This window comes from Ictalurus furcatus, chromosome 8, assembly GCF_023375685.1.
Source record: "Ictalurus furcatus strain D&B chromosome 8, Billie_1.0, whole genome shotgun sequence".
In the NCBI taxonomy this organism is placed as follows: Eukaryota; Metazoa; Chordata; class Actinopteri; order Siluriformes; family Ictaluridae; genus Ictalurus; species Ictalurus furcatus.
The window spans coordinates 28008302-28080390 of record NC_071262.1 but is presented as its reverse complement, the minus strand read 5'-3'; the positions used below and the strand labels follow the sequence as shown (position 1 = coordinate 28080390).

Below are 72089 nucleotides of genomic sequence, written 5' to 3'. Positions count from 1 at the left end.
TATCGATACTAATACACAACCTGTAGGAAAACTGCCTTCCAACCACTTTTGAGGCTGATTTGTTGTTGTTGTTGTTGTTGTTGTTGTTGTTGTTGTTGTTGTTGTTGTTGTTTTCTTTCTCCTATAATTCTATAGTTTTTCTCTGTTTTCCTGAATGTGGTTTGTTTCTCACTATAAGTAAACACTAGGATCTTGCACTTTTCTTTTGAGCATCAGATTATTATAAACATATGTTACCAATGGAGACCATCAAATAAAGTTTAATTACTGAAAAAAAAAAAAAGCTTAATGTGTGTAAATCTATTCCACACACAGGTTTAAACAGAGCATTAAAAAAATCCATGGTGCTGGTCATAATGGCAAAATACTTGGTGTAGGACAACACACACACACACACACACACACACACACACACACACACACACACACACAGAGACACATTGATAGGCAAAAACTGAGTAAAAAAAAATAATAAAAGTGAAAGTGCATAAATGAAATAATATCTGAAATAATAACTGTAAGTACAGTATATAATGTAATGTGGTCAAGTTGTTTATCTGTTTTTCAGCCCAGAGTGCCTAACATTTATGAGTTTTACATCCTGGTAAAAGAAGAAGCTGTTAGAGAGTCTGCTAATTGTGGCTCAAATGCTGCAGTACCTCTTACCAGATGATAGTAGGCAGAAGAGACTGTGCTTAGGATGGATAGAAACTTTGGTTCCTCTGCATGCTCTTGTTTTACAAAGAGTCCTGATAAGGGGGTTAGTGGTGTGTCAGTGATACTATAGTTGGGTTTGTTTGTTTATTTTGAAACATTTTTTTTCGAGGTGGCAGATTTGACTTTTTTCCAGCCGTCTGAGACAGGATAGGACTTGCTGGGCTTTCTTGGCCAAGGAGGATGTGTTGCCAGTTCATTTGAGGCCTTCAGTAATGTGCATGCATAAGAGGTTATAGTGTAGGCAATCACTCAGTCCAGTGACCGAGAATTAAAAAATTCAAACCCAAATTGTCCCCAGAGAAATGTGCCAGAACAAAATGAGAATGTCTAGATCTTTGTTGCAGAGGGTCTGGACACATGCCAGATTGCAAGCAACTTGAAGAGACCTGGTTCTTAATTTGGGAGAAATATCTATTAACATGACATTGCAGATATGATTGACTCTGGGGCAAAGGGCAGCTTTATAGCAGAGACCCTGATTCTCTACTCTGAGACCAGGCTGTGGATGGTAGACATCCATCCATCCATTTTCCATACCACTTATCCTATATAGGGTTGCACGGGAGCCTGGAGCCTATCCCAGGGAACTCGGGGCACAAGGTGGGGACACCCTGGATGGGGTGCTAATCGATTGAAGGGTACAATTATTCAAACATCCATTCACACACCCATTTGTACACTATGGACAATTTGGAAATGCCAGTCAGCCTACAATACATGTCTTTGGAATTGGGGAGGAAATTTGAGTATCTGGAGGAAACCCCCGAAGCACAGGATAAACATGAAAGCTCTGCACCCACAGGATGGAGGTAGGATTCAAACACCCAAACCTGGAGATATGAGGCAAAAATGCTAACCACTAAGCCACCATGCCCCCTTCTGGACGGTAGACATCTGGGCTTAGAATGAGTTCTGTTTCAAACCCAGTTACTAACATTACAGTGTGAACCTATACATTCAAAGACCATAACAATTTTTGTCATTGACTCAATCAGACATTCTGCCATCCAAAAAATGCATTCCCGAAATCTCAAAGATAATCTGGTAAAGAGGGTGGAGACAATGTGTGCACCAGACTGCTACGGATGTTCTACCAGTCTGTTGTGGCCAGCGTCATCTTCTTTGCTGGGGTGTGCTGGGGAGGTGGCATCGGGACTTGTGGCACCAATAAACTGGGCAAGCTGGTGAAGAAGGCCAGCTCAGTGGTGGGGATGGAACTGGACGGTGTGGAGGTGGTGACTGAGAGGAGGATGAGAAGGAAGCTGAATACCATCATGGACAACCCCTCTCATCCTCTCTGTGCTGAGCTGAGGCAGCTCAGGAGCTCCTTCAGCCACAGACTCATCCAGCCCTGAGCCTCAAAGCGCTTTGGAGGCTCATTTGTGCCATCAGCCATCAGCCTCCACAACATTACAGCACCAAACTGACAGATTTAAGCCCAATTATATCTGAGACATTATTTGGTTGTAAATAATTATTACTGATTGTATAGTGTAAATAGTGTGTGAATACTTCTACAATACGGCATCCGTTCTGTTTTTTTATATTCCTTCGTGCTGCTATGTTGACCTAAATTTCCCCTACGGGGGATTAATAAAGTTATATCTTATCTTATCTTATCTTATCTTAACTGTTCACCCAGCTGCTCAGACATGTCTCCAGTTCCCGTGTGGGCCACCTCCATAGAAAGCTTGGAAGAAATGGGAATAGAGACTGTGCCAGACAGAGGCCTTTAGCAAACAAAGTGCCACCGAAATAACACCATACTAAATATGGACTGCTGGTAGGGGCCACTCCTCCTAGATCCCACATCTACCTTATGTCCATCAAACAGCTGTCTGTTATGGACGTGTATATCCAGGATGGCCTTAGGCAGGGGTTTATTCGACACTCCACATCACCTGCATCTGATGGCTGGAGTATTGGGGCCACTTCTTTGTGAAGAAAAATGATGGAAGTCTGCAGTCATGCACTGATAATTGTGGGCATAACTAGGTCACAAAGAATTTCCAACACTCCCTGCATTTGTTGCCAGCCCCACTGTTTGTAGTTACAGAGCATTTGGGAAGGGGATAAGTGGAAGACTGTATCCTATACAGCCATTACAGCCACTGGGTAATGTGAACACTTGGTGATCCTGTATGGTTTGATGAATGCCCCAAGTGTGTTCCAGTCATTTGTTCTGTGGAAAGCTCTACAAGTGCTTTACATTTATGACATCTTTAAGAGTCCAGAGGAAGTGTTGGGGAGCTGGAAGGATGGGTAGGCTCACAGGATGTTCATGTTCATCTCACATCTCAGATTATGAGTCCAATCAAAAACGCTAAACCGAATAAATACAGCAGTCAGGCCTATAAACAAACAATGCACAAGGAGCACATAAAGGTAATGATGAATGGTATATGCATACAATATATACAGTATTATCATACAATACAGATGTTGTACAATGCATTGATAAAATTAAAGGTAACAGAAATCAACAATATGACCAAAAACAAACCAATATAATGATGCTTCAACTAACACACCTGTACAACTATGGATAAACTAACAGATTTCTAGCGTTGCATAAAATACAAAACAGAAATGAATGAGTAACGAATAATGAAAAGTGACACCTGTGCCCTACAGGTGAAGGACCTAAAATGAAAGATGGGGTTATGGGTTTGTGATTTCATCAATATTTTTCATATAAACCTGCAAAAGAATAATTGAAATAGTAATAATAAATTATTATTATCCCACACGTGCTCCACAAAGATTCTTCTTAAAGGATGTCATGATCACAGGAACTTTTTTTTAGGGAGCTGTGCTCCATCTAGCACCCCTGGATCTTGAACTCTGCTGTCAGGCCTTCAGTAATAAAAGTGCCTCTGAAAGCACAAAATGTGAATGTATGGCACTGTCCTTTGGTCCAGATGATCATTACTCTGTAGGCAAGAGTTTGTACAGACGAGCTGAGTTAAGAGAGCAATTAAAATAAACAACCATGAGATGTTACTGTACTGTAAGCACACATGAGGGTACAAGTAAACCACATTTTCCAGTCTGTCATGACATCTCTGTACAACACAGGTATGGAAATTTGTGGTGTAGATGTAGGTAGATCAGAACACCTTGTGCTTCCTTATTGTGTCTTTTGGTTTATGCGTGGTATATTCTGGGGCTGCTCAGTACAGACCACCTATAGTATAAGTATACATTCAAACCATGCTTCGAGCGCATTCATACTCGCATTCATTTTATGTTTATAAATGAGATACATACACTGTAGAATTTCTAAGAAATTGTAAGTGTCTGGTTCCTGGTTCCGTACCACTTATTTATTATTGTCATAGAGGGCAGTGGTGGCTTGGTGGTTGAGGCTCTGGGTTGCTGATCAGAAGGTCGGGGGTTCAAGCACCAGCACTGCCAAGCTGCCCCTGTCAGGCCCTTGAGCAAGGTCTTTAACCCTCTCTGCTCCAGGGGGTTCTGTATAATGGCTGTAATGTATACCTGATCAATAAAGACTCATTGTCCTGTACTGTGTGTTATTATATGAAATATTCTACAAGTGAGATTTTTCTCATATATTCCATAATGTTTTTTTTTAATTATTATTTATTTAAAACATGAAATATAACGGGTTTTGGAATTTTTAAAAATGTAAAAGAAAGAGAAGAAATGTTTCATACAGTATCTTCACAGCAGACTGATGGATGTGAAGTAACATGGGCCGTCAGGTTTTACAAACACTTGTGGAGTCCATGCCAGCTAGAGGGCGCGCTGTCATTAAAGCAAAAGGGGATTGCAAAAAAAGGAAAGAAATTCTGAAACCCATGTTAATAATTCTACGATTTTACTTTTCATTCAAGTTACTTCTGAAAAGATTGTCTGTAATGAAAAGCTTTACATTAACTTGGAAAACCATGAAAAATAAATGCAGTGTCACTAGTTGTCTCAGATTTTAGGCCTCAATGTACTGTATACATGCAGACACAGATATTAGTAAGAAGGTGAATTAAGAAAGAATTTTCAATAAACTACACAATGAACGACATATGAGGGTAGAAATAAACCACATTTTCCATTTTGTCACCTTTGTCACACCTGTACAACACCAAAACATAGTTTAAACAAAGTATAGTATGTATTATACACCAATTAATCATAAGTTTAAAACCACTTGATTATCTCATTACGAAGGCACTTGTCAAAGGGTGGGATATATTACACCTTGGCTAACACCAACATTTCTTAGTAGAAACTTGGGTTGGTACCTACCAAAAATGTTCATGGGAAGGAGAACTGGTGAACTGGCAACAGGGTCGTGGGCGCCCAAAGCTCATTGATGCGTGTGAGGAGCGAAGGCTAGCCCGTCTGGTCCAATCCCATAGAAGAGCTACTGTAGCACAAATTGCTGATAAAGTTAATGCTGGCTATGATAGAAAGATGTCAGAACACACAGCGAGTGCATCGTAGTTTGCTGCATATGGAGCTGCGTAGCCACATACTACAGGTCAGAGTGTCCATGCTGACCCCTGTCCATCACGGAAAGCACCTACAATGAGCACATGAGCATCAGAACTGGACCATGGAGCAAACGAGCAATGGAAGAAGCTGGCCTGGTCTGATGAATCGCATGTTAGAAGGGCCCCACACATTTATTTTCTAGGTTTTCTTCTGTGTACTGTGTGGGTAATTATGTTTTTCTATACATACCACTATGTATCTTTGTCACATTAAGCCTTATTAGTGATTTCCATACCTGTTTACTTCATGTTGTTATGTTCATATGCTGCTCGTTATAATGTTCTAGTTATAATTTATACTTTCAGATCAACCAGATTTTATTTTAATGCTGCTCTTGTTGTGTGTAGTTAGTGTCTTTAGTGCATTCTGTATGGATATTACTTTGATCTGGACTTTATTTACATCAGGCCTAAATTATTTCCAGGCTACACACAATAGCATAGCTCAAAGTTGTTTTTTTTTTTTTTTTAAATAAAAAAATAAATAAAAAATTAGTTAAAAATAAATAAATAAATACATTTAAAAAAAAAAAAAGAAGAACGAATGAAAACAAAAGTACACAGACCACTGTCAAATGCCAAAATTCAAATTCATTACATGTTCATTTGGTACAGATGCCAATTTCTACATAAGCAAAGTTTTGTACACACAGGCTGAATTCAGAGAGCAATTAAAATAAACAACAGTGAGATGATATAGTGTAGGCACAAGTGAATGTACAAGTTAACCACATTTTCCATTCTGTCTTAACATCTTAGGTCATGACACCTCTGTGCAACACCAAAACACAATTATGGCACAAATGTGGTGTAGATGTAGGCAGATCAGATCATGTTGTTTATCATGTCTTTCTTTTTATTTAATTACAGCCAATCACGTCATATTCTGGGGCGTGGTCAGTACAGACCGCCTATAGAATAAATAAAAATCCAAACCATGCTTCAAGTGCATTCATATTCTGTTGATAAATGAGATACAAACACTGCTGAATTTCTGAGAAATGAAAAATGACTGGATTCTGGAATTTAATTTTGATCTTCAGCACCATGTGTAAGTAATATGAGCAAATTATTCCCATCAATCTCATGTATGAAGTAATTTTTTTTTAATCTTTGGAAGCTGTTTCTTTAAATCACGTATTTTGTATGCAATTGTCTGTAAAAGTAACTCCAATATTATTCCTTTAAGGTCAATTTTAAATAGCGTTTTGTGTATTTTAATATCTGAAGTACATTCATTACCTAATCAATGTGTTTACTTTTCTAGATACAGTCCAACCTGGTAGACGCTGGGTTACTGCACAATCCCCCACAGAGGCACCAGTTTATCAGCCTGATAAAGAGCTCAGTGTGAATATCGGAGACTCGGCTACTCTGCGGTGTTGTATTTCTGAAAACGTATATGGGATGATATATTTGTTTAAGCAACCTAACAGAAAAAATCCACAGCTTATAGTAAAGTTCTATAAAAATGCTGGAGAAACATTTTACAATGGATTCCAAGAGTCTCGTTTTGAAATAGAGAGATCTTCAAACTGCTTCAACATGACCATTTTAAACATCGTTCAGTCTGATGAAGCCATGTACTACTGTGCACTGACAACACCCAACCCTGTGTTTGCAGATGGAACTTATTTAAAAATTAAAGGTAGGATTTTGGGTTAAATTTGATTAAGCTACAGGTTTAATGTAGTGATATTTTTCCTTATTACCATTAACATATTCAACCTGAAAGACAAATAATAATGAAGCAGTGAAATACTAACTGTGTTTTCTTCAACAACACTGAGTTACAGAGTTTTAGTGAATTATGATAAATGTTTATAGTTGATCATGTTACTATTTCATCAGAAACATCTAAACCAGCTCTGTGTGATAATTCAGTGGTGTGTGAACCAACACTGCATGGAAACAACACTAACATGAACACACACGAGAAAACAGGTGATATGTCTTATAATTCAAAATTCATTAATTATCCTTAATCTGTACAGCATAATGTACAGCATTTGTACTAATATGAATGTAATGTTTTATAATAACTGAACCAGAAATGATTAGATCTCTACATTCGATAGTGCTCGGTTTGGGAACGGCTTTGGGTTTGTGCGCATTTCTGATTTTCTGCCTCATTTATTTCATACTGAGAGAAGAAAATGTGATAAAAGTAAGTGATTTTCTCATCAGATAATAATTCCACTTACTTTTATCCCTGTTAAAAATCACTAGTAAGTGTATTTCTGTATTAATAGTAAACGCTTCTATAGAAGATTGTTCAGGAATGAGGCAGGTACGTGTCGATTTTATACTATTATACTGTAGGTTGTTTTTTTGTTTTTTTTTAGATTTGGGTTTTCTTTGTTCTATAGATACCACTATGTACTGTAGATACTCGTTTAGTCACACATGAATCGCACCACTAAATGTCCAACTCATGTATGTGCAAAGTTGTTACATTCACATGCTGTTTGTTATACTGTTCTAGATATAATGTATACAGTCACTTTGCTCAAATTTGCACAACAATCCCAAGCTTTTATTGTGTTGCTGTCCTTGTCTGTAGTTAGTGTGTATAGTTCAGTTACCCATCTCGCATGGTTTTTACTTTGAGGTCGAAATGTTTTGCAATATTATTTTATTTTCATTTTATTTTTCAGGAATCTGAAGCAGAAACACTCAATGATACAGCTTTGAAATTCCCCAAGAGGAAAGCCAGAGCTGAAAAAAGGAAAACTGGCTCATCATATGAGTGCGTGTAGTCTGATTTGAAATATAACTTTAAAATGTAACATAAATTATTCATAGCACAAAGAATTCTTATAGAAAGAAAATATCTTGACTATAGACAAATATATTCCATATTTTTACATTTTTTTACATTTACATACTGTATATTTTTTTCTAGTCGCAAAAAAAGCCTAGACATAATCTTATATTTGTTTACAATAATCACATAAAAAAGAAATATGAAATAGGTTTGCCTATATTCAAGATTTATTTTGTTTTTCTTGCAAGTGTCTTATTATTAATATTAAATATGCATTTTTGTATGACTTCAGTGCGGCACCTGTGTTGAACTTTGTACAGATTTCATGGCCTCATTTGTATTGTTCTAACTTTTGTTGAAGACACAAGAAATTTCAAGAGCAATTTCATTAAAGGCGTAACAAATACACCATCCTTAGAATTATTCTGAAAGTAAAACAGGAATGTTTTATTACTAGTAAAGTTTCAAAATGCACTGTAAAACCGGATAAGTTCATTTAACTCAAAAAATTTGAGAAAACTAATTACCTCAAAATTTTAAGTTGATAAATCAATTTCTTTAAGCCAAAAACACTTAAATATAACAAAAATTGATCTCATACTTGTTATATTTAAGTGTATTTGGCTTAAAGAAATTGATTTAAAAATTTTGAGGTCATTAGTTTCCTCAAATTTTTTGAGTTAAATGAACTTATCTGGGGCGCCCGGTGGCTTAGTGGTTAGCACGTTGGCGTCACACCTCTAGGGTTGGGTGTTCGATTCCCACCATGGCCCTGTGTGTGCGGTGTTTGCATGTTTTCCCCATGCTGCAGGGGATTCCTCTGGGTACTCCGGTTTCCTCCAACCAGTCCAAAGACATGCATGGTGGGCTGATTGGCATGTCTAAAGTGTCCGTAGTGTATGAATGGGTGTGTATGTGATTGTGCCCTGTGATAGATTGGCTCCTGGCTCCTTGTGCCCGATGCTCCCTGAGATAGGATCCAGGTTCCCCGTGACCCTGAAAAGGAGTAAGTGGTATGGATGGATGGATGAACTTATTTGGTTTTACAGTGAGGTTGTGGGTTGGCCTTAAATGCAAGTTAAGGATAGGGGCGGGGCTTGATTTATTCATGTATCTCTGTGTTATAGTGAAAGCACACAGAAATCATACCATGTAATAATGTATTTTTGTAACTATAAAATGAATTATTATTGTAATATTTATAATGGATTATTTTAGAGGGTCATGTATTGGTCTGAATATACAACCTGTTGCAAAACTGGCTTCCAAAATCTTTAAGGGCTTTTTTTTTTCTTTTTTTGATTTACTTTGAATGTGGTGACCCGAACACAGTATTATAAATAGTATTTAATCTCGACTTTTGAATTCACTCAACTTTCATCCATCATTCATTCAGTGATTTGTTTGGTTTTTGTTTTTGTTTTTTTTTTGTTGTTTTTTTTGTTTTTTTGCCTTATAGATATGATACTATATCATGCAGATTTGTGATCATCAGATTATTATAAACATATAATACCACTGTAAACTTTCAATCGATTTTATGCATACAACAAATCGTGTGTAAAGCTATTTTAATGCAATGATTTAGAAAGGGCCATTTTTATGTGGTGCCCGTTATAATAATTCAATAACTTCATTAAATTACACCTCATTACAGTGCACCATCACTTCACATTTATACATCAAGCAAAAATTAATGTAGGGAAGAAACAACACAGGCAGTGTTATGCAGCTAATGGCCAAAAATACTGCTGCTGTTAAGTTTTGTAGAGGTCACAGCACGAAAAAGAAAAGAAAATGTTGGAACCAAATCGAAAGATAGATTCAGATTCAGGTTCTTTATTGTTGTCTTTCTAATGAAGCAGTAGATAAAAAGCAAAATATTCTACGCACTCTCTCACACACACACACACACACACACACACACACACACACGCACACATTTTCATGTTTTAAATATCCCTTTGACTAAGTCAGCCTCCTGAGACAACATAGGCATCGATGAGATTTCATAAACAGGAAGGATGTGTTGGTGATTCATCTGCAGCCTTTAGAAATGTGCACGAACAGGAGGATGTAATGAGGACACTTGGAGCACATTGAGTTTCTAGTCTCCTGAAGTCTACTACACTGTAAAACTGGATAAGTTCACTTAACTCAAAAAATCTGAGGAAACTAATTACCTCAAAATTTTAATGTTGATAAATCAATATATTTAAGCTAAAAAACTTAAATATAACAAGTTTGAGTTACATTTTTGTTATATTTAAGTGCATTTGTGTTAAAGAATTTGATTTATCAACTTAAAAATTTTTGAGGTAATTAGTTTCCTCAAATTTTTTGAGTTAAGTGAACTTATCCGGTTTGACAGTGTGACAATTACTGTACATCCTTTTGTTTTTTTGTTTTTTGTTTTTACTATACACTGAATTTACATTGGGGTTTGAGATCAAAATATGACTATGAGACAGCAGCCTTCAAGACGGTTTCCAGGAGTGACGGTCACAGCAAATTCAGTTCAAACTCAGACCTTTTAATTATCTTAATGCTGTTGCCTAAAGAATTATTTTCTAACATATTCTACATTTTTTAATGCAAGTGTCATATATCAAGGAGGAAGCTCTGGACTTCAGTTCCCATCAGCCACTGCACTGTACTACAATATGTCACATGACCACCTGCACCTGAATCACGTTTCTGTTAACGAGCACTCCTATATATAACCACTGTTTACACTGCTCCCTTGTCTCATGTAATTGTCTTCTATGCTATTGTCCACGCTTCCATGTTTAGTTTTTGCCACAGTATTTTGCCAAGTTGTCTTAGTGTATTTGTTTTGTTGTTTGTTCGTTTATTAAACTGTTTGAAAATCTGCGATTGCTTCCGCATCCACCTTGAAACGTAACAGTAAGGGCCTTTGCTTCTTCTGGTAAATGCTTTTGGGTCATAGTTTTACAGTAAAGTTAATGTTAATGTATTCACTTATGATTTACTTTATTATTACAATGTAATCACAGGAATGTTGCCTCATACAGTATTTATATGTTGATACTGACAGTATTTCTCCAGGTTGCTGTATTGAAACATAAAACACAGTAAAATGACCACACTTGATTAAACACAGTATTTTATTGTAGAAATTACAGAAATTATGTAGAGTGCACCTTATGTGTCTCTTCATTTGGCATGGGACTGTAACAACACTAACAGTTTAAAATGATTTTGGACGATATGAGCTTTCATCTGATCTTTACTTTTACTTCAAACCACAGATTCTTACATTTACAACAACAACAAAAGACAATAATACATGTAAGGCTTGCTGTAGATTTACTATTGATCAATGCATTCATGAAACAGTAAGAGACATGTGCAGTAATATCATGTGTAATATAAAGCATTACTGAAATATATTTTAAGTAAAAGAGGAGTAAACCACTTCAGTGTACACTCTATCACTGGGTTTGATTTTCCTCTCTTTGAAATGTAAAGCAGAGAAATTGACCTCGAGAGCAGAACGGCCCTGTGGGAAATAACATAAAGCGTTCACTGTAAATGACAGCTATCAGAATTAAATCACTATTAGTGTAATATTTATCATTGTGATCCCTGATAGCACTGAGTCTAATAATAATGTTTTAATTACATTTTAAAGTCATTTACCTGATTGAGTGTTTTCTCTACTGCAGAACCGTGATGAGATCTCACTGTAGAGGAAAAATATATGATTCCATCAGGACTTATACATATTATATAAGTGTACGTACAGTATATGATATACTATTCAGATACACAACCTTAATAAAGACTCACCATGACAACATTCACAGTTTCTCCCTTTAGAGCTTACGACATGAGCAAAGATCACAACCACACACACTCCTAATGCTACAGCGAGGCAGATCACTACAGGATCCACAGATTCTTCTGTAGCACAAAAATAATAATAAGACAATGAAAATATATTTTATTTTAAAATACATTAATAAACTTATTTCTATATGTAAAATAACTATATACATTGTGATCATAGCAATGTTTAAATATTTACAAGCATTACACTTTAGTTAGACAATAAGTAAACTACATTTTCTTTATTAATAAAATATTATATTCTTACTGAGTAAAGGTTTTCTTAATTGTACTCTTGTCCCGTTCCCAAAAATGATCTTCCCACACACGGCCACAGCGCAGTAGTAAGTTCCAGTATCACTGAGGGTGAGGATGTTCTTGGAGAAGTTGTACACACAGGTGTGTGTAGAAGAGCCGCTCTCACACTGACGGCTGCTGTTGTGATGAGTGTAAATGATTTGAGGATGGGATTGTGGTGGAGCAGCTCTGAACCAGAGCACTTGGAGTTCTGCTGATCTGCTCTCAGAGAGAACCGAGCACTGCAGAGTCACTGACGCTCCTGCAGGAACCGAGTCCGACACGCCGCTCTGGAACACTGCCACTTTTACATCTCCATCACCTACTCAGTGTAATACAGAAATCAAGTACGGTCATATACTGTTCATGGACACTAACCAACCAGGAAACTCATTCCCATGACGAGATTTGTTTTTATACAATATATAGTTCTTAAAGCTAGAGTGTAACACAAAAATTACCCCGAAAATCACACAGAAAAAATTCCAAAATTGACTTTTGTCTATGGTGTCTGTATAGAAAATGATTTGTTTATGCCCACATATTCTGGCATTTGTTCTTTTAACTTAAAAATATTTTGAAAATAATTAATCAAATTAACCAATTTAAACTTTCACTATGAATTAAAATTGGTTATATACTGTATATACACTGACGGTTTCATTACAGTTTAATCACTATTGTTACCACACTCCAAACTAAATATTCAAGAACAGCAATTAAGTCCAGAGACTAAATCTCTGTGGAACATATTCATTTAGTATTTAAAATGATGTCATTTAAATACAAAGTGTTTTGACTGGAAGAGTGTATTGTACAAACAGTTCAGATGTAGTGAATTACCTGTTACAGCCAAGACTGTTCCATTGGATAGTGTAACATTCTCCAAGTTAAATGATTTTACGCAGTAGTAAAGTCCTCCATGATCTTTATTTATATGTAGAATTATCAGAGAAATGCCACTGTCCGTCGACTCCATTTGGAATTCAGATGTTTTGAACTCCGGGGAAAATTTTACCTCCTTATATGCCAATCTTTCTCCAACTTTTCGAGGCATCTCTCCAAATCTCTGTTTGTACCAAATCACACTTTCGGTCCTATGATTGTCTCCAAATGGGCAGTTAAGACTAACACGTTCTCCAGACTTTACTGAGACAAATAGTGGTTGTAAAAAATCCACAGATTGGGCTGGACCTAGAAAAAATATAGATTTTTATTGCTATTTAACCTGGCTAATCACATTGAGATGAAAATCTTCTTTCAAGTAAACCCTGGCCAAGAATTCAGCAAAGTATTCACAGGACATAACAAATAACATCAAAACAATAGCATTTATATTGAAACAATTCTCTTAAAAATAATCCTGACAGCAACATAACTAAATCAAACTTAAAACTAATGTATAAAACTATAATTAATGACAATAAATATGACTAAAATAACATAAACTGTGTCATTTTTTTTGTGACTGCAGTGATAAATAAAAGGAGGTTTACCAAGAAATGCCAAAAATTCTCTTCAAAAATTAATTTGATAAAGCTCACACTGATGCGAACTGCTACTGGCATTTCACATGAAGCTTAAAACTGAAGCATATACAGAATTCAGTGATTTCAAAGCTGTTTTTGAAAAACATGCATGTAGATATCCATAATATCCATAACCATCGTTTAAATTGGGTAAAAAGGTTGCTTTAACATTTTTAACATGCTTTAACATGTTGGGAAAAACAAGTACTGTTCCCATTTTAACTTTAGTGTTTTGTCATTTGTTCTATGTGATGATTGAAGAGAAAATAAAGCAATGTCTAAAACAAAAGCCATGTATTAATATGATGGCATTAATTCTGTTGGTCTTCCTCTATTGGTGAGGTGCATAATTTCAGTATTAAATGTAAATGCAAATTTAAATGTAATATTTCAAAATAAAATTTTATCTAACTAAAAAGAAAATAAAAAATTATGATAATAGCAATTATTATGCTGAATTTGTATAGCTTTTGTAATATAAATACTATATTATAAATAATACTATATGAATATAATTAAAAATGCATTTAAAAAGACGTTAAAACTTACATATCATGTATAGAAATAAGACAAATATCCACGGTGGAGCCATCTTCAGTGATGCAATAGCACACAGGTTGAGCTGTTGAAAAGTGGTCAAATGATGAAAGTACCGAGGGTTTTGTTCTTCATACAGTCATCTCATTGGCTGCTTCAAGGCACGAGTCAAATTTCCTTTCCAGTTATGTTTCCTTTTTTGTAACACATTTTGTTTACCAGAGGTCTGTGGTAAAACAAAGGAAAATTACATCACAGAGAACGTAGCTGTATTGTTAGCTATGGGTGCCCAATGAGATTTAACAAAATCAGGACTAAAAAACAAAATAAAAACTTTTAAATAGTTCAATGTATTTATAGACAAAAATAAAATAAAAAAAATGATCATCCTTTGAAAAGTTCCTCTGCTGAATTTTCAGTAGAATGGAGTGGAGATGGATAGATCAAAAGTAGATGCTGTAAAATCTTGGCCACAACCCACCATGCCAAACAGAACTTCTGCAATTCCTATGATTTACCAATTACTATTGGCAATGCAATAGGGGCTTCATTTCAGTGGCCAACCCTTTGACTTCACACCTAAGAGGCACACTGAGAACCATGAGAAGAACTGAAGAAGCCAGTCAGGCATTCAAAAACCTAGAGGAACAATTACCCAGTGCTCCCATTCTTCATCACCCAAAGTGGATGCCTTCAAAAGAGGATTTGGAGCTATGCTCTTGCAACATCATGACAATTTGTCCAAAATACATACTGGTTCATTGTTCTTATGAAAGATAAGTCCCACAGAATTCAATTATGATGTGTGCAATAGAGATATCCTAGCAATCAAAGCAGTCTCTGGAGAATGGTGACACTGGTTGGAAGGGACAGAACACCCCTTCCTCATTCTTACCCATTACAGAAATCTGGAATATGTCAAATGCACCAAAAGACTGAATCCACAATGCCAGGTGGTCCCTCTTTTTTACTTGCTTTAAGTTGACCTTTACTTATAGGCGAGGGAGTAAGAACACCAAAGCTGATGCACTTTCTAATTTAAATGAGGGTTAACAAGCAGAACACTCCCTTGAAGTCATCCATCCATCAACATACATAGTTGGTCCCTTTTGCTGGGACATCACGAAAGACATCCAACACTCCCAACAAGAAGACCCAGTCCCACCAGCCATGTAAACCACATAAGTAATCTTCTGGGAAGTGTTTAGGCATTATGGACTCCCAGAGGATATTTTGTCAGACTGGGGAGTACAATTCACCTCATGGGTATGGCAAGAATTTTGGAAGCAGTTGAATCTCAACATTAATTTATCCTGGGGATCCAACCTGAATGCAATATACAGGTGGAAGGTTTAAACATAGAAATACAGAGGCTCCTAAGGACATAGGGAGCAAAAACTGGCTTGACTGGAGCTGAATACAAACAAAATTTTCTGATTTTATATCTCCACTGGTCTCACCCAGTTTCAGTTTGTAGTGTACTACCAACCACCATTATTTCCATGGTCAGGAAAACCCTCAGAAGTGCCCTGCGTCAAACAGTGGATAAAGAGAATTGAGCAAATGTGGGATGCAGGCCTGATTCTTTGGTCCATTAAAAGTGTCCTATAAGTGAAATCTACCACTTAGCTTGCCCCCATTTTTCATGTCTCTCTTCTAAAGCCTCTACCTTCTCAAAACCAGTTGAGTGGAACTGACCCATCACTACCACTGGAGATCAAGGGAGAATCACCCCACAGTGTCCACATGCTAATCGACTCCAGACAATAGGGCAACGAGACGTTGCGTTTAGCATAAAAGTATGGGAGTGCCCTTGCACATGCGACCGGTATCTGAAGCTTGTGTAAAATCATGCCTCTACGATCAGGTGACGTGGCAATTAAGCATGTCGCATGATATATATATATGGCATCTGTGAACCACGCTGCCAGCCTCTATTATCTGAAGCGAAGATGCAATTCACAGGCCTGCCCTGGTATGACAAAGCTACGCAACATTCTCATTCCCTATTCAGGGAACAATAGAGATTGCTTCCACTATCCAATTAGAGATGCTTTGACACAACATCACCTCTACTGTCGCCACCAATGCACACCAGCAGCTCCTGCGACTTACGCCACTGGCCGGAGTAGTGGACGTAAGTACAGAGAGCCCTTACTGGACACAGCAGGTGCATCCTCTCTTGTTCTGGTGTGAGGAACGGAGGAGGGCAGAAAGTCTGCAACACCACAGGGTGGGTAGCCGATGTAGGTACTTTAGGAATATAATCTGGCCTAGGATTCAGGAAGGCCTTGGCTGATCCAGGGGCAAAGTCAAGGCAGGAAGTGGCAACAGAGAGATCTTGTACATCTCTCACTCGCTTGAGAGATGTCAGGGCCAGCAGAAGCGCTACCTTTAGAGTCAGAGGCTGACTCTAAGGCTCAAATGGGGACCCTGACAGACCTTCCAAGACCACAGAAAGGTCCCAGGAAGGTATGCTTGGCCTGCAGATGGGCCTCAGCTGCCTGACACCACGCCTGAACCTCAAAGTTAGAGGATGTTGCCCCACAGAGGCTCCATCAACAGGGGCGTGGCTGGCCGAAATGGCGGCCATGTAAACCCTGATTGTAGAAGAAGCCAACCCTGTTGAGAAATGTTCTTGTAAGAACTCCAGGACTGTAGCTATTGCACAGTTCACTGGGTCTAGCTGGTGAACCTCACACCACAAGACAAAAAGCCGCCACTTGAGCACATACAATTTCCTTGTGGATGGTGCTCTAGCATTTAACATGGTCTTTACAACCTCAGTTGTGAGACCAGAATCGATGAGCTGGTGTCCCTCAGCGGCCAGACTCACAGTTTCCATAGTTCTGGCCGAGGGTGATAAATCAGCCCGCGGCTTGAGACAGGAGATCCCTGAGGATGGGAATCTCCCAAGGAGTACTGTCGAGCAGGGAAATTATCTCTGAGAACATATTCGAGCTGGCCAATAAGGTGCTACTAACAGCAGACATAGAATGTCTTGGCGAACTCTCGCTAGAACTTGTGGGAGCAGAGCAATCGGGGGGAAAGCATATAGACATGACCTCAGCCATGTGTGTACCATGGCATACAGCCCCAGTGGTGAGGGAGGAGACAGCCATCTAAGACCGCACCCCAGCCTGTGAGGGAGGCATCTGTCATTACCATCTTGCGATAAGGAGACGCCCCTAGAGTGTGACCCGAGGCTAGAAACTGTGGACACCTCCAAATACTCAGAGCACGTAGGTATCGCCGCGTGACACTGATTACTCTGAGAGCTTTCATCCTCAGATGAAATCCCAGACGTTTCAGCCACCACTGAAACGGTCTCATGTGCAATAGGCCCAATGGTATGACGTTGGCTGCTGCTGCCATAAGGCCCAACAGTCTCTCATAGAGACTGGAGGAGATGCTCAGACCCAGCTTTATCTTGCTCAAAGTTGATAGGATCGACCCTATGCATGTTGGGGATAGAAACACCCTCATTCTAGTAGAATCCCATATAACCCCTAGAAAAGTTGACCTCTGCACTGTAAAAAGTATACTTTTCTTGAGGTTCAACCTGAGCCCCAAGCTCCCCATGTGGGCGAGAACAACATGTCGATGTTGAAGCCCCAGTTCCCTGGATCATGCTAGAATTAACCAGTCATCCAGGTAGTTTAGTACATGGATGCCCTGGAGTCGCAAGGGAGCCAGAGCAGCATCCATGCACTTTGTGAAGGTGCAAGGAGATAAAGCTAGCCCGAAGGGATGAACCCGAAATTGGTATGTGTTGTATCCAAACGCAAACCTCAGGAACTTCCTGTGACTGGGCGATATTCCTATGTGGAAATATTTCAGTTCTGTCGTCACAAACCAGTCCCCGAACTGAATCTGTGGCATGATAAGTTTGAGCGTCAGCATCTTGAACCTGTATGTCCGAAGAGTACGGTTCAGATGACGCTTCAGATCTAAAATTGACCGCATACTCCCATCTTTTTTGCGGACCAGGAAATAACAGCTGTAAAAACCTGTAAAGCACTGCAGAGTCACTGACGCTCCTGCAGGAACCGAGTCCAACACGCTGCTCTGGAACACTGAGACTTTTACATCTCCATCACCTGTTCAGTGCAAAGCAGACCTTTATAATAAATATGGCCCATAAAACAGATGCAGTCAATTACAGCATATGAAGAGACAGTGACTCTGTTGGAAGTATAAATTCCAACCAAGGTAATCTAGAGAGCTGGTACATAATGTTTGTATTACATTTTTTTTTAAATTAAAGCAATCAAATACATAACTTTTTTTCATACACCCAAATATAAATAGGATTGCTGTGACAAGACATCATCATACAATTTCTCAAAATTCACAAAATTCACTGTCTGTGAACACAGTTCTCCGTGCCATCCACAAACGCTGATTAAAGCCCTTTCATGCAAAGAAGAAGCCGTATTTGACCATGATCCAGAAACACCGCCGTCTTCTCTGGGCCAAAGCTCATTTAAAATGGACTGAGTCAAAGTGGAAAACTGTTCTGTGGTCAGACGAATCGAACTTTGAAATTCTTTTTGGAAACCATGGATGAACTAAACTAAAGAGGACTAAAGAGGAGAGGGACCATCCGTCTTTTTATCAGCGCTCAGTTTAAAAGCCTGCATCTCTGATTGTATGGGGTGCATTAGTGCCCCATACTGAAAGGTGTATACAAGGTATATTTCAATGCTGAAAGGTATATACAGGTTTTAGAGTAACATACTTCCATCCAGATTCTATCCCATCTTTACTTCTGAGAGACATTGCCTCTCTAAGATCCTCTTTTAAAAACCCAATCATGTTACTGACCTGTTGCCAATTAACCTAATTAGTTGCAAAATGTTCCTCCAGCTGTTTCATTTTAATAAAACTTACTTTTCCAGCATTTTGTTGCCCCGTCCCAACATTTTTTTAGATGTGTTGTGGCAATCAATGTAAAAATGACCTTATTTTTTCCTTAAAATGGTACATTTCCTAAGTTTAAACATTTTATATGTTTTGTATGTTCTATTGTGAATAACATTAGGGTTTATGAGATTTGCAAATCATTGCATTCTGTTTTTATTTACATTTTACCTAGTGCCCCAACATTTTTTGAATTGGAGTTGTAAATGTACTGACGCTCAAGATCAAATCCAGAATTAGAAATTTAAGGTGTTTTGCTGTAAAATACTTGTATATAATCATTTATTTGCATATGCTGGTTCACAGATAGTACCTGAGCATTAAATTCAAACAGTCAAAATAACCGCTGTGACCATTATGGACCTTTAGTGTGGAAATAATGATGTCTTGATTAAAAGTTATTAACATAAAATAACAAGATAGCAACTCAAAATAATGCGTTCTTTAACTGAATAATAGATTATTACATCACAATAAGTAAAAAATAATGAGATTGCCAACTTTAGGTTCAGGGCTTCCCTTTGTTAATCATAAATGTCATATTTAAGAAAATATTAACTAATTAAATATGTATTAACCTAACTGTGTACATTTTTAAAATTCTTACCTTTCACTGATAAAAATGTTCCATTTCCAAATCTTGTTAAAAAGTCTCTCAGCGCACAGTAATACACGGCTTCAACTGATGGTTCCACATTAGCAATTTTTAAATGGTAATTCGTTTGTTCTTTCTTGATACTGAATCTTGGTGGCTTGAACTCATCTTCGTAATTTGGCTCTTGATGAACTGTGACCATTACAAAAGGCTCATGTCCTGCTTTTTGCTTGTACCATACAATGACTCCCTTTTTCACTGTGTTATTTGTTTTTCTTTTTCTTGTCAAGTTATTGGGCAAATTTATATCCGACCTGTGTTAACCAACATTTAATTTTCTGCAACCATGTGACAAATGTTCACGCAAATCTGCTATACATCTATATCTATCTATCTATCTATCTATCTATCTATCTATCTATATATATATATATATATATATATATATATATATATATATATATATATATATATATATATATATATATATATAGGATCATTGTGCCTAATAAACCAGCAGTTATGTGAATAATATTATAAAGCTATTCAAACTACAAATATATTTAGCATACTTTGTTTTTTTCTGCCTTCACAATCATATATTTTGAATAATCGTGTATTAATAATTTTAACAAATGAGTCCAGTGATGAAAATTATTTAATGGTGAAGCATTCATACTTTTGGAGATGAATAATAAGGTTGTAACCTTTTCATATTAAATCTCAAGAGTATTTAATATTAATAATTGTTTTTTTTAGTAAAAATATATGAGTAATCATATATGTTTCAGCAACAAGAACATTCTTTTTCCACATCATTATTCAGTTTATTAGTTTACAAAATAAAGAGGAGAGAAAGTCATATGGTCTTTAACATGACTATTTTAATTCTAATAGGCATGTATTATTACTAATAACAATGTAAATACATAATATACAGTAGATGTTCTCATTTAAAAATTATAAATCTAAATCACATTTTCTATTTAGATGAGAAAGTTTTCATTATTTTATTCTAAAAGTTGTGACAGTGATGTTGCACATAACACATTCCTTCACAATTCTGCTCCATTCTCCATGGCATTGTGTGTCAGTGAGCACTGATCAGTTCCTGCACTTACTACATCCCTCATGTTAACTTGGGGCTGTGTGCGGTGGTGTGTGTAGATGTGTGTCAGTGTGTGTAGGTGTGTGTGTGTGGGTGTGTATTTGTCAATTTTACAGCTCTCTGTTTTTCCATTAGATGTGGTACACTTGTATCTGGTTCAGTGGTGGTCTTTCAGTGTTGCCAGATCTCTGCAACCTGCCTCCTGAAAGCTGTTTGGATAAAATTATCTGCCAAATTAATAAATGTACTTGAACATTTTCTGTAAATTTCACCTGAAATGTGATTAGATATTCATCTAAGTCCGAAAAGTACAAAAAGAAAACCCAATTAAACAAATGATGCAAAACTATTATAGTTTTTACATTTATTGAGCAAAATTATCCAACATAACCAGTCCTGAGGACCTCAGAAAAATAGTTATCAATGCTCACCATTTGGGAAAAGATAAGAAAAACATTTCTAAATTGTTTGACCTCCACCATTCCACTGTGAGGCAGATGATGGAGGAAATTCAGCACCACTGTTACTCAATCATGGGGTGGACGTCCAGCAACAATCACTCCAAGGCACACCAAGGGCACAGCCAATAATATTACAGGAAGTCACAAAGAAAAATCTAAGGACCTACAGACCACTCTTGCATTGAGTAATGTCAATGTTCATTCAGTCCACCATCAGGCAAACACTGAACAATAATGGTGTGCATGATAGCAAGGAGGAAGCCACTACTCTCCAAAAAGAACACTGCTGTCCAAGATTGCTCAAGACCATGTGGATAAGCCAGAAGCCTATTGGAACACATGGTTCTGTGGACAGATGAATCCAAAATAGAACTTTTGGTTTATTTGAAAAGCTGTATGTTTGGAAAACCATAATATAACCAGAAGTTTATACAGGAGAATGTCAGGGTATCTGTCCATGAACTGAAGGTTAACCATAAGTGGGTCATGCAGCAAGACAATGAGTCTAAGCACACACGTAAGTCTATAGAGAAATGGTTAAAGCAGGAGCAATCCAGTATTTTTGGAATGGCCAAGTCAAAGTCTAGAAATGGTGTGAAAGGACCTAAAAACAACAGTTCATGATAGGAAGCCCACCAACATCACTGAGCTGAAGCAGTTTTGTAAGGAGGGATGGACCAAAATTCCTCCAACCTGTTGTGTAAGATTGATCGCCAGTTACTGGAAATGTTTGATTGAAGGTTACACCAGTTACTGAAAGCAATCATTCGCATTCTTTTTCTGACATAGATATTTAATATTGGATCATTTTGCTAAATAAATAAATGTAATAACTATAATGTTTTTGCATCATTTTTTTTTTTTGCGATAAAGAGATAAAGAGATTGCGTTCTCTTTATCTGGTTTTAGGCCTTCGATGAAGATCTGATCACATTTCATATCAAATTTATGCAGAAACACGGGTTCAAAAACTTTCTAGCAGCACCGTAAATACATATAATGGTTATTAATGATGGAGGAAGTTGAATCATTTAATGCTTAAACAATTAATAAAATGAATACAGTATGAGTATGTAGAGTGTGTATTTCTATTTCTCTTCAGACTTTCAGTCGCAGGTAAAATTCATCAGACTTCCTGGGTAATTAAACACATCCCTGAATATAAAAATGACTTCATATTAGTCACATATTTCCTTATAGTGTATGACCTTGAGGTCAACCTGAGACCCATAAGCCTCTGCACTCATCCTCCTCCCATCCTGCCTTGCACAAGCTCCTGCTCTTATTTCAGCTACAAGAGCATTAGTTAGCATTCATCATTCCAGTTCATCATAAAGACGTTCAATGGACTCGAGTTCTTCCACACCAACCTCGGCCTTTATAGATCTCGCTTTATGCACAGGGGCATTGTCATGCTAGAACAGGTTTGTTCTCTTAGTTCAGACTAAGACTGCAGACAATTGTGTGCTTCAAACTTTGTGGTAACAGTTTGGGGAAGAACCACATATGGGTGTGATGGTCAGGTATACACATACAGTACTCTTGACTGTACTATAGGGTTCCTAGTAGCTTCCATTTTAGCAAGTTAAAAGCCATGAATAGTCCTAACAAGCCTTAAAGAAACCTTACACTACAAGCCTCTACACGTCCTCTCATCCTTGAGCTTCTCTCCTTCACCAACAATATCATTCTCCCACATTATTTCTTTCATAGCAGTCTTTTTATTTTCATTTTATTTAAATGTTTTGATAATGTTTATTAGGAAAACTGAACCAAGTGCATATAATCTATTAGAAGTAGTATTATTCAGCTCTCTCTCTCTCTCTCTCTCTCCCATCTAAGCAGCACTATGATACCAAAGACTCAAACCTGACCAATCACAATGATCTGTCATCAGCTACAACACATGCTGCAGGTTTCAAATCTTTTTTTTTTTCTGGAAATGAGTATTTGATACACAAATATTTATATCCTATTACTTTAGCTGAATAAAATTATGCTAATTAATCTAAAAGCATTCAGGGTAAATAAACACACCGCACTGCATGCAGAAAATGTGACATTTATTTTTCTTATAATCATCAGCAAACAGGTCTTTATTTCTATTAATAGAGTGTGTATTAAAATGTGTGTGTGTGTGTGTGTGTGTGTGTGTGTGTGTGTGTGTGTGTGGTTTTGTAGCTCTGTTTATCTCTTTGCCCCTTCACACACTGCAGCTCTGAGAGTTTCATCTCTGCAGGCCGCTCTGACCGCCGAGTCGCTTTTCTCAGAAACACCATCAGTTTCTCACCTCTCAAACTTTCCACAGGATGTGTGGCTATATTTATTTCTCTCAGGCCACACCGTTATTGCAGTTTTTTTTTTCTTTTTCAGGCTCGATGCACAATTTGAAACATCTCTAGACTTCATATAGATGTGTAATATTATAACACCTCTCATTTAAATCCCCAGATTTCACCCTGCACTTTAATCTGGTCTAAACACACAACAGCGTGTTCGCTTATTGTGTAACCCGTCAGATATAATGTTATTTACACAGTCAGTTACTCAGCTTTAGATCCTCCTGATGATGCTCATGATAATGTACGTGGCTCTTGTATATTTAAACATTATATAGCTTTTATGTGTGTGTGTGTGTGTGTGTGTGTGTGTGTGTGTGTGTAGACAATAACATTTGTTTACTTTATTCCTGCTACTTTGATTGGTCTGCTCTGGGGTATAAATCTCTCTGCTCGGGTAAACAGGAAGGTACAGCGAGTAAAAACCACACTGAATGTTCCAGATCTCAGCTTTAACTTTCCAGACCAGACCTGTGTGTGCATTCTGCATCTGCTGAGAAGCCGTGACAGTTAAAGAGCTTCTTATGTTACTAAGAGCTGTGAAAAGTCACATGGCCCACTTGTGTATATAACCAAAAGCAAGCAAAAGTTTGCATGCCGCATGGTATTTGAAAAAATATATAAAAAGGTATCTCTATTTTAATGAGTATATACAGATATACAATTACTTTTCAAAGTAAAATAAATTCCAAAATTAAATTTGGATTCATCTTACTTAAAGACAATGATAAAAGAAAAGAACTGCAATGAATCTTACAACTGATCTCATCTAAAAACGGTTCAGAGTGTAACTCAGAGATTATAGAATAAATGCAAATGCTGGCGTTTCAGTTATTAGAGAATATTTATATCACATGATGAAAGGCAAATACAAACTTTTGAACTGATATTAAAATGAAAAAAATGATTTCCTCCACAATTTGGCCACCTGCCAATTCACCCACCAGCCATCGGCCATAATCAGTGTCGAGAGGTGGTGTTAATATTAAATGCTGATGCTCAACATGCCTGTTCATGTATAAGTGAAAAACATGCACTAAAATCTTCAGCCCCTCCACATATCAGGCCGAGATCCAGCAGCAGCTCAACAGCATAAACAGTGAACTTCCTGATTAGAGGCTTGTGGGCGGAGCTTCTTATAATCCACCAGATCAAAAGATTTTCACTTTTTTCTCTCATCAGCTGCCGAATCGCTGCAGGGCACAAAGATCATTCTTCATTTGTCCTGATCTCATCAAACATCTTCAGGTGCCATTTCTCACAAAGATTTGTGTTTGTGACCTCCATCTCTTCTTTATTTATATTTTGTAAAATGTATTAATGGAGAACTGGACTATCGTTAAGTTTGTTCATGTTGGAAAGTTGCTGTGATGTAAAAAAGAGGAATAAAACACTATGGGACTTGCTGTTATAGGACAATAATCAACTTCAGGGTGGTAACAGTGACTCTGCTTCATCACTGTGTTCTGTACTGAGCTGTATTTCTTCTTGTCTTGAACTTGTTTTCACATTGTTATCTATATGTACAGAACACATGTATTGTCTTGTTCTGTAGTCCTGAAGGCATGACACTTCATCTTACTGAAATAAAAGCCACTTAACTTAAAGCCACAGCACCGCCCTGTAACCGCAGACCAGAGTGACCCTAAATAATCCCCTAATTTATCTCCATCATCATGAGGTCTATGTGGGTAAAATACAGCCTCAGTGTTTCTTTTTTCTTCTGCTGTCTTCTGATATGAGGTAATGGTTTTGTGTGAGTTTTCTGTAAGTGCATTCTTCATCTTCATCTCTAATTCACTTTAACTCTTCAGAGTTTTACTCTGTGAGACCTGTCACACCGCACTGGCTCCATCTACTGACACAGGATCTGTTTTGTGCCTTGTTAGTTGTTACTTTTGGCAGCCAGAGACCTCTTTTATCTTTATTTATTTTATTTATTTTTTATTTTTATTTTTTTTAAATCACAGAATAGAGGGCCACCAGGGGACAACCTCCCCCATATTATATGCTGTTCTTTAGTTGTCACTGAAACCTCCTATTGTATATAAAGCACATGGACAAAGTACTCATGATCTTTGTGAGTTCTGAGCTGTTGATCTGCTGTTGTTCCTGGTTTTCTATCATCTGGTCCTCTGTTCTGAAGGGACATTGTAATGCTACAGCATACATAGATATTCTACACAGTTTTTTACTTGCTTCTTCATGGTAACAGTACAGACAACACCACATATGGGTGTGATGGTCAGGTGGCCACACAGACATATATAATATCTTACAATTAGTTCTCAAAGTTAAAATGTCTACTATCATAGAGGCTGTAATTTTTTTTCTTTCTTTTTAACTGCTCTACTTAGTACACTAGTTTTTATCTGGTTTGGAACACAGCCTTTTGTCTACATGCCTCTATATCAGCTTCTGTTCAGGATTTTGTCGCTGTCCGTGGTGATGAAACTCAAGTGAAGTAACAAAGCGAGTTCATTGTATTGATCACATCACTTAAAAATACACCAAGAAATGTCACAATAAAGTACAAATTAAAATAGGAGAACGATATTTAATTTATTCTTTAAAATAATTACTTCAATTCATTTAATGACCTTTTTAAAAAATAAAAATAAAAATTTAAATAGCACTTTCCTAAAGGAAATAAAGATGTTTCCTGCCACATCTGAGGAGTGAAAGGGAAAGTTTGTTGCTGTCCATGGTGTTAAAAGTCTTGGGAGGAAACAATGCAGTTTGGTTACCATAGCAACATAGCTTACAGAACATCAGTCAACTACAAATACAGTGTTAATGTATTTGTAACCTCAGCAAGCTTTCTGCTGAATAACTGAATGGAAAGAAGATACTAAATTTAAATACAAATGTGTAAAAATAAATAAATAAACAATAAATAAATAAGTAAATAAATAGTTCAGCATTGTGTACAAATCAGAAGGCAGAGTCTTACAGTATGTAACCGCATTTTTGTCAGCATGGCACGTATCCTTCTCAGACAAGGCGATCCTATAGCACCAGACCAGAGTTCTGAAAGTTGGATGACGTTAAATTACATTTTAACTTCCAAACAGCTGTTTACACAAATGAATGACAATATAAATATTCACCAGTTGTAGCCACTATGTTGCAGTGTGCAGCTCTGATAGTGAAATCTATATGTACAAATAATTTAGTTAAATTACACACCTGATGAAAATGCAGTTTATTTATTGTAATTTATTTTACATACATTCAGTCACCATTATTTATTCATGTGTATTTGATATTATTTATTTTACATTTCAACATATTCAGGTCCTGCTTTTCAACTTTATCCTAGAACATCAATATTCAGTCCCTCTGATAACTGATTTATGTCAGGCATTTTTTTTTTTACACTAATTTACACATTTTATTAAATAATAAATTAAATATATGATCTGGATATTTTATTGAATGTTTATGAAAGGAGTCGTCAGTGTCAGTGTGTTGTCACAGTCAGAGGTAAGACTCATTCTTGTCTAAGTCCTTAAATAACACTGATCCTCTTCATAATTTCAGTATATTCCATATTTGCATATTCACAAACACATTTACATATTTATTGATTAAAAAGTTCTCTGTAGTCTGTGATAGGTCAGTTAGAGACCAGATGTCACGGTTTCCCCTTTAAGCAGCGCGCTGGAGAGCATGTGGGTGTGCGTGCACGAGCAAGGTGCGCGAGCACCTGCTTTTCGTATGTTGGCAATCGTGACATTGTGTACATTGGACACGTGCTTTTGTTATGTTTCTGTTATGTCTCCTCCCTGTTCTGTTATTGGCTGTTATTTCACGTGTGTCTAGATTGGTGTCAGCCGTCAGCAATTGATGCTGATTATGTCTGTATATATACCGCGCGTCTCCTATCATAAGGCGCGGAATATTATATTAGAATAGATAAGATACTATACGTTAGATAGATTCGATTCGTTTAGATTCCATACGATAGTTATTCACAGTCATAGTCTTAGTTATTGTCCTTGTCATGTTCCATGTTTAGATTAGTTCAGTTAGTCCACGCTGGTTTCTCCGCTCCCAGTTCCTTGCTATAGTTTATGTTTCTTGTTTTGTATATCGACCCTGTATTCCGTGACCGTGACCTTGATTCATGCTTTGCCCCGTGTATGCCTGTTTGCCGATCGCCTGACCCTTGTTTGTTTGTGGATTACGCTTCTGATCACGATTTGGATTTACCTGCCTCTGTCTCACATTAAATAAACTGTTAAACTGCATTTGCATCCGTCCTATCTTCGTTACATCTCGAGACGTGACACCAGACTTATGAAACTCTATAAAACTATAACATAATACTGTGTAGACTCACTGGATTTTATTATTATTATTATTATTATTATTATTATTATTATTATTATTATTAATAATAATAATAATACTAATAATAATAATAATGTTATTTTATAATTGTTATTATTATTATTAAATTGTAATAGAATTATTTAAAATGCAACAATTATATTATGAACGTAGTGTTTGTAGTTCTCCTGAGTAACACCACTTACTCACTGCCGTGTTTGTAAGCTTCTTTAACAGATCTGTACTTTAACTGTAATCTGCTTTGTAAATAAAAACAATGTGTATCAAACTATTTAAGCGTCATTTTCTTAAAACCACGCTATTAGTAGGGCCTTAAAATACATTTCAGAAAGTTTCCATAACACATGAGAGTACCTGTAAACCATTTTGAATGAACTGGTTGAGATGTGGTTGGGTGATAACACTGTGTGGCTTATCATGTCTATTTTATTTATTTTTTTCATTTCTTACAACCAATCACGTCATATTCTGGGGCGTGGTCAGTACAGACCACCTATAGTATATATAAATTCAAACCATGCTTCAAGTGCATTCATATTCTGCTGATAAATGAGATACAAACACTGTAGAATTTCTGAGAAATGAAAAATGACTGGTTTCTGGATTTTAATTTTGATCTTCAGCACCATGTGTAAGTAATATGAGCAAATTATTCCCATCTAGTTTGATATAATTTTTAATAAAAGTTATGGAGACTATTACTTTTGTAAGGATTTTTTGTAAAAATTTTGTATGGATTTGTATGTAGAAGAATCTCCAGCGTTATTCCTTTAAGGTTATCTTTAATAACCCCTTATATATAATAATATCTGAAATAAATTATTTACTTCATTTGGTGTATTTGTTTTTCTAGATACAGTCCAACCTGGTAGACGCTGGGTTACTGCACAATCCCTCACAGAGTCACCAGTTTATCAGCCTGATAAAGAGCTCAGTGTGAATATCGGAGTCTCGGCTACTCTGCGGTGTTGTATTTCTGAAAATGAAGTCGGGATGATTGCCTGGTTTAAGCAACCAAACAGAAAAAAACCTCAGATTATAGTCACAGTATATAAAAGTAGTGGAGAAACATTTTACAATGAATCCCAAAAGTTTCGTTTCCATATAGAGAGATCTTCAAACTGTTTCAATATGATCATTTTAAACATCATTCAGTCTGATGAAGCCATGTACTACTGTGCACTCACATACCCAAACACTGTGTTTGCAGATGGAACTTATTTAAAAATTAAAGGTAGGATTTCCACGAAAATTGATTAAGCTACAGGTTTAATGTAGTGATTTTTTTCCTTATTACCATTAACATGTTCAACCTGGAAGACAAATAATAATGAAGTAGTGAAATACTAACTGTATTTTCTTCAACAACAGAGAGTTACAGAGTTTTAGTGAATTATGATAAATGTTTATAGGTGATCATGTTACTATTTCATCAGAAACATCTAAACCAGCTCTGTGTGATAATTCAGTGGTGTGTGAACCAACACTGCATGGAAACAACACTAACATGAACACACACGAGAAAACAGGTAAGATGTCTCATTAATCAACATTAATTGATTATCCTTAATTCATGAAGCTTAAATGACCTATAAAATAATGTGTACTGATATAAATGTAATGTGGTGAAATAATCGCATCAGATCTCTACATTCGACAGTGCTCGGTTTGGGAACGGCTTTGGGTTTGTGCGCACTTCTGATTTTCTGTCTCATTTATTTCACACTGAGGAGAAGAAAATGTGATAAAAGTAAGTGCTTTTGTCATCAGATAATAATTATGTCAGTTCAGTTCTATCTGTGTGACTAAATAAGTGTATTTCTGTATTAATAGTGAACGCCTCTATAGACGACTCTCACGGAATGAGACAGGTACGTGTGCAGATACGTAAACACTTTGTTTTTAAATTGTAATTTATAGAAGAAAACGATAAGTTACTCTGTCTCCTTTAGTCATGGAGAAATCTCACCAGTTCACTATTACATTTGATTACTTATAATATAACATATAATATATCTGCTCAGTGTTGGTCCTAAAGCGATCCTATATACATTTACACTATAAACTCATTTCATAAATCAATCTTTTAATTCTTTTTTTCAGGAATCTCATTTCAACACCTTGAATTATGAAACTTTGCAATTCTTCATGAATAAAGTCAAACCTGGAGGAAGGGATGATTTGGTGTACTCTGATGTGATGTATGTGACACTGTAATATATAACATAAACGACCCAGAACACACGTTAATATTAGCTGAACTTCTGCTATATTAAAGGTTGTTTTGTTGTTGTTGTTTGTTTGTTTGTTTTTTTTAATCATGCATGTGTGTGTGTGTGTGTGTGTGTGTGTGTGTGTGTGTGTGTGTGTGTGTACGTGTGTGTGTGTGTGTGTATATATATATATATATATATATATATATATATATATATATATATATATATATATATATATATTTTTTTGTTTTTTGTTTTTTTCTTTGGGGGGGGGCTGATCAATGTTACTCTTTTTCTGCTATTCTTCTTCTTCTCCTTCTAGAATATAATCTAATGTCTAAATAAACATGTAAAATATGTGAAATACATCTGAGTGTATATAATTTCTGCCGATGTTGTATATTTAACAAGTCATTGCTCTGTGTTCTACAGTACACCTATCCCAAACACTTCTTTATAAAAAAAAAGTCATATATTTAACCTGAACTCTCTGAGTTTCATGGAAGATGTTGATCGTTTTCATTCCACTGCAAGTTATATACTGTATATAACTGTGTATGTAACAAATAATCTTGAATCTCTTGATCATTGAACAGAAAATCCAGATTGTTTAACAGTAGATCTCGGCTCTGAGAGAACTAACACTGGAGACTTCAGCATCAATCAGACAGTCGTGTGAGAATCACTTGATCTATTTAATGAAAGACACTCATGCTCACTTTGATGTGTATTATTACATCCTGTTCGTTGCAGTCACAGCGTTTTGCACAAGTGTCTGTTGGCACATTGCTGCGCTTATACAGGAAGACTAACTGTAGCTCATGAGTAAAGTCTGACCACAACTGACACCCAACAACAGCTCTGACCGACTGTGAAGTGTGTTCAGCATCTCCAGTCTCATGCTGTCTTTCACACACAGAATTTCTTTCAAAATGTCATATCTATTGATTTAAACAAGTTAGAAACTATTAACATAAAATTTACTGTTAGATTTTCTAGGCTCAGGGTCAGATATAACGTCTAAGATCGTTTCTCCAAGTAATCACTATGCATTAAGTGGTGTTAATTATATTATTTATTTTTCATATTATACGCAGTTTACTCTACGAATTCATTATCTGGTATCATTTTGTTATAAACATACATCTGTCATACCCTTTACAGTCCGGTCACTGCCCTGATATTCATCACTACGTTGGTTTACGTCACTGCTCTAGACTTTATAAAATTCATATTTTATTTCATTGTATTAATATATTTTATTAATGATCATTCTGTAAGATGTCGTCTGTAATATAAAACTACAACCATACATACAAAACAGAACTGGATCACCTGATAAACAGTTTTGGAGGAGCCTCTCCTATAACCATGTAGACTCAGCTTTACAGTTATTACATCACTTCCTGTGTGCTACCTTTTCACCCTCCCCTGAACAACATTAAACTTGTCCCTTAACTGTAGAGGTTCCCTCTTTAAACACTAATGAAAATTAAGAAACGTGAAATGAAAAGCTGGTTTCTCACAGCGACAAGTCAGTACATCTGGGATTTTATTATCTGCTATAATAATAATATATGTACAAATATTTCTCATGGTTATTGGGGTGCATTAACACTTTATTCATGTTGCTATGGTAACCGAGGTGCACTGTTTCGTCACAAGAGTTTCAACACCACGGACAGCGACGGACTTTCACTCCTCATCGCGCTTCACTCCGATCTCAAACTCTCACATTCCCACTCTCAGTCTCTTTCTCACACGGTCATCATCACACACTGTGTATGTTTTTCTCCAACTTCACTACAGACACTGTCTACCAATGAGTATTAGTGTGTAGATTTGAACATTTTAGGATTAAGAACTAATAACACTATCTCCCACTAGGTGGCAGTAAATCCTCACCCTTAAAGCTCTGTTAGTAAAACTGATCTGTTTCAGGTCACAGAGCAGGCCTTGACTTTACCGGCTACTTGTTGATCATTATATACAAATATATATGAAGAAGTTCAGTTATATAGTATACACTTCAATACAATTCACAGTTCAGCGGTTTATAATGGACTTCATGGTTATTTTCCAACATGCATTAATAACAAATTAATATAACTGATACTGTATATCACTCATAAAAGCCAATTTGTCCATGTTCATGTCTAAGCAGAACACAACACTGGCACTCGCACGTTCCAGGATGGTGACTATAGTGTGTATAGGGCCAAGTCTGTGTGTAACTGGTTCATTTATATATTTACATCATTTGGCAGACTCACTAAACCAAGCAACTTCTTTGCCATTTTTCACAAACATGTTGAATTAAGAGAGCAATTAAAATAAGCAACAGTAAAACATTAGTGTGGGCACACGCGAGTGTAAAATTAAACCACATTTTCCATTCTGTCTTAACACCTTTCTCATGATACTGTATATCTGTGCAACATCAAAACACTAATATGGAAAATAATATGTGGTGTAGATGTAGGCAGATCAGAATACCATGTGCTTGCTTATCATGACTTTTTTTTTTAATACATCCAATCACGTCATATTCTGGGGCGTGGTCAGTACAGACCCCCTATAGTATAAATATAAATTCTAACAATGCTTCAAGTGCATTCATATTCTGTTGATAAATGAGATACAAACACTGTAGAATTTCTGAGAAATGAAAAATGACTGGATTCTGGATTTTAATTTTGATCTTCAGCACCATGTGTAAGTAATATGAGCAAATTATTCCCATCTAGTTTGATGTATGTCTAGTATTATTACTCTAAAGACACTTTGTGCAAGCTGTATGTGGAAGTCCTTTCTATTATTCCTTTGATAAGATCTTTAATTACGCCTTATGTATAATAATATCTGAAGTACATTCATTATCTTATTAATGCATTTACTTTCCTAGATACAGTCCAACCTGGTAGACGCTGGGTTACTGCACAATCCCTCACAGAGTCACCAGTTTATCAGCCTGATAAAGAGCTCAGTGTGAATATCGGAGACTCGGCTACTCTACGGTGTTGTATTTTAGAAAAAGAAGTTGGGATAATTGCCTGGTTTAAGCAACCAAACAGAAAACAACCTCAGATTATAGTCACAGTATATAAAAGTGGTGGAGAAACATTTTACAATGAATCCCATAAGTCTCATTTTCAAATAGAAAGATCTTCAAACTGCTTCAATATGATCATTTTAAACATCATTCAGTCTGATGAAGCCATGTACTACTGTGCACTGACGAAACCCAACCTTGTGTTTGCAGATGGAACTTATTTAAAAATTAAAGGTAGGATTTCCACTAAAATTGATTAAGCTACAGGTTTAATGTAGTGATTTTTTTTCCTTATTACCATTAACATGTTCAACCTGGAAGATAAATAATAATGAAGCAGTGAAATACTAACTGTGTTTTCTTCAACAACACTGAGTTACAGAGTTTTAGTGAATTATGATAAATGTTTATAGGTGATCATGTTACTATTGCATCAGAAACATCTAAACCAGCTCTGTGTGATAATTCAGTGGTGTGTGAACCAACACTGCATGGAAACAACACTAACATGAACACACACGAGAAAACAGGTAAGATGTTATATAAGTCACCATGAATGAATTATCATAAAATTCATAATGCATAATTCACCTGGAAATAATTTGCACTAATGTAAATGTAACGTGGTGAAATAACAGTATCAGAAATGATCAGATCTCTACATTCGACAGTGCTCGGTTTGGGAACGGCTTTGGGTTTGTGCGCACTTTTGATTTTCTGTCTCATTTATTTCATACTAAGGAGAAGAAAATGTGATAAAAGTAAGTGCTTTTGTCATCACAATAATTAAAAACTTTATAAGTACAGTTAACTTTAGTTTTATCAAAAAGACTAATAGGTGTGTTTCTGTATTAATAGTGGAAGCTTGTATAGAAGATTCTCCAGGAATGAAGCAGGTACGTGTGTTACTTCTGTATGTGAAATATTGCTACATTAATATGTTACTCATTATAATGTTTTAGATTTAATATAAACAGTCAGTTTACTCAGATTTCCCAAGATTTAAAAATATATATATTTTTAAAAAATAATTATATTTTGATGCTGCTCTTGTTCTGTGTAGTTAGTGTGTATTGTTCATTTACCCATATTGTATTGTTATTACTTTCATCTGGACTTTCGATCTGGATTATAATTATTATTATTATTATTATTATTATTATTATTATTATTATTATTCAGGAATCTGAAGCTGAACCACTGAATTACGCAGCTGTGCAGTTTACCAAGAGGAAAGCCAAAGCTGAAAAAAAGAAAACTGGCTCAGTAGATGAGTGTGTGTACTCCGATGTGAAAAAAACTGTAAGATGTAACAGAAATAATTTATAACACATGGTACTATTACACTGCAAAAACAGTAAAAACAGTGAAAATATCTTGACTATATGCCAATTTATTCCATCTTTTTCATTACGAGATGAAAAGATAGATGCATTTTTTACATTAAGCTCACAATAGGGCGCATGGTGGCTTAGTGGTTCACACGTTTGCCTCGCACTGCCAGGGTTCGATTCTTGCCGCGGTCCTGTGTGTGCGGAGTTTGCATGTTCTCCCCGTGCTGCGGGGGTTTCCTCCGGGTACTCCGGTTTCCTCCCCCAGTCCAAAGACACGCATGGTAGGCTGATTGGCATTTCCAAAGTGTCCATAGTGTGTGAATGTGTATGTAATTGTGTGCCCTGCGATGGATTGGTACCCCGTCCATGGTGTACCCCGCCATGTGCCCCATGCTCCCTGGGATAGGCTCCAGGTTCCCCGTGACCCCGAAGGATTAGCAGTATAGAAGACGAATGGATTAATCTCACAATAAGAATTATTTTTTAAAAAATGTATTCTATTTAAGATGTTGTTATTTTTTTGCAGTGTAGTTAAACTTCTATGGCACAGGTTTTATTTATTTACACGTGTTTAAAGTAACTCCTGATGTTTGTTTCCACCATTATTTCTTTCAAGTCATATTCCTAACTTTAACTTAAAATGAAATTAAATACATTTTTGTATGACTTCCGATTTTTTGGCCTCATTTATATGACTCTGACATTTGCTGAAGACACAATAAATGGAAAGAGCAATTTCATTAAAAAATATAACAAAAAAATCTGAGTTTAAATCAAAGTAATTTTCCATTTCTGGTGTATTTTCAAAAAGGTTGTGCGTTGGCATTTAACATTTAACATAAGCCAAGCACTGTGACATCCACATTAACTGGGGGCGGGGCTTGTTTTATTCACCCACCTCTGCACTCACATTTACAGCACTAGTGAAAGGACATTGATAATCAAGACTTATAAATGGATTATTTTAGAGGGTCAGACAGTAGTGGGAGGTTTACCAGTATATGAGGGAAACCAGTGAATGTAGTGGAGATTATTAAATCAGCAGTAAATGTACAGCAAGGGCAACTGATGTATCGATACTAATACACAACCTGTAGGAAAACTGCCTTCCAACCACTTTTGAGGCTGATTTGTTGTTGTTGTTGTTGTTGTTGTTGTTGTTTTCTTTCTTCTATAATTCTATAGTTTTTCTTTGTTTTCCTGGAATGTGGTTTGTTTCTCACTATAAGTAAACACTATGATCTTGCACTTTTCTTTTGCCCATCAGATTATTATAAACATATGTTACCAATGGAGACCATCAAATAAAGTTTAATTACTGAAAAAACAAGCTTAGTGTGTGTAAATCTATTCCACACACAGGTTTAAAAAGAGCATTAAAAAAATCCATGGTGCTGGTCATAATGGCAAAATACTTGGTGTAGGACAACACACACACACACACACACACACACACACAGAGAGAGAGAGAGAGAGAGAGAGAGAGAGAGAGAGAGAGAGAGAGAGAGAGAGACATTGATAGGCAAAAACTGAGTAAAAAATGAATACAAGTGAAAGTGCATAAATGAAATAATATCTGAAATAATAACTGTAAGTACAGTATATAATGTAAAGTGGTCAAGTGGTATATCTGTTTTTGAGTTCAGAGCACCTAACATTTATGACTTTTACATCCTGGTAAAAGAAGAAGCTGTTAGAGAGTCTGCTAATTGTGGCTCAAATGCTGCAGTACCTCTTACCAGATGCTAGTAGGCAGAAGAGACTGTGCTTAGCAGGGATAGAAACTTTGGTTTCTCTGCACGTTCTTGTTTTGCAAATCTGTAGGTAGATTCCCGATAAGGGGGTTAGTGGTGTGTCAGTGACACTATAGATGGGTTTGTTTGTTTATTTAAAATAAATAAATAAATAAAAAATCCAGGTGGCAGATTTGACTTTTTTCTAGCTGTCTCTGACAGGATAGGACTTGCTGGGCTTTCTTGGCCAAGAAGGATGTGTTGGCAATTCATTTGAGCCCTTCAGCAATGTGCATGCAGAAGAGGTTGTAGTGTAGGCAATCACTCAGTGTAGTGACCAAGAATTAAGAAATTCAACCCTCCCAGAGTCGGGACTGAACCCAAATTGGTCCCAGAGAAATGTACCAGAACAAAATGAGAATGTCTAGATCTTTGTTGCAGAGAGTCTGGACACATGCCAGATTGCAAGCAGCTTGAAGAGACCTGGTTCTTAATTTGGGAGAAATATCTATTAACATGACATTGCAGACATGATTAACTCTGGGGCAAAGGGCAGCTTTATAGCAGAGACCCTGTTTCTCTACTCTGAGACCAGGCTGTGGATGGTAGACATTCAGCCATCCATTTTCCATACCACTTATCCTATATAGGGTTCAGAAATGGGAATAGAGACTGTGCCAGACAGAGGTCTTTAGCAAACAAAGTGCCACAAAACTACCACCATACCAAATATCGACTGCTGGTAGGGGCCACTCCTCCTAGATCCCACATCTACCTTATGTCCATCAAACAGATGTCTGTTACGTACGTGTATATCCAGGACGGCCTTAGGCATGGGTTTATTCGACGCTCCACATCACCTGAATCACTCCCTGCATTTGTTGCCAACCCCACTGTTTGTAGTTACAGAGCATTTGGGAAGGGGATAAGTGGAAGACTGTACAGCTATTGTAGCCACTGGGTAATGTGAACACTTGGTGATCCTGTATGGTTTGATGAATGCCCCAAGTGTGTTCCAGTCATTTGTTCTGTGACAAGCTCTACAAGTGGCTTACATTTATGACATCTTTAAGAGTCCAGAGGAAGTGTTGGGGAGCTGGAAGGATGGGTAGGCTCACAGGATGTTCATGTTCATGTCACACCTCAGATTATGAGTCCAATCAAAAGTGCTAAACTGAATAAATACAGCAGTCAGGCCTATAAACAAACAATACGCAAGGAGCACATAAAGGTAATGATGAATGGTATATGCACACATGATATACTGTATTATCATACAATACAGATGTTGTACAATGCATTGATAAAATTAAAGGTAACAGAAATCAACAATATGACCAAAAACAAACCAATATAAAGATGCTTCAAATAATACACCTGTACAACTATGGATAAACTAACAGATTTCTAGTGTTGCATAAAATACAAAACAGAAATGAATGAGTAACGAATAATGAAAAATGACACCGGTGCCCTACTGGTGAAAGACCTAAGGTGGGTTTGTGATTTCATCAATATTTATCATATAAGCGTGCAAAAGAATGATTGGCATAATAATAAATTATTATTATCTCACACATACAGTATATAATATATTATTAGAAACATAATTCATAAAATATTATATATGACATATATGATGTGTACACACACACACACACACACACACATTTATGTGGACGGCCCGGTGTGTGCATCACTTTCCTGGGGAAGAGATGGCACCAGGATGCACTATGGGAAGAAGGCAAGCTGGCGGAGGCAGTGTGATGCTCTGGGCAATGTTCTTCTGGGAAACCTTGGGTGCTGGCATTCATGTGGATGTTAATTTGACACGTACCACCTACCTAAACATTGTGACAGACCAAGTGGCGACAATATTCCCTGATGGCAGTGGCCTCATTCAACAGGATAATGTGCCCTACCACACAGCAAAAACTGTTCTGGAGTGGTTTGAGGAGCATGACAAAGAGATCAAGGTGTTGATTTAACATTTAACTTACAGGACTTAAAGGATCTGCTGCTAACATCTTGGTGCCAGATACCACAGCACACCTTCAGAGGTCTTGTGCAGTCCATGTGTCAACAAGTCAGAGATGTCTTGGTGGCACAAGTGGGACCTACACAATATTTGGCAGGTGGTTTTACTGGCTGATATGCAGTAGATTTAATATAGGATCCAAGAAAACCTTTATTTCTCACATATACATTACAGTACAGTGGAATTGTTCCAAGAGAAGAAGAAGAAAGCCTTTATTTGTCATATACAGTGCATCTGGAAAGTATTCACAGCACTTCACTTTTCCCACATTTTGTTATGTTACAGTGTTATTCCAAAATGGATTAAATTTGTTATTTTCCTCAAAATTCTACAAACAATACCCCATAATGACAACATGAAAGTACTTTGTTTGAAATCTTGGCAAATATATTAAAAATAAAAAAACAAAAAAAGCACATGTTCATAAGTATTCACAGCCTTTGCCATGACACTCAAAATTGAGCTCAGGTGCATCCTGTTTCCACTGATCATCCTTGAGATGTTTCTACAACTTGATTGGAGTCCACCTGTGGTAAATTCAGTTGATTGGACATGATTTGGAAAGGCACACACCTGTCTACTGTATATAAGGTCCCACAGTTAACAATGCATGTCAGAGCACAAACCAAGCCATGAAGTCCAAGGGATTGTTTGGAGATTGTATCGAGGCACAGATCTGGGGAAGGGTACAGAAACATTTCTGCAGCATTGAAGGTCCCAGTGAGCACAGTGGCCTTCATCATCTGTAAATGGAAGAAGTTTGGAACCAGCAGGACTCTTCCTAGAGCTGATCGCCTGGCCAAACTGAGCGATCAGGGGAGAAGGGCCTTAGTCGGGGAGGTGACCAAAAACCAGATGGTCACTCTGACAGAGCACCAGCATGTCTCTGTGGAGAGAGGAGAACCTTCCAGAAGAACAACCATCTCTGCAGAACTCCATCAATCAGGCCGGAATGGTTGAGTGGCCAGGTGGAAGCCACTCCTCAGTAAAAGGCACATGACAGCCTGCCTGGAGTTTGCCAAAAGGCACCTGAAAGACTCTCAGACCAAGACCAAGACAAAGATTGAACTCTTTGGCCTGACTGGCAAGCGTCATGTCTGGAGGAAACCAGGCACCACTCATCACCTTGCCAATACCAACCCTACAGTGAAGCATGGTGGTGGAAGCATCATGCTGTGGGGATGTTTTTCAGCAGCAGGAACTGAGAGACTAGTCAGGATCGAGGGAAAGATGGATGCCGCAATGTACAGAGACAACCTTGATGAAAACCTGCTCCAGAGCACTCTGGACCTCAGACTGGGGCGAAGGTTCATCTTCCAACAGGACAACGACCCTAAGCACACAGTCAAGATAACAAAGGAGTGGCTACAGGACAACTCTGTGAATGTCCTTGAGTGGACCAGCCAGAGCCCAGACTTGAACCTGATTGAACATCTCTGGAGAGATCTGAAAATGGCTGTGCACCGACGCTCCCCATCCAACCTGATGGAGCTTGAGAGGTCCTGCAAAGAAGAATGGGAGAAACTGCCCAAAAATAGGTGTGCCAAGCTTGTACCATCATACTCAAAAAGACTTGAGGCTGTAATTGGTGCCAAAGGTGCTTCAACAAAGTATTGAGCAAAGGCTGTGAATACTTATGTACATGTGCTTTTTTTGTTTTTTTATTTTTAATAAATTTGCAAAGACTTCAAACAAACTTCTTTCACATTGTGATTATGGGGTATTGTTTGTAGAATTTTGAGGAAAATAACAAATTTAATCCATTTTGGAATGATGCTGTAACATAACAAAATGTGGGAAAAGTGAAGTGCTGTGAATACTTTCCGGATGCACTGTATACACACACTCTTCACATATGTCTGCTTCTTAGGAGTTGGGGTCAGTGAGGTAAGTGATAACAGGAACCAACTTGTATTGAGGCTGTTCCACAATGTTACAGTAAATGTAACTATAGATGGATAAAACATGGCATTTTTTTAATGAATAATTAATGAAAAAAAAAAATTGCCAACATATTGGTTATAAGAGTGTAATATTAGCATTAAACTTCCTTGGGAAACACTGTTGTAAAAAAAATAAATCACGGGGTGATTAAACAGTTTTACTGTTAATGTACCATGTACTCCGAGTATATGTACTGCTCACCATCAAAGAAACCCTCCAACCCCCACCACACCCGCCAACACTCACGCACACACACACACACACACACACACACAGACACACACACACACATATTTTATATTGCATAAGAATTGAGTGGGTGAATGGGTATGTTTCTCTATATTTTTAATTAAATTAAAATAAATTGTAATAAATTGAAAAAAATCTAGTTTGTTATATCTGCATTACGTTACATTACATAATTTTCCTCTGCTTATCTATCTTTCTTTCTATCTATCTATCTATCTATCTATCATTCACAAGGATTTTTGATCAAATGATTGTTTCATTATAACAAATTCCACAGGGCGTAATAACAGTCAAAATGTATGCTCACTGTAGCTGATTAAAATGTATACACATCATTTAGTGTAACCAACCTTGTTGTTGATAATAATGGAAACTATTATAATAAAATGTAGCTAACGTAACACAAGGCAGTTTTGCTAACTTCACATTCTTCAGATTCAACACTACCTGTGCTGTCCCTATCAAACGGCAGAAATCAAGCGTTGTGGTGTGAGGCAATTGTTGGGCGATACCAACTTGTGCAACTGAGGGGGGCTTTTAGTGTTTTTATTTGATTCATTATTACAAATTCAAAATTGATTTAGAACACCAAAAATGTTGCAAAATAAATTACTTCTACATATATTTCAGTTGATCATGGTATAAATATTGTGGGAGTTGTAATTGCTAATTCTGATTATTATTTTCTCCACCCCCCTCAGAAACTACACCCCTGAATATGAGGGTTAAACTTAAACAGATTTGTGATATTGACCACGTTAAATGAATTGTACAGTACAGTACATTAGATTTTCTGAATTTTATCCCTCCAACATTTGAGTTTGACATCAAAAGATGAATATAAGACAAGAGATCAGAATATCATATAAATCTAGACATGGTAAACAATTTAAAACATGGTACCTTTGATGGCAGATCACTCAGTTTTAAGTGAGCAAAAGTACAGCTCATAAACTCACTCCACAGACCTGCACAAACAACATACTGAAGGATCATAACAGAGAGAACGATGTTCCTTTAAGCAAGGCCTTGTGGTTGGCCTACTCTACTATCAGCTTGTGGTGTGTTCAGTTACACCAGCGTTACACTGGGCATGAGATAACTGCATTGACAATACACACAGTGCTGCAGAATCACAATAAACCACAAAACAGTCAGTGGGCCTCATTTGTCTTTTACAAAAGTGTAGAAAAGTGTAGAAAAGTTTTCATTGGCCGAACTGAGCTAAAAACTCCTACCAGATTTACAAAAAGTTTAGCGAGGTTTCCTTCATAGTCATGTGCGTATGTTGCTAAATGCTAAATCACTCATAAATAGAAAGCGTGTTCCCAGGACTCATAACATTTAGTACATTTAGTCATGACCACAAAGTCATTAAAAGGCAAAACTCACAGAGCTCTGACAACAGCAAACTTTAATGTCTTCATGCAACATTGAGTTTTTATTATATTATATTATATTATATTCAGAAAGCACCATGAACACACAGACTCATTCACACCTAGGGACAATTTATCTTCACCTGGGCGGAGGAAACCAGAGAACCTAGAGGAAACCCATAAGGACACGGGGTGAACATAATATCTAAGAAACAGAAGAGTAAATCACTTCAGTATACACATTATCACGAGCTCGTTCTCTCTTTCCTCTTCTTTTATTGACGTGTAAGGCAGCAAAATTCAGCTCCGCAGCATCTCGGCTCTATGGGAATGGATATGAAAGATTCAGTTCAAACGAGAGATATCTACTGTACGTGATGGGAATGTTAGCGCCATGCAACATTTAGCATTATTTGAGCTAGATTAGATATTTATGTAATGTAATTCTTTTATGAGTTTAGGTTAGTTCTAACAGGATTACTATTACTGACTGACTCTGTGTTTAACAGAACTATTAAACTAGAGACGTTTTCAGTGAGCTTGCTGTTAATCACTTAAATTACAGTAACTTAAATCCAACTCCAATAAAGTTTTGTTCTTGTGTGCTCTAATAGGTTCTAATAATAATTATAGTGCGTACGCTCAACATTAGTTACCTGATTCTGTGTTTTCTTTACTACCGAATCTTCAGATCTCACTGCAAAGAGAAGATTTATTTTCATGTTTAGATCCAGATTTAATATATATTTCTGTTTAATGAGGAATCATTGTGAGAGTAAATGTGTGGAGGTCTGGAGGAAAAATCATCTATGACTGCAACTGAATTCTGAAAAACAGATAAAGGTGAAAAACATCCTGGGTTTTTCTGCCGATAGCATACTGTACATTGACATCATTAAGAAACATTAAGAAAATATAACATCATACATTATATTTACTCAAATGATGTGGAAATGTTTCTATTGACTTTCTGTAAACATTGTTACATTGAAAAGGAGCCATTTTAACAAACATACTGTAGGCTATGAATAAAGGCAGATAAAATGATAAACAATTGTTCTGTTCATGTTTATTACTTTTTTATTTATTACTTGTTAAATTAATGCAAATTAAATAAATATATAACAGTGGCTTTTTGACAAAGAAAGTAATTTGGTGTAGTTTCCTCCCTTTTCACCTTTTGGCAAATTTCAGTACAGAAAAAGTCTATTAGTGTTCATAAGTACACAAAGATTTACTGAAGACTCACCAGTGCAACATTCACAGTTCCTCCATTTACAGGTTACGATATGAGCAACGATCACAACCACACACACTCCCAAAGCTACGGCGAGGCAGATCACTACAGGATCCACAGATTCTTCTGTAGCAAGATTTTAAAAAAAAAATAAATTAAAAAAAGTATATATACTGCATTTTATACCTTATATAAAAAAAAATCTATAAATTTAGATATAAATGTATAACTATAAGATTATAATGATGATCATTTTACCAATTTAAATATTGTATTGAATATTAATATATTATATGTTTACTCTGAATAAGAGAATGTGTTCTTACCCAATTGTACTCGTGTCCCGTTCCCAAAAATGATCTTCCCACACACGGCCACAGCGCAGTAGTAAGTTCCAGTATCACTGAGGCTGAGGATGTTCTTGGAGAAGTTGTACACACAGGTGTGTGTAGAAGAGCCGCTCTCACACTGATGGCTGCTGTTGTGATGAGTGTAAATGATTTGAGGATGGGATTGTGGTGGAGCAGCTCTGAACCAGAGCACTTGGAGTTCTGCTGATCTGCTCTCAGAGAGAACCGAGCACTGCAGAGTCACTGACGCTCCTGCAGGAACCGAGTCCGACACGCCGCTCTGGAACACTGACACTTTTACATTTCCATCACCTGTTCAGTGCAAAGCAGACCTTTATAATAAATATGGCCCATAAAGCAGATGCAGTCAATTGCAGCATATGAAGAGACAGTGATTCCGCTGGAAGTATAAATTCCAACACGGTAGTCTAGAGAGCTGGTACATAATGTTTATATTACATTTAAAAAAAAAAAAAAATTAAAACAATCAAATACAGAACTTTTTTCATACACCCAAATATAAATAGGATTGTTGTGACAAGACATCATCATACAATTTCTCAAAATTCACAAAATTCACTGTCTGTGAACACAGTTCTCTGTGCCATCCACAAACGCTGGTTAAAGCCCTTTCATACAAAGAAGAAGCCGTATGTGAACATGATCCAGAAACACCGCCGTCTTCTCTGGGCCAGAGCTCATTTAAAATGAACTGAGTCAAAGTGGAAAACTGTTCTGTGGTCAGACGAATCGAACTTTGAAATTCTTTTTGGAAACCCTGGATGAACTAAACTAAAGAGGACTAAAGAGGAGAGGGACCATCTGTCTTTTTTATCAGCACTCAGTTTAAAAGCCTGCATCTCTGATTGTATGGGGTGCATTAGTGCCCCATACTGAAAGGTATATACAAGGTATATTTCAATGCTGAAAGATATATACAGGTTTTAGAGTAACATGCTTCCATCCAGATTCCATCCCATCTTTACTTCTGAGAGACATTGCCTCTCTAAGATCCTCTTTTAAAAACCCAATCATGTTACTGACCTGTTGCCAATTAACCTAATTAGTTGCAAAATGTCCCTCCAGCTGTTTCATTTTAATAAAACTTACTTTTCCAGCATTTTGTTGCCCTGTCCCAACTTCTTTTTAGATGTGTTGTGGCAATCAATGTAAAAATTACTTTATTTTTTTCCTTAAAATGGTAAATTTCCTAAGTTTAAACATTTTATATTTTTTCTATGTTCTATTGTGAATAACATACGGGTTTATGAGATTTGCAAATCACTGCATTCTGTTTTTATTTACATTTTACCTAGTGTCCCAACTTTTTTGGAATTGGAGTTGTAAATGTACTGACGCTCAAGATCAAATCCAGCATTAGAAATTTAAGGTGTTTTGCTGTAAAATACTTGTATATAATCATTTATTTCCATATGCTGGTTCCCAGATAGTACCTGAGCATTAAATTCAAACAGTCAAAATAACCGCTGTGACCATTATGGACCTTTAGTGTGGAAATAATGATGTCTTGATTAAAAGTTATTAACATAAAATAACAATATAGCAACTCAAAATAATGCGTTCTTTAACTGAATAATAGATTATTACATCACAGTAAGTAAAAAATAATGAGATTGCCAACTTGAGGTTCAGGGCTTCCCTTTGTTAATCATAAATGTCATATTTAAGAAAATATTAACTAATTAAATATGTATTAACCTAACTGTGTACATTTTTAAAATTCTTACCTTTCACTGATAAAAATGTTCCATTTCCAAACCTTATTAAAAAGTCTCTCAGTCCACAGTAATACATGGCTTCATCTGATGGTTCCACATTAGCAATTTTTAAATGGTAATTGGTTTGTTCTTTCTTGATACTGAATCTTGGTGACTTGAACTCATCTTCGTAATTTGGCTCTTGATGAACTGTGACCATTACACGTGGCTCATGTCCTGCTTTTTGCTTGTACCAAAAGATGACTGCAGAGCTATCTTCTCCCAGTCTAAAGCAGTGCAGAGTCACATTATCACCAACATCAGCAGTGATCAGTGGGTTCGGCTGACTGACATCGTTTGTCTGTGCAGAATCTGCTGTTAGGAGTTAAATAACAAACTTTATTCTATCTGTAATACACAGAGACTCTCATTAGAGCATTAAGTGCCTTTGAATAGAAACAATCCAAACCATGGACACTTACCAATTTTATTAAAAAGCATCACTGTAATCCACATCATCAGCATCTTCAGTCTGAGGTCTGCGTGTAGTAGCATGTCTCCTCTTGCTACTGTATAGATGGTCAAACTGAGCACATCTCACTTTGTTCAAAAGATTCATGACATGAGGTTCTGACATCACGTGATTTCCCTCATACAATCTAGACTAACAAGTAAGCAGCAGTAGATAACTGACTGTGGTCCCTCCTCTCACTTTTTTTAACCTTTCCTCAGAGAGGAATTTCAATTATTCAAAAAATAACATTGAAAACAAAAAAGAATGAAGGAAATGAGATGGATAACCCTTTTTTCACTGTGTTTTCATTTCTTTTTCTTTTTCTTGCCAAGTTATTGTGCAAATTTATATCCGACCTGTGTTATCCAACATTTAATTTTCTGCAACCCTGTGACAAATGTTCACGCAAATCTGCTATACATCTATATCTATCTATCTATCTATCTATCTATCTATCTATCTATCTATCTATCTATCTATCCATCTATCTATCTAGATAGTACCATAATTTGGTCATGCAGCAAGACAATGAGTCTAAGTACATACGTAAGTCTATAGAGAAATGCTTAAAGCAGGAGCAATCCAGTATTTTTGGAATGGCCAAGTCAAAGTCTAGAAATGTTGTGAAAGGACCTAAAAACAACAGTTCATGATAGGAAGCCCACCAACATCACTGAGCTGAAGCAGTTTTGTAAGGAGGAATGGACCAAAATTCCTCCAACCTGTTGTGTAAGATTGATCGCCAGTTACTGGAAATGTTTGATTGAAGGTCACACCAGTTACTGAAAGCAATCATTCACATTCTTTTTCTGACATAGATACTTAATATTGGATCATTTTGCTCAATAAATAAATGTAATAACTATGATGTTTTTGCATCATTTGTTTAATTGTGTTCTCTTTATCTGGTTTTAGGCCTTCGATGAAGATCTGATCACATTTCATATCAAATTTATGCAGAAACACGGGTTCAAAAACTTTCTAGCAGCACCGTAAATACATATAATGGTTATTAATGATGGAGGAATTTGAATCATTTACTGCTTAAACAATTAATAAAATGAATACAGTATGAGTATGTAGAGTGTGTATTTCTATTTCTCTTCAGACTATTTCAGTCACAGGTAAAATTCATCAGACTTCCTGGGTAATTAAACACATCCCTGAATATAAAAATGACTTCATATTAGTCACATATTCCCTTATAGTGTATGACCTTGAGGTCAACCTGAGACCCATAAGTCTCTGCACTCATCCTCCTCCCATCCTGCCTTGCACAAGCTCCTCCTCTTATTTCAGCTACAAGTGCATTAGTTAGCATTCATCATTCCAGTTCATCATAAAGACGTTCAATGGACTCGAGTTCTTCCACACCAACCTCGGCCTTTATAGATCTCGCTTTATGCACAGGGGCATTGTCATGCTAGAACAGGTTTGTTCTCTTAGTTCAGACTAAGACTGCAGACAATTGTGTGCTTCAGACTTTGTGGTAACAGTTTGGGGAAGAACCACATCTGGGTGTGATGGTCAGGTATACACATACAGTACTCTTGACTGTACTATAGGGTTCCTAGTAGCTTCCATTTTAGCAAGTTAAAAGCCATGAATAGTCCTAACAAGCCTTAAAGAAACCTTACACTACAAGCCTCTACATGTCCTCTCATCCTTGAGCTTCTCTCCTTCACCAACAATATCATTCTCCCACATTATTTCTTTCATAGCAGTCTTTTTATTTTCATTTTATTTAAATGTTTTGATAATGTTTATTAGGAAAACTGAACCAAGTGCATATAATCTATTAGAAGTAGTATTATTCAGCTTTTCCTTGAAAAATGACTCAGCATTTAAGTTTTAGGCACGTCTAATACATGTTTTATGAATTATGATCGTGAACATATGTAAGATGTCTGTGTCGATATGGGTGGAGTTTTATTCAGGCCTTATTGCGCCTCCTCCTTCACCACTGTGTAACTTTAACCAATCACATTCTCTCTCTCTTTCTCTCTCTCTCTCTCTCTCTCTCTATCTCTAGCTCTCTCTCTCTCTTTCTCTCCCTCTCGCTCACTGTATGTATCTCTCTGTGTATTTCTCACTCTCTCTCCCATCTAAGCAACACTATGACACCAAAGACTCAAAACTGACAAATCAAAATGATCTCTCATCAGCTACAACACATGCTGCAGGTTTCAAATCTTTTTTTTTTCTGGAAATGAGTGTTTGATACACAAATATTTATATCCTATGAATAAAATTATGCTAATTAATCTAAAAGCATTCAGGGTAAATAAACACACCGCACTGCATGCAGAAAATTTTACATTTATTTTTCTCGTAATCATCAGCAAACTGGTCTTCATTTCTATTAAAAGAGTGTGTATTAAAATGTGTGTGTGTGTGTGTGTGTGTGTGTGTGTGTGTGTGTGTGTGTGAGTAAGATTTTAAGGTGTGTGTGTGTGGTTTTGTATCTCTGTTTGTCTCTTTGCCCCTTCACACACTGCAGCTCCGAGAGTTTCATCTCTGCAGGCCGCTCTGACCGCCGAGTCGCTTTTCTCAGAAACACCATCAGTTTCTCACCTCTCAAACTTTCCACAGGATGTGTGGCTATTTTTATTTCTCTCAGGGCACACCGTTATTGCTGTTTTTTTTTCTTTTTCAGGCTCGATGCACAATTTGAAACATCTCTAGACTTCATATAGATGTGTAATATTATAACACCTCTCATTTAAATCCCCAGATTTCACCCTGCACTTTAATCTGGTCTAAACACACAACAGCGTGTTCGCTTATTGTGTAACCCGTCAGATATAATATTATTTACACAGTCAGTTACTCAGCTTTAGATCCTCCTGATGACGCTCATGATAATGGAGTTTGTACATGGCTCTTGTATATTTCAACATTATATAGCTTTTATGTGTGTGTGTGTGTGTGTGTGTGTGTGTGTGTGTGTGTGTGTAGACAATAACATTTGTTTACTTTATTCCTGCTACTTTGATTGGTCTGCTCTGCGGTATAAATCTCTCTGCTCGGGTAAACAGGAAGGTACAGCGAGTAAAAACCACACTGAATGTTCCAGATCTCAGCTTTAACTTTCCAGACCAGACCTGTGTGTGCATTCTGCATCTGCTGAGAAGCCGTGACAGTTAAAGAGCTTCTTATGTTACTAAGAGCTGTGAAAAGTCACATGGCCCACTTGTGTATATAACCAAAAGCAAGCAAAAGTTTGCATGCCCCATGGTATTTGAAAAAATATATAAAACGTATCTCTAATTTAACAAGTATATAAAGATATACAATTACTTTTCAAAGTAAAATAAATTCCAAAATTAAATTTGGATTCATCTTACTTAAAGACAATGGTAAAAGAAAAGAACTGCAACGAATATTACAACTGATCTCATCTAAAAATGGTTCAGAGCGTAACTCAGAGGTTGTAGAGTAAATGCAAATGCTGGCATTTCAGTTATTAGAGAATATTTATATCACATGATGAAAGGGAAATACAAACTTTTGAACTGATATTAAAATGAAAAAATGATTTCCTCCACAATTTGGCCACCTGCCAATTCACCCACCGGCCAGCAGCCATAATCAGTGTCGAGAGGTGGTGTTAATATTAAATGCTGATGCTCAACATGCCTGTTCATGTATAAGTGAAAAACATGCACTAAAATCTTCACCCCCTCCACATATCAGGCCGAGATCCAGCAGCAGCTCAACAGCGTAAACAGTGAACTTCCTGATTAGAGGCTTGTGGGCGGAGCTTCTTATAATCCACCAGATCAAAAGATTTTCACTTTTTCTCTCGTCAGCTGTCGAATCGCTGCAGGGCACAAAGATCATTCTTCATTTGTCCTGATCTCATCAAACATCTTCAGGTGCCATTTCTCACAAAGATTTGCGTTTGTGACCTCCATCTCTTCTTTATTTATATTTTGCTAAATGTATTAATGGAGAATTGGACTATCGTTAAGTTTGTTCATGTTGGAAATTTGCTGTGGTGTAAAAAAGAGGAATAAAACACTATGGGACTTGCTGTTATAGGACAATAATCAACTTCAGGGTGGTAACAGTGACTCTGCTTCATCACTGTGTTCTGTACTGAGCTGTATTTCTTCTTGTCTTGAACTTGTTTTCACATTGTTATCTATATGTACAGAACACATGTATTGTCTTGTTCTGTAGTCCTGAAGGCATGACACTTCATCTTACTGAAATAAAAGCCACTTAACTTAAAGCCACAGCACCGCCCTGTAACCGCAGACCAGAGTGACCCTAAATAATCCCCTAATTTATCTCCATCATCATGAGGTCTATGTGGGTAAAATACAGCCTCAGTGTTTCTTTTTTTCTTCTGCTGTCTTCTGATATGAGGTAATGGTTTTGTGTGAGTTTTCTGTAAGTGCATTCTTCATCTTCATCTCTAATTCACTTTAACTCTTCAGAGTTTTACTCCGTGTGACCTGTCACACCGCACTGGCTCCATCTACTGACACAGGATCTGTTTTGTGCCTTGTTAGTTGTTACTTTTGGCAGCCAGAGACCTCTTTTATCTTTATTTATTTGATTATTTATTCATTTATTTACTCACTTATTTATTAATTTACTCACAGAATAGAGGGCCTCCAGGGGACAACCTCCCCCATATTATATTCTCTTCTTTAGTTGTCACTGAAACCTCCTATTGTATATAAAGCACATGGACAAAGTACTCGTGTGATCTTTGTGAGTTCTGAGCTGTTGATCTGCTGTTGTTCCTGGTTTTCTATCATCTGGTCCTCAGTTCTGAAGGGAAATTGTAATGCTACAGCATACATAGATATTCTACACAGTTTTCTGCTTACATCTTCATGGTAACAATTCAGACAACACCGCGTATGGGTGTGATGGTCAGGTGGCCATGCACACACACACACACACACACACACACACACACACACTCTCTCATACACAAACATTATTTTATTTGATATTGTATATAATTTCTTAGCATAAGTTATAAACTACAAACCTGCATGCTAAATAGAAAGTTAAAATGTCTACTATAGTCTAATGTCTAGGGGGTGTACTTTTTTCTTTCTGTTTAACTGCACTACTTAGTACACTAGTATTTATCTGGTTTGAGACACAGCCTTTTGACTACATGCCTCTATATCAGCTTCTGTTCAGGATTTTGTTGCTGTCCATGGTGATGAAATTCGAGTGAAGTAACAAAGCGAGTTCACTGTATTGATCACGTCACTCAAAATACACCAAGAAATGTCACAAAAAAGTATGAATTTTCTTTTATTTGTTCTTTAAAATAAGTACTTACATGAATTGAATGACCTTTTTTTTTTTAAAAAAAAAAAAAATATATATATATATATATATATATATATATATATATAGTAAAAGATGTATATTTTGTAAAAGATCATTCCTAATGGAATATATATATATATATATATATATATATATATATATATATATATATATATATATATATATATATATATATATATATATATATATTTAATTATCTTACCTTTTAATTATCTTAATGTCGTAATGCTGTTGCCTAAACAATTATTTTCTAACATATTCTTATGTTAGAAAATAACGTAACATAGCCCTTAACGTAAGGGCTTTTGCTTCTTCAGGTAAATGCTTTTGGGTCATAGTTTTATACTGAAGTTAATGTTAATGTATTCACTTATGATTTACTTCATTATTACAATATAATCACAGGAATGTTACAGTAGTTATACAGTATTTATACTTGATATTGACAGTATTTCTCCAGGTTGAAAACATAAAACACAGTAAAATGACGACACTTGATTAAACACAGTATTTTATTGTAGAAATTACAGAAATTATGTAGAGTGCACCTTATGTGTCTCTTCATTTGGCATGGAACTGTAACAACACTAACAGTTTAAAATGATTTCAGATGGTATGAGCTTTCATCTGATCTTTACTTTTACTTCAAACCACAGATTCTTACATTTACAACAACAACAAAAGACAATAATACATGTAAGGCTTGCTGTAGATTTACTATTGATCAATGCATTCATGAAACAGTAAGAGACATGTGCAGTAATATCATGTGTAATATAAAGCATTACTGAAATATACTCTAAGTAAAAGAGGAGTAAACCACTTCAGTGTACACTCTATCACTGGGTTTGATTTTCCTCTCTTTGAAATGTAAAGCAGAGAAATTGACCTCGAGAGCAGAACGGCCCTGTGGGAAATAACATAAAGCGTTCACTGTAAATGACAGCTATCAGAATTAAATCACTATTAGTGTAATATTTATCATTGTGATCCCTGATAGCACTGAGTCTAATAATAATGTTTTTATTACATTTTAAAGTCATTTACCTGATTGAGTGTTTTCTCTACTGTAGAACCGTGATGAGATCTCACTGTAGAGGAAAAATATATGATTCCATCAGGACTTATACATATTATATAAGTGTACATACAGTATATGATATACTATTCACTATATGATACACAACCTTAATAAAGACTCACCATGACAACGTTCACAGTTTCTCCCTTTAGAGCTTACGACATGAGCAAAGATCACAACCACACACACTCCTAATGCTACAGCGAGGCAGATCACTACAGGATCCACAGATTCTTCTGTAGCACAAAAATAATAATAATGCAATGAAAATATATTTTATTTTAAAATACATTAATAAACTTATTTCTATATGTAAAATAACTATACACATTGTGATCATAGCAATGTTTAAATATTTACAAGCATTACACTTTAGTTAGACAATAAGTAAACTACATTTTCTTTATTAATAAAATTAATTAATAATTAATTAGCAAAGTGTCCTTTCTTCAGTGTTGTCACATGAAAAGATATGTGAGGGGCTTACTGACTTTTGTGAGATACTGTACATATATATATATATATATATATATATATATATATATATATATATATATATATATATATATATATATATATATATATATATATATATATATATATATATTGGGCAGGGCCTGGTCAATGTTCTCTTTTTCTTCTTCTTCTTCTTCATCTTCTTCTTCTTCTTCTTCTTCTTCTTCTTCTTCTCCTTCTAGAATATAATCTAATGTATAAATAAACATGTAAAATATGTGAAATACATCTGAGTGTATATCATTTCCGCCGATGTTGTATATTTAAGTCATTACTCGGTGTTCTACAGTACACCTATCCCAAACACTTCTTTATAAAAAAAAAAAAAAGTCATATGTTTAACCTGAACTCTCTGAGTTTCATGGAAGATGTTGATCGTTTTCATTCCACTGAAAGTTATATAGTGTATATAATTGTGTATGTAACAAATAATCTTGAATCTCTTGAATCTTGAATCTCTTGATCATTGAACAGAAAATCCAGATTGTTTAACAGTAGATCTCGGCTCTGAGAGAACTAACACTGGAGACTTCAGCATCAACCAGACAGTCGTGTGAGAATCACTTGATCTATTTAACGAAAGACACTCATGCTCACTTTGATGTGTATTATTACATCCTGTTCGTTGCAGTCACAGCGTTTTGCACAAGTGTCTGTTGGCACATTGCTGCGCTTATACAGGAAGACTAACTGTAGCTCATGAGTAAAGTCTGACCACAACTGACACTCAACAACAGCTCTGACCGACTGTGAAGTGTGTTCAGCATCTCCAGTCTCATGCTGTCTTTCACACACAGAATTTCTTTCAAAATGTCATATCTATTGATTTAAACAAGTTAGAAACTATTAACATAAAATTTACTGTTAGATTTTCTAGGCTCAGGGTCAGATATAACGTCTAAGATCGTTTCTCCAAGTAATCACTGTGCATTAAGTGGTGTTAATTATATTATTTATTTTTCATATTATACGCAGTTTACTCTACGAATTCATTATCTGGTATCATTTTGTTATAAACATACATCTGTCATACCCTTTACAGTCTGGTCACTGCCCTGATCTTCATCACTACGTTGGTTTACGTCACTGCTCTAGTCATTATAAAATCCATATTTTAATTAATTTTATTAGTATCTTTTATTAATGATCATTCTGTAAGATGTCGTCTGTAATATAAAACTACAACCATACATACAAAACAGAATTGGATCACCTGATAAACAGTTTTGGAGGAGCCTCTCCTATAACCATGTAGACTCAGCTTTACAGTTATTACATCACTTCCTGTGTGCTACCTTTTCACCCTCCCCTGAACAACATTAAACTTGTTCCTTAACTGTAGAGGTTCCCTCTTTAAACACTAATGAAAATTAAGAAACGTGAAATGAAAAGCTGGTTTCTCACAGCGACAAGTCAGTACATCTGGGATTTCATTATCTGCTATAATAATAATATATGTACAAATATTTCTCATGGTTATTGAGGTGCATTAACACTTTATTCATGTTGCTATGGTAACCGAGGTGCACCGTTTCGTCACAAGAGTTTCAACACCACGGACAGCGATGGACTTTCACTCCTCATCGCGCTCCTCTCCGATCTCAAACTCTCACATTCCCACTCTCAGTCTCTTTCTCACACGGTCATCATCACACACTGTGTATGTTTTTCTCCAACTTCACTACAAACACTATCTACCAATCAGTATTAGTGTGTAGATTTGAACATTTTAGGATTAAGAACTAATAACACTATCTCCCACTAGATGGCAGTAAATCCTCACCCTTAAAGCTCTGTTAGTAAAACTGATCTGTTTCAGGTCACAGAGCAGGCCTTGACTTTACCGGCTACTTGTTGATCATTATATACAAATATATTTGAAGAAGTTCAGTTATATTCAATACAATTCACAGTTCAGCGGTTTATAATGGACTTCATGGTCATTTTCCAACATGCATTAATAACAAATTAATATAACTGATACTGTATATCACTCATAAAAGCCAATTTGTCCATGTTCATGTCTAAGCAGAACACAACACTGACACTCGCACGTTCCAGGATGGTGACTATAGTGTGTATAGGGCCAAGTCTGTGTGTAACTGGTTCATTTATATATTTACATCATTTGGCAGACTCACTAAACCAAGCAACTTATTTGGCGTTTTGAACAAACATGTTGAATCAAGAGAGCAATTAAATTAAAGAACAATAAGACATTAGTGTGGGCACACGCGAGTGTAAAATTAAACCACATTTTCCATTCTGTCTTAACACCTTTCTCATGATACTGTATATCTGTGCAACATCAAAACACTAATATGGAAAATAATATGTGGTGTAGATGTAGGCAGATCAGAATACCATTTGCTTGCTTATCATGACTTTTTTTTTTTTTAATACAACCAATCACATCATATTCTGGGGCGTGGTCAGTACAGACCCCCTATAGTATAAATATAAATTCAAACCAAGCTTCAAGTGCATTGATATTCTGCTGATAAATGAGATACAAACACTGTAGAATTTCTGAGAAATGAAAAATGACTGGTTTCTGGATTTTAATTTTGATCTTCAGCACAATGTGTAAGTAATATGAGCAAATTATTCCCATCTAGTTTGATGTATGATTAGTATTATTACTCTAAAGACACTTTTTGCAAGTTTCTATTATTCCTTTAAGATGATCTTTAATTACGCATTATGTATAATAATATCTGACCTGAATTCATTACCTTATTAATGCATTTACTTTTCTAGATACAGTCCAACCTGGTAGACGCTGGGTTACTGCACAATCCCTCACAGAGTCACAAGTTTATCAGCCTGATAAAGAGCTCAGTGTGAATATCGGAGACTCGGCTACTCTACAGTGTTGTATTTTAGAAAAAGAAGTCAGGATAATTACCTGGTTTAAGCAACTAAACAGAAAAAAACCTCAGAGTATAGTCCAGTTATATAAAAATGGTGGAGAAATATTTTACAATCAATTCCAAAAGTCTCATTTTCAAATAGAAAGATCTTCAAACTGTTTGAATTTGATCATTTTAAACATCGCTGAATCTGATGAAGCCATGTACTACTGTGCACTGACGAGATCCAACACTGTGTTTGGAGATGGAACTTATTTAAAAATTAAAGGTAGGATTTCCACTAAAATTGATTAAGCTACAGGTTTAATGTAGTGATTTTTTTTTCCTTATTACCATTAACATGTTCAACCTGGAAGACAAATAATAATGAAGTGAAATGCTAACTGTGTTTTCTTCAACAACACTGAGTTACAGAGTTTTATTGAATTATGATAAATGTTTATAGGTGATCATGTTACTATTGCATCAGAAACATCTACACCAGCTCTGTGTGATAATTCAGTGCTGTTTGAACCAACACTGCATGGAAACAACACTAACATGAACACACACGAGAAAACAGGTGATATGTCTTATAATTCAGAATTCAATGTTAATTATCCATAATTCATCAAGCAAAATGTTCCTAGAAAATAATTTGCACTAATGTAAATGTAATGTTATCAATAACAGAACCGGAAAAGATTAGATCTCTACATTCGACAGTGCTCGGTTTGGGAACGGCTTTGGGTTTGTGTGCACTTCTGATTTTCTGTCTCATTTATTTCATACTGAGGAGAAGAAAATGTGATAAAAGTAAGTGCTTTTGTCATCACAATAATTAAAAACTTTATAAGTACAGTTAACTTTAGTTTGACCCAAAAGACTAATAGGTGTGTTTCTGTATTAATAGTGAAAGCTTGTATAGAAGATTCTCCAGGAATGAAGCAGGTACGTGTGATATTTCTGTATGTAAAATATTGCTACATTAATATGTTACTCATTATCATGTTTTAGATTTAATATAAACAGTCAGTTTACTCAGATTTGCAGAACAATCCCAAGCTTTTTATTTTGATGCTGCTCTTGTTCTGTGTAGTTAGTGTGTATTGTTCATTTACCCATATTGTATTGTTATTACTTTCATCTGGACTTTCGATCTGGCTTATTATTATTATTATTATTATTATTATTATTATTATTATTCAGGAATCTGAAGCTGAAACACTGAATTACACAGTTGTGCAATTTACCAAGAGGAAAGCCAAAGCTGAAAAAAAGAAAACTGGCTCAGCAGATGAGTGTGTGTACGCCGATGTGAAAAAAACTGTAAGATATAACAGAAATAATTCATAACACATGATAGCAAATGTAATTCATATTTTTCATTACCATGATATCATATATGATGCGCCAAGAAAAAAAAAAAAACAACAACACAAAACATAACAGAAAAACCTAGAAATAATTTTATATTTGTTTACACTAATCTCATAATAATAATTATATTAAAGTTGCCTGTATTTAAGATATTGTTTTATTTGCAGTGTGGATAAACTCCTATGCTACAGGTTTTATTTCTGTGCACACGTGTGAAGTAACTACGGATGTATTAACTTCAGTAACGCTGAACTTGTAAAAAAATCCAACTTGTATGTTTTTTGTTTGGTTTTGGTTTCAGTAATTTATTTTTTCACAATAAATATAAAAAGCAATTCCATTAAAAAAAGTAACAAAAAACATGATCTTGTCATGATTTATATGAGCTTGTTTTGTTCACTAATCTCTGTGCTCAACTTTCTGGCAGTAGCGAAAGGACACTGAAAATCATGACTTACAAATGGATTATTTTAGTGGGTCAGAGAATGGTGGGAGGTTTACCAGTATAAGTTAGACACCAGTGAATGCAGTCAGGATGATTAAATCAGCAGTAAAAATACAACAGAGGTAACTGATGTATTGATCTTCATACAGACCCTGTTGCAGAACAAGCTTCCAATCTGTTTCAATGCAGGTTTTTGTGATTATTTTTTGTCTTTTAGAGAATTTGTGGGTTTACTTTAGCTGCCTTTGTTTTCCTGATCGTGGTGCTCAGAACCTGGAAGTAGATTTCTTCACCATTAATTGTCGAGTAAAACTTTTTCAAATACATTTTACATTAACCAAATTGAAGCATCAAGCACAAAGATAAATCCTTCCAGACATGGAGCCATAATCATTTATTATGAAGTCCAGGATTTTCACCTCACACTGCACACAACTTCAAACCATCATTCACTTACTGAGTGTGGATTTTTTTTTTCTTGCATTTATATAGCGCATTTTTAACCTTAGCAGCTCTACAAAGCACTTTACACTGGTTCTCATTCACCCATTCACACACACACCGATGGTAGCAGAGCTGCCATGCAAGGCACTAACTTGCCATCGGGAGAAACTTGGGGTTCTTGCCTAAGGACACTTCAGCAAGTGGAGTCATGTGGACCGGGAATCGAACCCTACGATTAGTGGACAACCCACTCTACCACCTGAACCACAGCCGCCCCAGTTTTTTTTCAGATTATTATATGCAAATGCTACCAATGAAATAAATGAAACTCTATGAAATAAAGTTTATATAGCGAACAAAATATGCTTAGTTTGTGATACCACTGGAACTAGTCATTATATGAAAAAATGTCAGATTTCGATTTTTTTAAATTGTTGATTTTCCAATAAAGAAGTAAAACAAAAGCAAAATACATTACTTATGGTTTGTGCAGAACAACAAACATATGGATGGGCAATAATTATTCAAAAATAAGTAATATAAGTAAATAAAAATGCATCAGTGCAATAATACTTACTTTTGTTACTAAATGGCACACTTATATAGCGCTTTTATCCAAAGTGCTTTACACTGTATCTCATTCACCCATTCACACACACACTCACACACCAATGATAGGAGAGCTGCCATGCAAGGCGCTAACTTGCCATCAGGAGCAACTTGGGGTTCAACGTCTTGCCGAAGGACACTTCGGTATGTGGAGTCATGCGGGCTGGGAATCGAACCACCAACCCTACGATTAGTGGACAACCCGTTCTACCACCTGATCCAAAGCCACCCCTGTTGCTACTTAGTATTTTATTTTATTCTTACTTAATTTAGTTGACTAAGTATGGGTACTATAATTTGTGTTCTCTGTGCATAGTCTGTGTCCTTGTAATTTCTGTTATTTATTGTACAGCTGCAACAAAACAATTTCCCCAGGGATCAATAAAGTGCTCTATCTATCTATCTATCTATCTATCTATCTATCTATCTATCTGTCTGTCTGTCTGTCTATTAATTGTAATAATAACTGTTAGGACATTATATGACGTGGTCAAGTGTTATATCTGCTTTTGAGTCCAGAGAGCTGAGCATTTATGACTTATACATCCTGGAAAAAGAAGCTGTTAAAGAGTCACTTGCTTGCGGCTCAAATGCTGCAGGACCTCTTACCGGATGCTAGTAGGCAGAAGAGAGTGTGGTTAGGGTGGATAGAAAATTGTATTATTCTACATGCTCTTGGTTTGAAATGCTTGAAGTAGATTCACGATAAGGGCATTTAGTGATGAACCAATGAAACTATGGATATTTTTCTTTGTTTTAGTGATTTAAATCTCCCTTGGATCCCTGTTTCTCCTGATCTGATGTAATCTTTATGACTGTTGTGTGATAATCTCCTGAGTATGTGTGTCACAATCATTCACTTCATCGACTGAAAATTGAAGAAATTCCTCCACCCCAGAGTCCATGGTAGTGGACTGAACCCATCCGTCACCATAGGAACATGCCAGACAAATACAGAAATTTGTCTATGTCTGTTGAAGAGTGTCTGGACACGTGCTAGCTTCCTAGCTGCCTGGAAAGACCTGGTCCTCTGAGTCAACTGGGTAGTAACATCTCTAAACACGATACAGCTAACTCATTTAACATCAAACTGTGATTGAGTTAGGATGAAATTGTTTCATTTCATTTCATTTTTGCTTACATGATTGACTCTGGGGCCATGGGCAGCTTTATAGTACAGGCCCGGTTCCCCTCCTCTCTGAAACCAGGCTGTGGATGGTAGATCTCTGGGCTCAGAAATCCGTACTGTTTTAAACCCAGTCTCTGATGATACAGATTGAACCTATCCAGTCATTGCCCATTATAATTTTTGCCAATGTCTAAACCAGACATTGTGCCATCCCAAGGTAGTCTGGTCAAGAGGGTGGAGATAGCTGGTCACTGAGCTGCTCAGACATGTTGTCTCCAGTGTACATGTGGGTCCAAATCCCTTGAAAGCTATAAAGCAATGGGAATAGAGACTGTGACCACAGAGATCCATAATCTGGGCAGATGTCTTTAGAAAGCAAGGTGTCACCAAACTCCCACATTAAGGACCCTGGGATTGCGCTCTTGACCTGTTGGTAGAGGTCAATCCATCTCTCCATCAAAAAACTGTTGCTGTGTAGAAGTACAGCCATGAGTGGAAGACAGTCTTTTCTACAGCCAATGGGAACTATGAATACTTGGTGATGCTGTATGGTTTCATGATTGCACCAGATTGTTCTAGTAATTCATCAAGATGGCGCTCTGTGACATGCTCCACACATGCTTTACATTGACGACATCTTGATGTACAGTGGGGGAAATAAGTATTGAATACCTCAAAAAAAGATTTTCAGTAAATATATTTCCAATGAGGTTATTCACATGAAATTTTCAACAGACTTTTGGAATTAACTCAAGAAATCTGGAAATATCAAGAAATCCAAGCATTAAAGTCCATAAATAAAGTTATGTGTAATAAAGAGGAATGGTGTGGGAAAAAAAAGTATCGAGAAGCCGTTATTTGTAATGACAGCTACAAGACACTTCCTGTATGAAGAAATTAATGGGTCGTAATATTCAGGTGTGATTTTCTCCCATTCTTCTAAACATATTGTCTTCAAATCTTGTTCAATTGGATTCAAGTCAGGTGACTGACTGGGCCGTTCTAACGCCTTGATTTTTTTTTCTCTGAAACCAATTTAAAGTTTTCTTTGCTGTATGCTTTGGATCGTTGTCCTGCTGGAAGGTCCACCCACGTCTCATCTTCATCATACTGGTGGATGGCAGAAGATTCTTCTCAAGAATCTCCAGGTAAAGAGCTCCATTCATCGTTCCTTCAATTACATGAAGTCTGCCAGTACCATGCAATGAAAAACAGCCCCACACTATGATGCTTCCACCTCCAAACTTCACTGTTGGTAGTGTTTTTAGGGTGATGTGCAGTGCCATTTCGTCTCCAAACATTGTGTGTAGTATGACAGCCAAAAAGTTCAATTTTGCTCTGACCAGACTACACTCTCCCAGTATTTCATAGGCTTATACAAATGAGTTGTAGCAAACTTTAAACGAGCTTCGACATGCCTTTTCTTTAGTAATGGAGTCTTGTGGGGTGAGCGTAAGCAGTGGAGTGCATCGTCTATTGTTTTCTCTGTGATGATGCTACCTGCTGCCTCCAAGTGTTTCTGGAGCTCTTTCCAAGAGGTCCTTGGCTCTTGGGCTACTCTTCTGACTATTCTTCTGACTCCCTGGTCAGAAATCTTGTGAGGAGCTCCTGTGCGTGGCCGGTTGATGACAGAGTGATGTTGCTTCCAATTGTGGATAATGGTCCCAATGGTGCTTACTGGAGGTAAGGTCTGTAAATAGGTCTGTATCCAATTCCATCAATATGTTTTGCATCAATAAGGTTCCAAAGGTCTTGGTAGAGCTCTTTGCTTTTACCCATCATGACATGTTTTTTCAGAATACTTCCCTTCACCATGGATGCAGCAGGAAGACAATGGAGACATCACACGAAGGAAAGCAAGAAAACCATCCCAGCTTTACCTAGTCCCCAGATCTCCAGCATGAGACCCACGAGGCGGTCTCATTCCTAGAGCTCCTGCATGAGACCCATGGGGTGGTCTCATTCCCAGAACTACAACCTGAGACCTATGAGGTGGTCTCACCTGCAGAGCTTCAATATGAGACCAATGAGGCATTATCATCCCCAGAGCTCCAGCAGGAGACCCACAAGGTGGTCTCATCCCCAGAGTTCCAGCCTGAGACCCACAAGGTTGTCTAATCTCCAGAGCTCCAGCATAAAGTCAAGTTCCTGTCCGAGGTCAACGAGGTAACCTCCCAAGCCATGTTCCTGTCTGAGGTCGAAGAGATGACCTCTCAAGCCAAGTTCCTGTCAGAGGTCAAAGAGACGACCTCTCAAGCCATGTTCTTGTCTGAGGTCGAAGAGACGACCTCTCAAGCCAAGTTCCTGTCCGAGGTCAAAGAGATGACCTCGCAAACCAAGGTCCTGTCCGAGATCGAAGAGACAGCCGCCAAAGCCAAGTTCCATTCAGAGCTTGAAGAGACAACCTCTCAAGCCAAATTCTTGTCCAATGTCGAAGAGACGGACTCACAAGCCAAGTTCCTGTCCAAGTTCGACAAGATGGCCTCTCAAGCCAAGTTCCTGTCCGAGCTCGAAGAGGTGACCTTTCAAGCCAATTTCCTGTTCAAGGTTGAAGAGACGGCCAAAACAAGCACTGTTCACACCAAGTTCCTGTCACAGGTCGAAGAGACGGCAAACCCAAGCTCTGCTCATGCCAAGTTCCTGTCCCAGGTTGAAGAGATGGCCAACCCAAGTTCAGCTCACCCCAAGTTCCTGTCCCAGGTTGAAGTCAACGTCAATACCAACCAAGTTCTGCTCACACCTGAAGCCGACGTCATGACCAACCAGGTCCTGCTCACTCCTGAAGCTGACGTCATGAACAACCACTTCCTGATCACGCCTGAAGCCGACGTCACGAACAACCAAGTTCTGATCACACCCGAGTCTGCTGATATGACCAACCACGTTCTCCTTATGCCTGAAACCAACGTCATGAACAACCAAGTTATGCTCACACCAGAGTCTGTTGACATTACCAACCAAGTTCTCCTCATATCTGAAACCGACTTCACATTCAACCAGGTTCTGTTCACGCCTGAAGTCGACATCAGGACCAACCAAGTTATGCTCACACCAGAGTCTGTTGATACGACCAACCAAGTTCTCCTTATGCCTGAAACCGATGTCACGACCACCAGGTTCTGCTCACACCTGAAGTCGACGTCACGACCAACCAAGTAATGCTCATGCCAAGGTCTGCTGACATGGACAGCCAAGTACTGCTCACGCCCGAGTCTGCTGACACGGACAACCAAGTTCTGACTAAGTCCGAGTCTGCTGACACGAATAATCAATTTCTGCTAACGCCCAATTCTGTTGAAACAGCCAACCAAGTTCAGCCTTCAGAGTTGAAGGAGGACAATGCTTTGCTTTTTTGCTCTGCTGAGGACGTCGCTCTGCCTTCCTGCTCAGCTGAGGATACTGCTCAGTCTCCCGGGTTATGTGAAGACATTTTGCCTAGAGGGCCAGGACTGCTGGGGGAGGATTTCCCATCCTGCACTGCGGCCTACAAACATGACTACCATGGTCTGCAATTCCCAGAACACTCATTCATTCTAATTATGCACACCTGCATCCAATTTCACACACTCACTCCATAATATAAAGAGACTGTTTTATAACAATGTCTTTGCGAAGTATTAGTGTTATCACTCTACCAAGCGATTATACCCTGTTCCTCGTTTTGTTTCATGGTTCTTGATCTTGTTCTCGTTTTTCGTTCTCGATTCTAGCCTTGCCTTGTTATGCCTGTTTGCCAATCGCCTGACCCTTTGCCTGTTTCTTGACCTCACTATTGTCTCGTGTTTTGGATTTGTCTTCTTGTCTCTCTCAAATAAAAGTCTTTAATGGCAGTTGCATCTGTCTTAACCTCCATTATGTGGATTACGTGACAAAAAGGAATTCATGTATCTTTTGGGGAGCTAAGCTCCATCTGTCCCCACTGTAATTTCAACACTGCTGTCGGGTTCTTCAATAATAAAAGTCAAATGCATTAAGCTTGCCCAAATGAGCATCATTACATAGGCAAGATTTTGACTCCAGATGGAAATTAAAATTAAGAATGAGATGTTTGTGTAGGCACACATAAATGTACAAGTAAACCACATTTTCCATTCTGTCATAACACCTTTGTCACAATATCTCTGTGCAACACCAAAACACAAATACGGAAATATGTGGTGTAGATGTAGGCAGATCAGAATACTGTGTGCTTGCTTATCATGACTTTTTTAAATTACAACCAATCACGTCATATTCTGGGGCATGGTCAGTACAGACCGCCTATAGTATAAATATAAATTCAAACCAAGCTTCAAGTGCATTCATATTCTGTTGATAAATGAGATACAAACACTGTAGAATTTCTGAGAAATGAAAAATGACTGGTTTCTGGATTTTAATTTTGATCTTCAGCACCATGTGTAAGTAATATGAGCAAATTATTCCCATCTAGTTTGATATAATTTTTTAAAAAGGTATGGAGACTTACTTTAAAGCATTTTGTATGGAGTTGTATGTAGAAGAATCTCCAACGTTATTCCTTTAAGGTTATCTTTAATAACCCCTTATATATAATAATATCAAAAATAAATTATTTACTTAATTAATGCATTTACTTTTCTAGATACAGTCCAACCTGATAGACGCTGTGTTACTGCACAATCCCTCACAGAGTCACCAGTTTATCAGCCTGATAAAGAGCTCAGTGTGAATATCGGAGACTCGGCTACTCTGCAGTGTTGTATTTCTGAAAAAGAAGTTGGGATAATTACCTGGTTTAAGCAACCAAACAGAAAAAAACCTCAGAGTATAGTCACAGTATATAAAAGTGGTGGAGAAACATTTTACAATGAATCCCAAAAATCTCATTTTCAAATAAAAAGATCTTCAAACTGTTTCAATATGATCATTTTAAACATCATTCAGTCTGATGAAGCCATGTACTACTGTGCACTGACGAGACGCAACCTTGTGTTTGCAGATGGAACTTATTTAAAAATTAAAGGTAGGATTTCCACTACATTTGATTAAGATACAGGTTTAATGTAGTTTTATTCTTTCCTGCATTACCATTAGCATGTTTAACCTGGAGGACAAATATACAAATAATGAAGTAGTGAAATGCTAATTGTGTTTTCTTCAATAACACTGAGTTACAGACTTTTAGTGAATTATGATAAATGTTTATAGGTGATCATGTTACTATTGCATCAGAAACATCTACACCAGCTCTGTGTGAAAATTCAGTGGTGTGTGAACCAACACTGCATGGAAACAGCACTAACATGAACACACATGAGAAAACAGGTAAGATGTAATTCATAATTAATTCATAAAGCATAATTCACCTTGAAAATAATTTGCACTAATGTAAATGTAATGTAGTGAAATAACAGAATCAGAAATGATCAGATCTCTACATTCGACAGTGCTCGGTTTGGGAACGGCTTTGGGTTTGTGCGCACTTCTGATTTTCTGCCTCATTTATTTCATACTGAGGAGAAGAAAATGTGATAAAAGTAAGTGCTTTTGTGATCAGGTTAATTAAATTGAATAAAGTCATTTACCATTATGTCTATCAAAAATACAGAACTCATAGGTGTTTTTCTGTATTCATAGTAAATACGACTATAGAAAACTCTCCAGGAACGAGGCAGGTACGTGTGCAGGAACATTCTATATTATTATATACTGTATGGGTAATTGTGTTTGTTTCTGTAGATGAGTCTGACTACTAATTTTGCTTCATATATATGTGAAATGTGAAATGCTGCATTCATATGCTACTTGTTAAATTTTCTGGATATAATTTATACAATGAATTTGATGAGATTTGCACAACAGTTCCAAGCTTTTTATTTTGATGCTGCTCTTGTTCTGTGTAGTTAATGTGTATTATTTATTTATTTAATTAATTACATTATTATTATTATTATTATTATTATTATTCAGGAATCTGAAGCGGAACCACTGAATTACGCAGCTGTGCAGTTTACCAAGAGGAAAGCCAAAGCTGAAAAAAGGAAAACTGGCTCAGCAGATGAGTGTGTGTACTCCGATGTAAATAAAACTGTAAGATGTAATGGAAATAATTCATAACACATGGTACTATTACACTGCAACAACAGTAAAAACAGTGAAAATATCTTGACTATATGCCAATTTATTCCATCTTTTTCATTACGAGATGAAAAGATTATTAAATGATAGATGCATTTTTTTACATTAAGCTAACAATAGGGCGCATGGTGGCTTAGTGGTTCTCACGTTCGCTTCACACTGTCAGGGCTGGGGGTTCGATTCTTGCCTCGGTCCTGTGTATGCGGAGTTTGCATGTTCTCCCCGTGCTGCGGGGGTTTCCTCCGGGTACTCCGGTTTCCTCCCGCAGTCCAAAAACATGCATGGTAGGCTGATTGGCATTTCCAAAGTGTCCATAGAGTGTGAATGTGTATTTGATTGTGGTCTGCGATGGTTTGGTACACCATCCATGGTGTACCCCGCCATGTGCCCTATGCTTCCTGGGATAGGCTCCAGGTTCCCCACAACCCTGAAGGATAAGTGCTATAGAAGATGATTGGATTAATCTCACAATAAGAATTATTTTTTTAAAAATGTATGCTATTCAAGATGCTTGTTTTTTTCAGTGTAGTTAACCCACTTACCCCGTAATGCCGAAAAACTGGCTTGCCCATCTTTGACCTATTCCTGTAAGGACGATATACCGGCTTGGTCGTCTATGCCAAATACCCATAAGGCCGATATAGCGGCTTGTCAGTGTAAACGTTATCCCCGTAAGGCCGGTATACCTGCATTACTCTGCTATGATTCCTTACTGATTTAATTATTATTTTTTGACCCAGAAGGTTGATGATGTCATGACGTCACGGAGTCATTACATCATTATGCCGTCATTACAGTGAAGATTACGCTGAATAAGCGTGAATGTTGTTGATAAACTTATGGTGTAATAGTAGAAGTTAACTAAAAATGCTCGTATGGTACTTCTAAATGAGTATAAAGATTTTAGCGAGCATTTTTCGTAATTTCTCTAATTAAGAATTGTGCTCTAAGTGGAGTAAAAACACTGAACTGCTTCATTTTCAAAGTAATATTACACAAATACATTATTATAAGTTGTTTCAAGGCATAAAAATGTTAAAATTAAAATGTTGATTTTGGGGCCAATTTTGGCCCGAGAACTCAGGGTTGGCGTGCTGTTTCTATGGGGAATATAGGGTTGTAGGACATAATACTGTGGGAACTAAAGGGTAAGAGGGTTAAACTTCTATGCCACAGGTTTTATTTATTTACACGTGTTTAAAGTAACTCCTGATGTTTGTGTCTACCATTATTTCCTTCAAGTCATATACCTAACTTTATATGACTCTGACATTTGCTGAAGACACAATGAATGGAAAGAGCAATTTCATTAAAAAATATAACAAAAAACTCAGAGTTTAAATCAAAGTAATTTTCCATTACTGGTGTATTTTCAAAAAGGTTGTGCTTTGGCATTTAACATAAGCCAAGCACTGTGACATCCACATTAACTGGGGGCGGGGCTTGTTTTATTCACCCACCTCTGCACTCACATTTACAGCACTAGTGAAAGGACATTGATAATCATCACTTATAAATGGATTATTTTAGAGGGTCAGACAGTAGTGGGAGGTTTACCAGTATATGAGGGAAACCAGTGAATGTAGTGGAGATTATTAAATCAGCAGTAAAAGTACAACAAGGGCAACTGATGTATCGATACTAATACACAACCTGTAGGAAAACTGCCTTCCAACCACTTTTGAGGCTGATTTGTTGTTGTTGTTGTTGTTGTTGTTGTTGTTGTTGTTGTTGTTGTTTTCTTTCTCCTATAATTCTATAGTTTTTCTCTGTTTTCCTGAATGTGGTTTGTTTCTCACTATAAGTAAACACTAGGATCTTGCACTTTTCTTTTGACCATCAGATTATTATAAACATATGTTACCAATGGAGACCATCAAATAAAGTTTAATTACTGAAAAAAAAAAAGTTTAATGTGTGTAAATCTATTCCACACACAGGTTTAAAAAGAACATTAAAAAAATCCATGGTGCTGGTCATAATGGCAAAATACTTGGTGTAGGACAACACACACACACACACACACACACACACACACACACACACACACACACACACACAGAGACACATTGATAGGCAAAAACTGAGTAAAAAAAAATAATAAAAGTGAAAGTGCATAAATGAAATAATATCTGAAATAATAACTGTAAGTACAGTATATAATGTAATGTGGTCAAGTTGTTTATCTGTTTTTCAGCCCAGAGTGCCTAACATTTATGACTTTTACATCCTGGTAAAAGAAGAAGCTGTTAGAGAGTCTGCTAATTGTGGCTCAAATGCTGCAGTACCTCTTACCAGATGCTAGTAGGCAGAAGAGACTGTGCTTAGCAGGGATAGAAACTTTGGTTCCTCTGCATGCTCTTGTTTTACAAAGATTCCTGATAAGGGGGTTAGTGGTGTGTCAGTGATACTATAGTTGGGTTTGTTTGTTTATTTTGAAACATTTTTTTTCGAGGTGGTAGATTTGACTTTTTTCCAGCCGTCTGAGACAGGATAGGACTTGCTGGGCTTTCTTGGCCAAGGAGGATGTGTTGCCAGTTCATTTGAGGCCTTCAGTAATGTGCATGCATAAGAGGTTGTAGTGTAGGCAATCACTCAGTCCAGTGACCGAGAATTAAGAAATTCAAGCCCAAATTGTCCCCAGAGAAATGTGCCAGAACAAAATGAGAATGTCTAGATCTTTGTTGCAGAGGGTCTGGACACATGCCAGATTACAAGCAACTTGAAGAGACCTGGTTCTTAATTTGGGAGAAATATCTATTAACATGACATTGCAGATATGATTGACTCTGGGGCAAAGGGCAGCTTTATAGCAGAGACCCTGATTCTCTACTCTGAGACCAGGCTGTGGATGGTAGACATCCATCCATCCATTTTCCATACCACTTATCCTATATAGGGTTGCACGGGAGCCTGGAGCCTATCCCAGGGAACTCGGGGCACAAGGTGGGGACACCCTGGATGGGGTGCTAATCGATTGAAGGGTACAATTATTCAAACACCCATTCACACACCCATTTGTACACTATGGACAATTTGGAAATGCCAGTCAGCCTACAATACATGTCTTTGGAATTGGGGAGGAAATTTGAGTTTCTGGAGGAAACCCCCGAAGCACAGGATAAACATGAAAGCTCTGCACCCACAGGATGGAGGTAGGATTCAAACACCCAAACCTGGAGATGTGAGGCAAAAATGCTAACCACTAAGCCACCATGCCCCCTTCTGGATGGTAGACATCTGGGCTTAGAATGAGTTCTGTTTCAAACCCAGCTACTAACATTACAGTGTGAACCTATACATTCAAAGACCATAACAATTTTTGTCATTGACTCAATCAGACATTCTGCCATCCAAAAAATGCATTCCCGAAATCCCAAAGATAATCTGGTAAAGAGGGTGGAGATAATGTGTGCACCAGAGTGCTACGGATGTTCTACAAGTCTGTTGTGGCCAGCGTCATCTTCTTTGCTGGGGTGTGCTGGGGAGGTGGCATCGGGACTTGTGGCACCAATAAACTGGGCAAGCTGGTGAAGAAGGCCAGCTCAGTGGTGGGGATGGAACTGGACGGTGTGGAGGTGGTGACTGAGAGGAGGATGAGAAGGAAGCTGAATACCATCATGGACAACCCCTCTCATCCTCTCTGTGCTGAGCTGAGGCAGCTCAGGAGCTCCTTCAGCCACAGACTCATCCAGCCCCGAGCCTCAAAGCGCTTTGGAGGCTCATTTGTGCCATCAGCCATCAGCCTCCACAACATTACAGCACCAAACTGACAGATTTAAGCCCAATTATATCTGAGACATTATCTGGTTGTAAATAATTATTACTGATTGTATAGTGTAAATAGTGTGTGAATACTTCTACAATATGGCATCCGTTCTGTTTTTTATATTCCTTCGTGCTGCTATGTTGACCTAAATTTCCCCTACGGGGGATTAATAAAGTTATATCTTATCTTATCTTATCTTATCTTATCTTAACTGTTCACCCAGCTGCTCAGACATGTCTCCAGTTCCCATGTGGGTCCACCTCCATAGAAAGCCTGGAAGAAATGGGAATAGAGATTATGCCAGACAGAGGCCTTTAGCAAACAAAGTGCCACCGAAATAACACCATACTAAATATGGACTGCTGGTAGGGGCCACTCCTTCTAGATCCCACATCTACCTTATGTCCATCAAACAGCTGTCTGTTATGGACGTGTATATCCAGGATGGCCTTAGGCAGGGGTTTATTCGACACTCCACATCACCTGCATCTGATGGCTGGAGTATTGGGGCCACTTCTTTGTGAAGAAAAATGATGGAAGTCTGCAGTCCTGCACTGATAATTGTGGGCATAACTAGGTCACAAGGAATTTCCAACACTCCCTGCATTTGTTGCCAGCCCCACTGTTTGTAGTTACAGAGCATTTGGGAAGGGGATAAGTGGAAGACTGTATCCTATACAGCCATTACAGCCACTGGGTAATGTGAACACTTGGTGATCCTGTATGGTTTGATGAATGCCCCAATGTGTTCCAGTCATTTGTTCTGTGGAAAGCTCTACAAGTGCTTTACATTTATGACATCTTTATGTGTCCAGAGGAAGTGTTGGGGAGCTGGAAGGATGGGTAGGCTCACAGGATGTTCATGTTCATCTCACATCTCAGATTATGAGTCCAATCAAAAGCGCTAAACCGAATAAATACAGCAGTCAGGCCTATAAACAAACAATGCACAAGGAGCACATAAAGGTAATGATGAATGGTATATGCATACAATATATACAGTATTATCATACAATACAGATGTTGTACAATGCATTGATAAAATTAAAGGTAACAGAAATCAACAATATGAACAAAAACAAACCAATATAAAGATGCTTCAACTAACACACCTGTACAACTATGGATAAACTAACAGATTTCTAGCATGGCATAAAATACAAAACAGAAATGAATGAGTAACGAATAATGAAAAGTGACACCTGTGCCCTACAGGTGAAAGACCTAAAATGAAAGATGGGGTTATGGGTTTGTGATTTCATCAATATTTTTCATATAAACCTGCAAAAGAATAATTGAAATAATAATAATAAATTATTATTATTCCACACATGCTCCACAAAGATTCTTCTTAAAGGATGTCATGATCACAGGAACTTTTTTTTAGGGAGCTGTGCTCCATCTAGCACCCCTGGATCTTGAACTCTGCTGTCAGGCTTTCAGTAATAAAAGTGCCTCTGAAAGCACAAAATGTGAATGTATTGCACTGTCCTTTGGTCCAGATGATCATTACTCTGTAGGCAAGAGTTTGTACAGACGAGCTGAGTTAAGAGAGCAATTAAAATAAACAACCATGAGATGTTACTGTACTGTGAGCACACATGAGGGTACAAGTAAACCACATTTTCCAGTCTGTCATGACATCTCTGTACAACACAGGTATGGAAATTTGTGGTGTAGATGTAGGTAGATCAGAACACCTTGTGCTTCCTTATTGTGTCTTTTGGTTTTTGCATGGTATATTCTGGGGCTGCTCAGTACAGACCACCTATAGTATAAGTATACATTCAAACCATGCTTCGAGCGCATTCATACTCGCATTCATTTTATGTTTATAAATGAGATACATATACTGTAGAATTTCTAAGAAATTGTAAGTGTCTGGTTCCTGGTTCCGTACCACTTATTTATTATTGTCATAGAGGGCAGTGGTGGCTTGGTGGTTGAGGCTCTGGGTTACTGATCAGAAGGTCGGGGGTTCAAGCACCAGCACTGCCAAGCTGCCACTGTTAGGCCCTTGAGCAAGGTCTTTAACCCTCTCTGCTCCAGGGGGTGCTGTATAATGGCTGTAATGTATACCTGATCAATAAAGACTCATTGTCCTGTACTGTGTGTTATTATATGAAATATTCTACAAGTGAGATTTTTCTCATATATTCCATAATGTTTTTTTTAATTATTATTTATTTAAAACATGAAATGTAAAGGGTTTTGGAATTTTTAAAAATGTAAAAGAAAGAGAAGAAATGTTTCATACAGTATCTTCACAGCAGACTGATGGATGTGAAGTAACATGGGCCGTCAGGTTTTACAAACACTTGTGGAGTCCATGCCAGCTAGAGGGCGCGCTGTCATTAAAGCAAAAGGGGATTGCAAAAAAAGGAAAGAAATTCTGAAACCCATGTTAATAATTCTACGATTTTACTTTTCATTCAAGTTACTTCTGAAAAGATTGTCTGTAATGAACAGCTTTACATTAACTTGGAAAACCATGAAAAATAAATGCAGTGTCACTAGTTGTCTCAGATTTTAGGCCTCAATGTACTGTATACATGCAGACACAGATATTAGTAAGAAGGTGAATTAAGAAAGAATTTTCAATAAACTACACAATGAACGACATATGAGGGTAGAAATAAACCACATTTTCCATTTTGTCACCTTTGTCACACCTGTACAAC

At 37.0% G+C, this 72089-nt stretch overlaps 4 protein-coding genes across 5 annotated transcripts; 2 read left to right on the top strand and 2 right to left on the bottom strand.

Moving 5' to 3' along the window:
* Positions 1-11413: 11413 nt before the first annotated feature.
* Positions 11414-19933, bottom strand: LOC128612051 (uncharacterized). Its single transcript, XM_053631955.1, has 5 exons — positions 19744-19933; positions 12991-13341; positions 12119-12469; positions 11849-11925; positions 11414-11521 (listed from the first exon to the last, which is right to left on the bottom strand). The coding sequence occupies exons 1-5, from the start codon at positions 19931-19933 to the stop codon at positions 11414-11416; spliced, it is 1077 nt and encodes a 358-aa protein (XP_053487930.1).
* A 23443-nt stretch (positions 19934-43376) lies between these two features.
* LOC128611987 (uncharacterized) lies at positions 43377-45943 on the bottom strand. Its single transcript, XM_053631886.1, has 3 exons — positions 45728-45943; positions 45276-45620; positions 43377-43839 (listed from the first exon to the last, which is right to left on the bottom strand). Exons 1-3 carry the CDS (start codon positions 45798-45800, stop codon positions 43475-43477), a joined length of 783 nt encoding a protein of 260 aa, XP_053487861.1. The 5' UTR covers positions 45801-45943; the 3' UTR covers positions 43377-43474.
* Positions 45944-55224: 9281 nt separating this feature from the next.
* On the top strand, positions 55225-57037 carry LOC128611988 (uncharacterized). The gene is made up of 6 exons (XM_053631887.1): positions 55225-55267; positions 55442-55822; positions 56000-56116; positions 56260-56340; positions 56447-56490; positions 56743-57037. The coding sequence occupies exons 1-6, from the start codon at positions 55225-55227 to the stop codon at positions 56887-56889; spliced, it is 813 nt and encodes a 270-aa protein (XP_053487862.1). The 3' UTR covers positions 56890-57037.
* Positions 57038-63897: 6860 nt separating this feature from the next.
* Positions 63898-65764, top strand: LOC128611017 (uncharacterized). 2 transcript variants are annotated; one of them, XM_053630223.1, is made up of 6 exons: positions 63898-63940; positions 64144-64524; positions 64710-64826; positions 64949-65029; positions 65139-65182; positions 65472-65764. In XM_053630223.1, the coding sequence occupies exons 1-6, from the start codon at positions 63898-63900 to the stop codon at positions 65616-65618; spliced, it is 813 nt and encodes a 270-aa protein (XP_053486198.1). In that variant the 3' UTR covers positions 65619-65764. The 2 variants fall into 2 exon arrangements, 1 of the variants encoding a protein (XP_053486198.1); XR_008386477.1 differs by lacking the exons at positions 63898-63940; positions 64144-64524 and having other exon boundaries at positions 64778-65176; positions 65472-65556.
* Positions 65765-72089: the final 6325 nt, after the last annotated feature.

Coding starts and splice junctions, on each gene's coding strand:
- LOC128612051 (XM_053631955.1), bottom strand. CDS start 19,933: ATGGTCACAGTTCATCAAGAGCCAAATTACGAAGATGAGTTCAAGCCA. Junction 12,470..12,990: donor AACAGTCTTGGCTGTAACAG/GTAATTCACTAC, acceptor TACACTGAGTAG/GTGATGGAGATGTAAAAGTG. Junction 11,926..12,118: donor ATTAAGAAAACCTTTACTCA/GTAAGAATATAA, acceptor TTTGTGCTACAG/AAGAATCTGTGGATCCTGTA.
- LOC128611987 (XM_053631886.1), bottom strand. CDS start 45,800: ATGCTACTACACGCAGACCTCAGACTGAAGATGCTGATGATGTGGATT. Junction 45,621..45,727: donor GATGCTTTTTAATAAAATTG/GTAAGTGTCCAT, acceptor AACTCCTAACAG/CAGATTCTGCACAGACAAAC. Junction 43,840..45,275: donor AACATTTTTATCAGTGAAAG/GTAAGAATTTTA, acceptor TGCACTGAACAG/GTGATGGAAATGTAAAAGTG.
- LOC128611988 (XM_053631887.1), top strand. CDS start 55,225: ATGACTGGTTTCTGGATTTTAATTTTGATCTTCAGCACAATGT. Junction 55,268..55,441: donor TTTGATCTTCAGCACAATGT/GTAAGTAATATG, acceptor TTACTTTTCTAG/ATACAGTCCAACCTGGTAGA. Junction 55,823..55,999: donor AACTTATTTAAAAATTAAAG/GTAGGATTTCCA, acceptor AAATGTTTATAG/GTGATCATGTTACTATTGCA.
- LOC128611017 (XM_053630223.1), top strand. CDS start 63,898: ATGACTGGTTTCTGGATTTTAATTTTGATCTTCAGCACCATGT. Junction 63,941..64,143: donor TTTGATCTTCAGCACCATGT/GTAAGTAATATG, acceptor TTACTTTTCTAG/ATACAGTCCAACCTGATAGA. Junction 65,030..65,138: donor CATACTGAGGAGAAGAAAAT/GTGATAAAAGTA, acceptor CTGTATTCATAG/TAAATACGACTATAGAAAAC.